Below are 72,089 nucleotides of genomic sequence, written 5' to 3'. Positions count from 1 at the left end.
AACAGGCAGCACCATAGCCCCGCAGGGCCCATGGTCCTTCATACCTCGCTGTAAGGCCAAACAACAATACAATCAGCCCCGGCTCACTTGGACTTGGATTGATAAACAATGGCTCCTGCGGCCCATTCTCCTACTTGGTCACTTGGAAACGAGCCCTTGGCTCTCTTAAACACTAAGGTGGGCCCTGGCCCATTTATCTACTTGATGCCTGGGTTGGGAGCAGGACCCAGGCACTACTGCTCGGGATCATCAGAGGATACTGGACTGGCGGCTGAGGTCATGGGATCGTCGAGATGGTTGACTTCTTGCTAAGACAACACTATCTCGACCAGGCTTGGAGAAGAGGCAACAATCACCTTACGTTCATGTCATCCGATGCATATACGAAACGTTACTTTCTGCCTGCCATGAAACGTTGCTCTCCGCCTGCCGGCAAGCCACAGACGGCAGAAGGGCTTATATCACTTCTGGCAGAGTTGAGGAGAATGAGCCACCTGTCTAACAGTTTCCTTGGGCTCCAATACTCCTACGGCCTATATAACGTATCGTATATGCAGCGAGAAACAACAACAATACAACCAAGTCTCATGCTTAAACACCCTCTCATATTTTACATTAGTGTTCAAAGGTCTATCACTGCCAACCTCTCCCTCTCCAAGCTTGCCTTGACCTCCTCCTCTCCACCTCCAGTGATCTCAGGCCATTAAAGTGCCCGCCATCTTTCCGGACTACCTCTAACCACACCTCTCACCCACATTATACTCTGCTGGGGAAGAGTGGTGCTCGCTTCACATGGCGCCCAAAAAGAACACTGGAACTAGAATAGAGACATCCCAAGGTGGCGGTAGGGAGACCCTGGCGGAGACCTCGGAACACAACTCCGGCGGCTCTCCAGAAGAACAATCCTCCGAACCGGTCATAGCGGACCAACTACATGCGTTGACTGAGAGCGTCACTTTTCTTCAACAGAACCAACAACTCTTAATGGACGCCCTACTAGCCTTACAAAGGGCACCTACAGTTCCATCGTCGTCCAACCCTCTTGTAGCATCATAAAATGGTGCTCCGCCATTAGCCCAGAATGGCTCGGAGGCCAACCTCGCTACGCAAAACAACTTGCAAACCCAAACAGGACGACAAACGGTCACCCCGCTCCCTCCGTCAGCTCCCAGCCAAATACCCCCACCGCAAGTTGGATCCGTTAGCGGAGCTCCCGTCTCAGTGACTTCCACTGGCTCTCTTGCTCTCCCAGTGGATCAGAACCCTTCCCAGCTATTAACATTGGAAGTAGTAAAAGAACACATACACAGTCTACTTCAGACAAACAAAGGCCACATCCCTGCCTCCCCAGAATTGGACCTCCGTCCCCCTTACCCTATTCACATCGCGAGTCTTCCATATCCGGCGGGATATACAGTACCCAAGTTTGTTCGCTTCAACGGACGAAAAGGGAACGCCAGGGAGCATGTTTCACGCTTTCTTGACGCCCTTGGAGCTCACCGAGAGAACCGAAACCTCCGCATGAGGGAATTCTCCAAATCCCTCACAGATCGAGCATTCTCGTGGTATGCTAACCTCGCTGCTGGCTCTATTTCTTCATGGGAAGACTTGGTAAAAAAGTTTTATATCAAGTTCTTCTACGTTGAAGAAAGGTTAACCACCCTTCATCTTATGAGGGAAACACAGCGACTTGGGGAGGACATCCTCGGTTACGTCCGCCGTTTCAGGGAAAAAGCAATAGACATTCAAGACCCGATGGAAGAGCACCAATTGGTGTCATTGTGCATTGAAGGAATGCTCACGACTTATAAACTCCAGCTGGTTAACCACCACATCTCTGACTTTTTCGCTTTATGTGCTGCGGCCCAAAACATAAGTGAAACAGTAAGATCAGGGGCACGAATGACAGCACCACAACCCCACTCATGGCGACCAACAGCACCTCAACCTTCCCCATGGAGGCTTAACCGACGCAACCACGCTGTGTATGTAGCCAAGGGCTCCTCTTAGGGAAGAGAAGACCCGCAGGCAAAAAAGAGAAAGTTCGATCAAATTCCCCCGCCATTACCTATCTCAGTGAATGAGGCACAAGCACTCCTCAATGCCTGGGTAGAAGATGGAAAAGTTCACCTCCCCGAGCCAAGGCAACCTGTTAACAAAAAGGATCAAGCGCGGGCAGACTATTGCATATACCATTGTTCCGTTAAACATCCTACTACGAAATGTTGGGCACTCAGATCGCTAGTTCGAAAAATGATGTCTGAAGACGCTTTGGAGCTACCTCGCCAAACAGAAGATGTCTTGAAAGATCCTCTCCTGCGCCATAAGGATAAAGGCAAGACGGTCATGATGCTTTCACATTATGACGAGACGGAAGAGCCAATGGTGTGCGAGCTCTCTGAACTCCCAGCTCCCACTTGTCCGGACTTTGAAACTAGACGCGTGATAGCACTTAAGAAATCGACAAAGTTCAAGTGGTTCTTCGACCAATTCGGCCTGTCTAAAGCAACACGCTTTGAAGCCACCAAGGCCTTTTTAAGACTTGCAGAGCAGAATGGTGAAACGTGCATGAGTGTAAGCGGATCAGTAAGGAAAGTATTTCGGGAAAGTATTTCGGGATAACTCCTTGGCAATAACCTTTACCGAGGCCGACAAACAAGTACCATTTCCACATAACCGCCCCCTCTACGTCCCAGTATTCATCAATGGGATGGAGTTTCAAAGAGGATTCATGGATGGAGGAGCTTCACTCAATGTGATGCCTTATTCTACTTTCCAGGCAGCTGGGATCCCACAAAAGCACTTAGTTAGACAACCCATCTCCATCACCGGTTTTGGAAGCCAAAAAATTAAAACCATAGGTCATGTCCAGTTAGACTTAGCAGTGGGACCGATTCACTCTACTACTAAGTTTCATGTTATAGAAGCAAAGACGACCTATCAAGCTCTCCTAGGGAGAACTTGGCTTCACAGATATGCTGCGATTCCGTCCACCTACCATCAATGTGTCAAAGCAATCTACAACAATGAGGTAGTAGCCATAGCTGGCTCTCAAAAGCCTTTTCGAGTAGATGAAGCTCACATGGCAGATGCAGTATTTTACAATCATGTCGATGAAGATGAACCTCCCCTGCCACTTCGAGGAACTCCTATACCTGACTGGGATGACCTCTCTGAAGAAGGTTCATCACACCTCGTAGAAAGACATTCACCAAATCTGAGCCCTCAAGAAAGCTCCCTAAAGTCACCAGGTTTCAAACAAAAGATGGTAGAGTGATATACCGTTTATGACGGTGCGAGGGGTTAGCAAATGTTACCAATGCCGACCCCCAGCTAGACGACGTAGCAATTGTCCATCGTGAACTAAGTGGAGAAGATCACTGTTGCTACACCTTGTCTGCGCAGGCCCAACGCCCGCCAATGGAAAAGAATAAAAAAAATAGAGACAAGAAGAGCAGAAAGAGAAAAAAAACTGTGGCTTTTCCAGCAACGGATAAACACTCTGACAAATCCCATTGTCCTGCGGTAACTCATTTGGATGGAGCCGAAGGCTCAAAAGTTAAACCCCTCAAGGCAGCCATTTCATCTCCTAACCAAGTCCCCGCCAAGCAAGATGGATTGCAAGAAGTCCAACCTGCTCTGGAGTGTTTACAGGATGGTCCTAGGCCCTAAAAACAAGAACCGGAAGAAATCAACATAGCCTCTGAAGGAGAACCCAGGCGTCCTATCTTCATTTGCAAAGATCTCCCAGTAGAACAAAGGAGGCCCCTCATCGAGTTGATCAGAAATATTCGGACATTTTCGCATGGACATATGAAGAAATGCCAGGATTAGACAAAGATGTTACCATGCACCGTCTGAACGTCATCCCCCTGGCTCGCCCAGTCAAGCAAGGAGTAAGATTTTATAAGCCCGAGGTGGAGCTCAACATCAAGGACGAAGTGGTGAAGCTGCTTGAAGCAGGGTTTATTAAACCCATCCAACATCCCACCTGGCTTTCTAGTATCGTCCCAGTTATCAAAAAGAATGGTCAAATTCGAGTGTGTCTCGATTTCAGAGATCTAAACAAATCTTGCCCCAAAGATGAGTTCCCACTCCCAAACATAGATACCTTGATTGATTCAGCGGCGGGGCACCATATGTTCTCATTCATGGATGGCTTCAACGGCTATAACCAGATCAAGATGGCCCCAGAGGATGCCCCAAAGACGGCGTTTCGCACTCCTATAGGTAACTTTTTCTATATTGTAATGCCTTTTTGATTAAAAAACGCGGGAGCAACATACCAGAGAGCTATGACAGCCATCTTTCATGACATGCTGCACAAATCCTTGGAATGTTACATTGATGATTTGGTAGTGAAATCCAAGGAGGAGACCAGTCACCTTAGAGACCTTCAAAGAGTCTTTGAACGCTGTAAGAAATACAGACTCAGAATGAACCCGCTTAAATGCGCATTTGGAGTCACTGCCGGCAAGTTCCTTGGCTGTATCGTTCATCGCCATGGGATAGACCCCGACCCAGCAAAGGTCGCCGCCATCACAAATATGCCACGACCAACCAATCTAGACGAGTTGAGAACCTTCCTTGGTCGGGCATCTTACTTGAGACGGTTCATCCCAGCTATGGCCGAAATAACACAACCCTTCAATTCATTACTAAAGAAGGACGTCAAGTTCATTTGGAATGAGGAGCACCAACAAGCATTCGAAGGAGTGAAGTCAGCTTTAATTTCCCCCCTCTCCATGACTCCTCCTCAGCCGGCAAGGCCCTTACTCCTCTACATCACTTCCACGCCGAAATCAGTAGGAGCTCTGCTCGCCCAGGAAATTGACGGACTCGAACGACCCGTGTACTTCATAAGTAGAGTCGTCCAAGGAGCTGAGATTCGGTATTCCCCCATTGAGAGGCACTGCCTCGCCCTAGTCTTTACCGCTAAAAAGCTCCGCCATTACCTTCTTTCTTACCCCATCTATCTCATGACCAGAAGCGATCCCATCCGCTTTCTCCTCACTAGACCAGCGCTTTCCGGCAGGCCAGCTCGCTGGCTCCTATCACTAGCAAAATATGACATCACTTGCAAAGCTCCCAAGGCCATCAAGAGTCAAGCGCTTGCCGACCTCTTGGCTCATTTCCCTAGTGGAGAACATGAACCGCCTTCGGATGAATTGCCAGGAGATGAGTTCCAAGCAGCCGAAGTAAACACCGAAGGAGAATGGAGCTTGAGTTTCGATGGATCGTCCACCTCTAAAGGAGGAGGAACTGGAATAGTCCTTATTTCCCCAAATCAAACCGAAGTCAATTTGTCATATAAACTGGATTTTAAATGCTCTAACAACGAGGCAGAATACGAAGCCTTGATATTAGGGCTTATGGCAGCACTCGACCTAGGAGTAAGTCTCCTATGTATCAAAGGCGACTCTAATTTGGTGGTTAAGCAGATCAATGGAGACTATGCTATCAAAGAGCCGCCTTTAGCCTCGTACAGAACCATTGTCCAAAGGTTGACAGACAAATTCGACATGGTAAGGATAGAATACGCTCCTCGCTCCAACAATCGACACCCAAACGCCCTCGCTACCTTGGTTTCTAAAGTAGAATTTGCGAAAGAATCAACTAAGACAGAAGTACTGCAGCGCTCCATGCCGTGCTCAGTAACAACTATTTTTCCTGAAAAAGAACCCGCCGACTAGAGAGCCCCAATCATCGATGAGCTCCGCGCCCCCTCAGGTAAACTACCTTTGTGCGAAATCAAACACTTCACGATTTACCAAGGAGTCCTCTACTACAGAGGGCCTGGGGGTCTGCTAGCACGATGCATAGACTTTCCCGAAGCCAAGTCTAAGCTAGAAGGGGTTCACAATCGTTCTTGCGGAACAGAAGATGTGAGCCTCTACAGGAGGCTATAACGACAGGGATATTATTGGCCTACTATGGCCAAAGAAGCAAACGACCTTCAGGGAAAATGCACCAAATGCCAGGAATTCCCTCCAAAAGCTGAATGCAATTTCGCAGAAATCACCTCCGACTGGCATCAGGTGTATATAGATTACCTCAAAGAAGCATCATTGCCGCTAGATCGCTCTGCAGCTGCAATAATCAAGAAGCGAGCTTCGAAATTTTTTTTGCAAGAAGGGCAACTTTTCAGGCATGGCTTTGACAGGAAGCCTTTACGTTGCTTATCGGGAGCAGAAATCCATAAAGTTTTAGAACTTGCTCATGGGTCGGAGCACCAAGGCGGAGCCAAGCTATTCTAACATCTTTTGCATATAGGTTATTATTGGCCCACCATGGAAGCGGGCGCCAAAATATATGCCAAACCCTGCAAACCTTGTTAACTCCATGGTAACCTTATTCATGCACCAGCCACCGATCTGCATAGTTCGAGCTCACCATGGCCTTTCCACACATTAGCTATGGATCTTATTGCCCCATCTCTCCACCGTCAAAGGGACACATATGGATCGTAGCGGCTACGAAGACTTACACTAAGTGGGTAGAAGCCATCCCCCTGAAGAAGGCAACAGGAGCCGCTGTCTCCAATTTCATTCGAGAATTCATTATATGTCATTTTGGTATTCCTAGAGTAATCCTGTTGGATAATGGGACCCCTTTTGTCAACCGCCAAGTGGGGAAACTCTTAGTCTCCTACGACATCACACACCATAAATCCCCTTACTACCCCCAGGGCAATGGACAAGCTGAAGCAACCAACAAAATACTCCTTAGAATCCTTTCAAGGACTCTCAAGGATTATCAAAGGGACTGGGCACATGTGCTTCCAATGGCACTCTGGGCATACAGAACTTCCAAAAGAAGACCAACTCAAATGACCCCATTTTCGTTGGTATATGGCACGGAAGCCGTCCTTCCAGTGGAAATCGCCATACCCTCAGCTCGCATGGCCCTCCGAAGTGGAACCAGCCCATACTCCAAACCATCAGATTTAGAAGTCCTTGATGAAAGAAGGGACAAGGCCCAGACTAATCTTAGAGTTCACCAGAGCCGTATAGCTAGAGCTTATGATACTTTGGTACATCCAAGACAGTTCCAAGAAGGTGATTTAGTATTACGGGCTGCACCTCATGTCATGAGGGGAACATCGACCCACAAGTTCACACCCAAGTGGCAGGGTCCTTATGTAGTAAGGGAAGTCAATGAAAATGGCTATTACAGAATTTCCGAGCCTGACTCGCATACCCTCCTGAGCCCTATCAATGCGAAATGGTTGAAGGCTTACCATCCTTAGAAATTACCCGTTACTATATAATGTACTACACCAAGATGTATTGTGCCCATTTGGGCTTCTTCAATGAATATCGTCCTTTTTCACACTTATTTTAGCTATAATCACAAATAATAAAAGATGACGCTTTAACTCTAAAGTCAGCTCCATTTAGTGGTTGAAAATTTTCAATTACAAAAAAAGAAAGGAAGACCCAAATCTCCAACATACAAAAAAAGTTTTAGGCTATAAAGCTATCATATACTATAAAGCTATCATATGCTACAAAGCTATGATCCAACTAAGTCAAGACTCTGGAACCCTGATCTTCTTCTTCTTCTTCACCCGCCAATCTTGCTTCAAGAATCGCTTTCTTTTCTCTCAAGTTAGAAGTTGCCAATTCTGCTTCATTCAAAGCTTTATGTGCTCGCTCAAAAGATAGCTTGCGTTCCTCCTCCACTCGTACAGCAACAACCAAAGCCTTATCTACCTCGCCTAGCTCAGCCTCAATCATCCTCCTCCTGACCTTGGATTCGAGAAGAGATAACCAATCATCCAACCAACCCACCTCCAATCTGTTAATCCATCCATCCCGAAATTCGCCCAAAACAGCACGTTGGGCCAACACCTCATCAAAAGAAGCTGTCTCTGGGGATAACTTGTAAAGCTCCTTAAGGAATCTCCAAAACCATCCAAAAAATAAGTCCGAAGGTAAGAGCTACCCAAGTGCATGAAAGTGGTCGGTTTATAATGAAGAACAAAGAGCAGTTGAGGAATTAACTCTGCTTTTACCCCGACAAACAACACAGCTGGATCCAGTAGCTTTTCCTTTCCATCGATCCCTTTAAGAACCACACTGCCACGGGGAAGATGAATAGGAGAAAAATCTCCATCAGTAGCATGAATGAGGGAATAATCTCCATCAATAGCTGGTAGTGACTGTTTTTGAAGGCTACTCCCAATATCACTTGCATCCTTTTGAATAAAGCCAAACAACTCGCGTACGAGCACACCACCCAAGTCTGAACCAGCTGAAACAATAGGCGCGTTGACCCCAACTTCGGAGCTCGAAGGAATGGTGAGCACATTACTCTCCAGGCTCGCAGAGTTCGTAAAAGCATGCAAAGAAATGGGCGCAGAAGAACCAATGCCGCATGATAAGCTCACGGATGTACTGGCACCTCTAACTCATGAGCTAAGCACATCGCTATGTAAAAAATTACAACCACCTTCAAACAAGCGAGCAATAGGGACACCACCTCCAATCTTGGCCGGCAAAGGAACCAATGCATCCCTAGAATTTGGTGTATCCAACAAAGAAGGCCTAGCACTAACCATGTCACATCCAATATCGTCTTCAACATCGTCTTCAACATCATCCCTTGCCCCCATAACCTCAAGACTCTGATCCGAACCCTCTTCATCATCCTCTGAATTTTCTACATCGTCCTCAACACCTATGGGCAAGACTTTATGCCGCGCCAATTTTATCTGACACGCGCCAGCCGACCCCTGTAAACAATACAGGTATTTTAATACAAACGTATTGGAAACGCCAAAGACTCACAAATAATTCCAAAATACAAAATATGAGTTTACCTGTGACGAATCAATGGTGTCAGTCGAGCAACCCCTCGCTTGGCGGGCAACCCTGGTTTTAGTAGGCGGATATATACCTCTAATCTTTGGAGGTACTCTGCCAGGAACTGGAACAAGAATGGAGGAAGGGGGTGGCCTTTTACGCTTGGCACTAGAAGGTCGGTCAGGAGAAACTATTTGGGTTTGTTCCAAAGCAATAGTCACCTTAGATAAGCGAGCCAGTGGGCTGAGTTCCCCCCTATCTGCAGCTGACAAGCCCCGCTCTCCGCGAGCCATACATAACTCAGGGTCATCAGACGGAATGAGCTCAACATGGACGGGATCAAGATCACTACTCAAGAAAGCCCGAAATAATGCAAGATTGAATCTCTAATACTTCTTCCAACTAGGGGTGGTTCTGCCAATTCTACCCTTACTTGCTAGCACAACTCGCCCCCGACGCCTTAATTCTTCTGAAAGAAAATAGTATACATATAATTGAATACAGTCGGCGGCCGAAGGTGCAGGAGAAGGAAGATGTTGAGGAACCCCTTGGTCCAAACCAAACTGTCGAGCAACCCTCAAAGGATTATAGGCCACCACACCGTATGTGCCATCCAGAAAATAAGGTAAATACCCAGAAACGGTGCTAAGAACCATCACTGAATCCGCATCTCCCAAATAAGACACACCCAGCTCGAGAACAAGCTCGCAATCATCTAGGCGGTAGGCAACGGTAGAAGATACTCCACAAACTGGTATGACATAAGGACGAGCAACAAACTTGTCCTCAAAATCAAAAATGCTGGCCAAACTCCCCTGTACACATCCCTCAGCCCACCTAGCAGAACGCGGCTCCCTTTCTTCAATGGAAAACACCTTTGGCATAGGGGCTAAGCTAGGAAATCTCTCATACAAAAACAACTGCAGAAAGGTAGTAGGGAGGAAGCTGGTAACATCGTATCGTCCTTTGGAACGATCAATACCCTCCTGATACATATCTAACCTCCTATACAGCCCCCCCAGAAATAAAGGAGCCAATGGAATCGGACGGCCGGAAGCAAGAATGGCAGCAAGAGAAAAGAGCTCATGGCAGATACCGTCTTGGGGTCTACCAATCAAGACGTACCGCAACAGCCAATATGTAATGAAAACAGCTAAATGCTCAATACTCCCCTACTTGTCCCCTTCCATCCCTGGACCTATGAAGCCATCCTCCGCATTTCCTTGCACCTGATGGCTAAGATCTCGAAACCAGTACCAAAGCCATCCCCCGAAAGTGTTTTTTGGTCGTTTTCGTGATCGAGATGTTACTAACACTTTATTTTGATAACGACTCAATAACTTCCCTGCCGGTGCCACGGCCTCCTCCAATCTCCCAACAATAGCCATCTGGCTAAGGGACAAACTATCTACGCTAGGGTTCGCCGATCCAAGATGCTCTAACCCCGTCAAAACAACTACATCCTCTAGAGTAGGGGTCGTCTCGCCCCACTGTGCAATAAAAGTATGAGAACTTGAACTCCAACGTGACAATGCGAACTCCAGCCAAGATGGCTCCCGCCTAATCCGCATACACTGAGAAATGGCAGTGGCAATCTTAGCTCCAGCAAGCACCTCACAATATGAGGGATGTCGAAAGATAGCTACGCTCCAGACATCAAAGTCATCTTTGGGCCCCGTATAATCCTCAAAAGCTGGAAAAGAATACGGATAAGTGCCCCTCTCCACATGAAAACGTTACTCTGGAGGAACAAAAGCTTCAACCCCTTTTTCTGGCTCAACCCCACCAAGAAGGAAATCAGTCGAATCAGTCGGGACCCCGCTATTGTCATCAAATAAATCCACCCTCGCCCAAAACAAATCCATGGCACCAAAGAAAGGTGCCCTACACCAATATTCCACTGGAGGGACGTTTGGAGGATCCGTGTCCTTCTTGGCCTTAAAAAGATTTTTCTTGGATTTACCCTCTTTTGACTTGGAAATGCCAGAAGAACCTACTAGTGATTGTTGCGCGCTGCGACGGGACACAACACTTTCCCCTTTTACTTTAGCCATATTACAAAAGCTCGCCTTTCCTGCATCAACACAAGATTCACAAATCAGAAATGTCATTCACTTTTGAGGTGCATTTTTTTCAAAAAAAAAAAAAAAAAAATTGCAAGTCATCTTCCCCTCGCTGAGGCACTATTTTGAATTAGGCCTTTCCCTCACAATTCACCTCTCCCTCGCCTTCCACATATGTTTCTATCCCTCGCTTAAAAAAAAAAAAAAACCATATTTTGGATAGCCCCTTTTCCTTCATTATTTTATTTTCAAAAAAAAAAAAAAAAAAAAAAACTCTTTCCCTCGCTAAGGCTAAGGCACTATTTCGGTATAGCCCCTTTCCCTCGCACAACCAAACCCATATTTTGGATAGCCCCTTTTCCTTCATTATTTTATTTTCGAAAAAATAAAATAAAATAAAATAAAATTTTGAGTTAAACACAAAACTCATATTTTGAAAATAATCCCCTCCCCTCGCATCACAAAACTCATATTTTGAAACACTTCTTTCCCTCGCATAACAAAACTCCTATTTTGAGATACCTCTCTCCCTCGCTAAGGCTAATCCCATATTTTGGATAGCCCCCTTCCCTCGCATAACAAAACCCATATTTTGGGATAGCCCCTTTTCCTTCATTATTTTATTTTCGAAAAAAAAAAAAAATTTTGAGTTAAACCTCTTCCCCTCGCTAGGCCTCTATCCCTCGCATGCCTCTATCCCTCGCATGAAGTATACCTTCATTCCAATTCCCCTTTCTCTCGCTTTCCACATATGTTTCTATCCCTCGCAAATTTTCTAACTATTTCCACCGAAAAAAAAAAAACCCTATTTTAAGATAGCCCCTTTCCCTCGCATAACAAAACCCATATGTTGGATAGCCCCTTCCCCTCGCACCCTTCCCCAAAAAAAAACCATATTTTGGATAGCCCCTTTTCCTTCATTGTTTTATTTTCAAAAAAAACAAAAAAAAACAAAAAAAAAACTCTTTCCCTCGCTAAGGCTAAGGCACTATTTCGGTATAGCCCCTTTCCCTCGCACAACCAAACCCATATTTTGGATAGCCCCTTTTCCTTCATTATTTTATTTTCGAAAAAAAAAAAAATTTTGAGTTAAACACAAAACTCACATTTTGAAAATAATCACCTCCCTTTGCATCACAAAACTCATATTTTGAAACACTCCTTCCCTTCGCATAACAAAACTCCCATTTTGAGATACCTCTCTCCCTCGCTAAGGCTAAACCCATATTTTGGATAGCCCCCTTCCCTCGCATAACAAAACCCATATTTTGGGATAGCCCCTTTTCCTTCATTATTTTATTTTCGAAAAAAAAAAAAAAAATTGAGTTAAACCTCTTCCCCTCGCTAGGCCTCTATCCCTCGCATGCCTCTATCCCTCGCATGAAGTATACCTTCGTTCCAATTCCCCTTTCTCTCGCTTTGCACATATGTTTCTATCCCTCGCAAATTTTCTAACTATTTCCATCCAAAAAAAAAAAAAAACATATTTTGAGAAAGCCTCTCTCCCTCGCATAACAAAACCCATATATTGGATAGCCCCTTCCCCTCGCATAACCCTTCCCATAAAAATAAAAAAATAAAAAACCATATTTTGAGATAGCCTCTCTGCCTCGCATAACAAAACCCATATGTTGGATAGCCCCTTCCCCTCGCATAACCCGTCCCAAAAAAAAAAAAAAAAAACCATATTTTGAGATAGCCTCTCTCCCTCGCATAACAAAACCCATATGTTGGATAGCCCCTTCCCCTCGCATAACCCTTCCTATCAAAAAAAAAAAAAAAAAGACCATATTTTAAGATAGCCCATTTCCCTAGCATATCAAAACTCATATTTTGAGATACCCCTTTCCCTCGCATAACAAAACAAAACCCATATTTTGGGATAGCCCCTTTCCCTCGCATAACCAAATCCCCCCTCACTTCATCTTTCTTTCACGAAATTCTTTTTTGTAAAACAAAAATAAATAAATTAATTAATTAATTTTTTTTTGCTCCTTCCTCGACTCATTTTCTTATACTTCCCGAATTTGTTTCATGGGCTTCATCTTTATAGCTCTCTTTTATTTACAGTCCTCTATTACCTCATCAATTTAAAAATAAAATAAAATTCGCCCCTTCATTATTTCATTTATTTACCTTATTTTTATATTTCTCCGAATTCCTTTAGAGCTTCCCTCGGTTCAACTTTTCTGTTTACAACCTATAAATCATAAAACAATAAAACTTCATAACTCTCAATACAATCCTAAAATTTTGCCATATAGCTCTCCCACATTTATTCTAACAGTTTATTTTTATTTTTCTAAGCATACATCTCTCAGTATTCGTTATTAATAACTTTCCAACCTTTTCACCCTTTACCTAATTAACATTTTATTATAGACCTCTCCAATTCTCCACAACACAACCCTTTTTTTTTATTGATTTGCCTCATGCTAAAAAAAATATATAATAATAATAATAATAATAATAATAATAATAATAATAATAATAATAATAATAATAATAATAATAATAATAAAATATAAAAATAAAAATAAAAAATAACAAAAAAAAATATTTTTATTCCGTGGCTCACCTCTATTTTTCAAACAGCCTCCTATTTTCCACAAAACAACACTATATATATATATATATATATGAATCTATATATGAAAACATACATCAAATTCAACTGAGCAACACACATACCTTTCAAGCTCGCGGCAGCGCCAATCGCGATGAGCTACGCCAGTGCTCGCGGATCTTCTTCTTCCCCTTCCTGGTTCGTTGCTCAAGATTCACCCATAGCAATTTCCCTTAGAAACCCAACTTTACCGAATCAAACAAGATCGAACCCAGCCTTTCCTGCCGATGGCTCACACACAGGTTCTTCGATCAAGTCCCAAACAGAACCCAGCCCTAGCAGCCAAACCAGAATTAGAACTCAACTTCCGACAGCCCAACCGCTTGCTTCGCAGCCCATCCGCGACACAGCATTTTTCTTCCCTCCTTTATCTCCCTGCCCGACTCGTCCCTTTTCCCCTTTCGCGACTTCGAAGTTCAGTTCCCCAACCTGCAACCAACAACACAAAACTCTAGCCACTCTCCTATACCCAAAATCCGAACCTCCACTATCGCAATCTGCTTCAGTCCCAGACAGCATGCAAATCGCCTCACCACTGCTACACCACTCCACACTCTCGCGACCCACCGATGACAACCTCTTGCTCTCTCTAAAAGCTTGAATACAGCAAACGCAGCCCACCAACTTTAGAGAGAGGAGGAGAGGGAGTATAGAAACCCAGAAATCAACCTGAGAGACTGTGGAACCCCTTTTTTTTTTAAAAAAACGGTACATTAATCAAAACACAAAAACGAAAACCCAGCTACGGGTAACCAAGTTTATAACACACCCTTCTGTACAATGGGTAAAAGGAACAAACAGAGATCCTGATTCAAAAAAAAAAAAGTATATATATCTATATATATCTGTATATATATAGAGTCCTTATTTCTCTAAAACGGCAAGCTCACTTTTGGAATGGTTCGAACAAGTTCAAGTTATACCCAGAATATACACACAAGTTTGTATACAGGTATACTGTACATTCCCAAGGAAAATCCTTAAACCAATCAAAAAATTCTCTTTGCCTGTTACAAATAAAAAAACCAGACTACAACAAGACTCTCCAAAAAGCTATTACACGCTGCCATGGCAGCTCCCATCAGTAGCCTTTAATGGTCTGCTCTAAAGCTACAACTCCAATTGATGAGTTGTCCTCTCCATAGATCGCTCCTTCCTAACAAAAGCTGCAAAAGTCAATAAATTCACCCCCTCTTTCCCGTCTTTATAAGAGAGCACAAATACAAGACAACAACACACAAAGCGCAGGCAAATTCATATCTAATTGCTAACACTCCCCTTTCAACCCATCCTCTCTAAATGGCTTCCCGCGGCCAGGGGCACCGAGATAACTCCGTTTGGCGGCCGGTGAACAAGGCTCCAAACCTAAGAGGTCCAAGCTATAGAGCTTCAAGCTCCAGCTCTAGAGCTTCGAGCTCCACTCCTACTCACCGCCGCCGCCCTGTGTGTGAGTTCTTTCGAAAGATGCTCTCCATGCCTCCATGGCAATTCCAAGATCAACTATTCGATTCCCCTTGGATCCAACACCCAATATCTGCTCATACAATAGTAGAGGTGCCGGAAGAATTCCGGGGTAAAATAAGAGGATGGTACAAGGCACTAACCATTCCAGAACTTTACACAATACCACTGTCCCATACTTGGTTTTTGCTAAACCAAGAAATCAACCTCACTCTCCAGGGATCCACCTGCCAGGCAAATCAGGTGTTAGTCCCACATTTCGAGAGGATTCGTATCAACATCCTCTGGCAAAGACCGACAGAGAGAGATCTAGACCACCACATCTCCATCATGTCAGCGCCATTGGAAAACCCAAATGAAGATTTGGGACTTGGATGGGACATAGATAGCCTTACAGATCTCAACATAGGAGAAGAGAGCGTTTCCCACAGTGCTCAGCCAAACATCCCGCTCAACATTCCACTTAACATCCTCTTCTTCAACACTGAGGGTGTCGCTCGCCCCAACTTCCTCCAACACTACATGCACCTACATTCTAGCAAACGCTTCCACCTCGTCATCATCACAAACACAAAAAAAAAGAAGGAAGCGAGGCCCAGTTCATGAGCCAAATCATGGGCTTTCCTAACACCAAGACCATTGCCCCCCCTCCTAGTGGCATGGAAAGGGTGAGAGGCGGAATCTGGTGCCTATGGAACAAAGCCGAAATCTCCTGTGAAGTAGTGGAAATTCCCCGGAATCAAGCCATCGCCCAACAAGCCCACATCTTTATCCGGCCAGCTCGCACCGGATGAAATTTAAAATGTAAACTCTCCATGAGCAATCCAAATGCCCCCATTATATCAAAAGCCTAATTTTAGACGACTCTATCTGAATACTTGTCTGCATGAGTTAATATTTTTCAAAACTTTTTAACATAGTCATGTACAAATACTCTCATTAGTTATAAGAGCATCTGTACAGGGGGCATTATTGTGGGTACTTGCATCAAGCTCAATAGGTGGCAAGCTCCACGGTGCCACATCACCAAAACCCCACCTACGTGGCAGACCAATAAGGCACCACGTTTGACATGTCGTATGTCTGATACATGGCGAGCCCTATGGGCTCCATGTGCCAAGGCAACCAAAACTATATGCTTAGCCTAAGAGGGAGCATATATACAAGCCCAAATATATCTAGCTATGAAGAGCCCTGCAACAGGCAGCACCATGGCCCCGCAGGGCCCATGGTCCTTCATTCCTCGCTCCAAGGCCAAACAACAATACAATCAGCCCCCGGCTCACTTGGACTTGGATTGATAAACAATGGCTCCTGCGGCCCATTCTCCTACTTGGTCACTTGGAAACGAGCCATTGGCTCTCTTAAACACTAAGGTGGGCCCTGGCCCATTTATCTACCTGATGCTTGGGTTGGGAGCAGGACCCAGGCACTACTGCTCGGGATCATCAGAGGATACTGGACTGGCGGCTGAGGTCATGGGATCGTCGAGATGGTTGTCTTCTTGCTAAGACAACTCTATCTCGACCAGGCTTGGAGAAGAGGCAACAATCACCTTACGTTCATGTCATCCGATGCATATACGAAACGTTACTTTCTGCCTGCCATGAAACGTTGCTCTCCGCCTGCCGGCAAGCCACAGACGGCAGAAGGGCTTATATCCCTTCTGGCAGAGTTGAGGAGAACGAGCCACGGTCTAACAGTTTCCTTGGGCTCCAATACTCCTGCGGCCTATATAACGTATCGTATATGCAACGAGAAACAACAACAATACAACCAAGTCTCATGCTTAAACACCCTCTCATATTTTACATTAGTGTTCAAAGGTCTATCACTGCCAACCTCTCCCTCTCCAAGCTTGCCTTGACCTCCTCCTCTCCACCTCCGGTGATCTCAAGCCATTGAAGTGCCCGCCATCTTCCCAGACTACCTCTAACCACACCTCTCACCCACACCTAGAAAATAAAATACATCAATAAATTCAAACCTAAAAGCTCACAAGTAGAAGAACATAAAATGATGTGACTAAGTCAACAATCCGTAATAAAAACTAAACAAATAAACATGGTGGCTAATCCAAAGATCTCTACGTGCAATGTTTGTAGCATATAGGTAAATCAACTCACTTAAGAGCAGTGAAAATGATGAATTTAGTGTTTCCTTAGCTCTGCAATCGCTCTTTGCTTTTCCTCAACTGACAATTCAAGGGGAGAAACTTCCATATTCTCTAACTCAACTTTCAGCTAGTAGCGATAAGTTGCATCACAGGAGTAGTACTCGCTCTAATTTAATGAAACATTGTACAAACTTGCAGTCTTAGAAGTGATAATATGTCGAGGCCAAAAGAAAAGCACAAACAACATTGAGTGCAATGAACAAGTACAGATCTAAATAAACCATACCCAGTCCTGGAACTCTCTTAGGTTCTCAGAAACATCATGATCCTCAGTAGAAAGAAGAGTTTCAGTTGGCTGTTTCAAAGGTTCAGCAAGAAAACTTTGCAATGTGTGTGCACCTATGGGCATTGCGGGCACCCTCCACATGGAAATAAGAGCAAACTCCCTGAACAGTATGTTGCTACAAACAATGAAAGATCAGTATTTAGCAAGCCAACAAGATGAGAACAAGAAAATAGGTAGGTAAGAAAAATAGTAAAGTAATTAGTCAAGCATGTACAAGAATAATGCAAGAAGAGACCACAGTAGCAGACAATGGGAGAAACTAGACAAATTCAAACCACAAATAGATGGTAGAGCTTAATCAAAGGAACAAGAAAAACATGTTCAGAACCTAGAAGCACCAGCAATAAAGACAATATCACAAATGTAATTGCTTCCAATTTTAAATCAAGTAAAGAATAAAAATAAAAATCACTAAGTTCTCATTATTCACTGAAAAAGGGCACTTTTTACATGATTTGTGGACATGTATACAAGTATCGAATGTCAATACTGGAACCAAATGTATGATATGGAAAACCCCACAATTCAGGACACGGGGAAATGGACTCATATTTGTATTCATCTAAGTTCCATTACCCTTGTACTAAATACACTCCTGTAACTTAGAAGACAGCAGATGGGTAAAGAAAGTTTATAATTGGGTGAGGCCAAAGCCAGTTAGCTGGTGTTGGTTCGACCTATTGAAAGTATTAGGCTATGAAGCACGGACACAGACACACATGCGGACACGGACATGGGACACGGTAATTTCTAAAAAATGGGGACACGGACACGGCAAGAGACACGACAAATTTTTAATTTTTTTATAAATATTTTTATTTTAATATACATTAATTATTTTATTTATTTATTATATTTTTTAAATAATGTGTTCTAATTAATTTATTTTATTTTATGTTACATACATGTGTTTATTTATTTTTTTATTAATATGTATAAGTATATATTATCTTATAATATGTATTATATATTATCTTATAAGTATATTATATGTTATATAATAACTATTATATAATATATAATAATAATAGTTATCCTTAAAATTGAAATTCATGTTATGATGTCCAACCATTAACTCTTAGACCAATTATAATATAATAGTTATATATATGTGTGTGTGAGTCAAGAAGATAGAGACGAGAGAGAGAGAGAGAGAGAGAGAGGGAGAGAGAGAGAGAGAGAGAGAGAAGCAAGAGAGCGATCGATCGCGATCACAATCGCGAGGGAGAGAGAAGGCGAGAGAGAGAGAGAGCTCTGAGAAGTCGAATTGACGGGCTTTGGATCGTCGAAGTCAAAGGGAGTTGAAGTGGACTGGATGATTGAAGTCGAAGGGCTATCGCTAGTCGAAATGGACTGGATGGAGGTCGATTGGCTCGAGATCGAAGTCATGAGAGAGCAAGAGAGAGAGCGAGGCTTATGGTGCCGACCAGGTTTGCACTCCTTTTCTCTTTCATTTACTCTTCTCACTGACCATGTCCCATGGCGTGTCCAGATTTGGACACGCGTGTCCTCGCCGTGTCTCTGCCGTGTCCCTTGCAAAAAAATAAATTAAATTAAAGGGACACGCCATATGGCGTGTCCCGTACGTGTCCCCGGCGTGTCCCCGTATCCAACACCGCCACGGCTTCCATTTTGGCGTGTCCATGCTTCATAGTTATTAGGAGAAAGTGATTTTGTTAAGTTTGATCCGTGTTCCATTTTTTGAGATCACCATATCCCGTGTCCATGTTCATCCTTCTTAAGTGCAATTAAGCATATAAAAAACAAATATAGGGATCATTCCGAAGTATTTACAATTCATTTAAAGCTTCAATAATTACTTGAGTACATGGGCGTACGGACCACTTGTTTCCAAGTTGAATCCGAGGTTATGCAAAAAAGCCTCTTTTTGAGCATGGTGTTTTATTTTTGAACTCAACTTCCAGTTACAGCCAATAAAGCACCAATAGGAGGGGGAAAAAATAAGAATTTCACTCTAATAGACGCATCCTTTGAAGACTCAAGAACTCTAGTACAAGAAAGGAAAGGAAAACCTTTTCTTTTACTGTCATGTACACGTGTTCAATTGTTACACGTGTTCAATTGTTACAAGAAAATGTAGGTTCCACCATAACTATTTTCTTTAAGAAACTAGTTTTCCTCAAATCCTTTCCTATAAAAAGTACAAGATTCAACATCGAGGAAAAGTTAAAATTATTTTTCTACATAAATTTTCTTTTAAACTGAATAAATAACGGGAAAATGAATTATTTCTATTTTATTTTCCTTTCCTTTCCGTTAAACCATTTTCTCTCAAGAAACATTTTCGTGTAACAATATATGCTTGGCATCAAGTTGTTGAAGGGGGCTAGTCTTTTTTGACTTTTTCTTTACTGTTTGTATTAAAATAAGACTTCAAAAGACAAATTTTCTGCATTTCAAGTGGATTCAGAGCCTCATAGACAGATCTACCTTTACAAACTTCACTTTCTAGAGTTATTGCCAGGTGTTTCACATATAACATATTTTTCCAACCAAAGAATTTTTTTTCACATATTGCAAGCCCTTTAGTGTAAAGCTACTATTAAAATGTCTTTGTGAGAATTTTTTTTTTTTTTTGATAAGTAAGCAAATATTATTAAGAAAGCATCAAGATGATGCAACCAATACAAAAAAACCACCCCATAAAGGAGAACCAATAAAACAAGGGCTGACCAATCACCTCATCTAAAAAATCTAAAAACACAAATAAATCCGGATCTACCCTACCCTCCAACCAACTATACAAAACTAGAAGAAGATGACTTTGTAACCAAGAAACACTATGAGAAACCTCGAAGAAGGTACGTCTATTCCGCTCCAACCAAAGCAACCACATCAAACAGAACGGAGCCAATAACCAAGCTCGTCGCCGCCGCCGGCCAAGATGAACGCCCCGCCAAGCCCAAAGGTACATCTTTGTGAGAATATATTGTATATATTCTATATTAGGCATACTTCTGATTGTATATATTAGGCTTGATTTAGGCATGGTTGTAATTACGTTATATTAGGTATGATTGTGATTATGTAATCTTTGTATTTTCTTTTTAGTTTTAGGAGTTAGGGATTATATATATTGAGGTCTTGATGTAACTATATATACAATTGAATATACAAATTTCTCATAAAACCAATAGTCTTGACATATAAAATCTTAAAATTCCTTTACAAATAATAATGGATCCACTATGGAGAAAACAAGAACCAAAACATTTCAAATACCATCATTTCCAAACATGGTTATTGAGAAGTTGGCAATGAGTAAACCAAATGGAAAAAAAGGCTTCAGCGGGAAAAAAAGGTTAGCATCCATTACATTGGCAAGTTGAAAATGAACTGAGAAATACGTAGGCGTAGAAGTTATTAAGGATGGGATGTTGGGGTTAATAATAGGGTTGTCATTATACCCGCTAACCCGCATAAATCATCTGACCCAGACAGCCTCATGATGTTAGAGACGATTTCGAAGCAGGTGAATGATAGGCTGCAGTTTTCTAATATATTATTTCACGAGTTTGTGGTCGGAAATGGATACAAAAAATACACACCAGACCAAATAAATATAATTATATAGCATTTTATATTGGTGGCCTTGGAAGTACACTCTTGTCAGTCTGAGCTCTCTATGATAGACTGCTACGCTTTCTCATAACCATTCAATTTCTCTCATAAACCCAAAGACTTCCACAAAAAACAAAGATACTTTCTCTATCTCTCACTCACTCTCGGTCTCTCTCACTTTCTCCCATTTTTCTTCATAACCATTCAATGTTTTTCTCTAATAAACCCTAAGAGTCTTTTCTAGAAAACTAAAAAGACTCTCTATCTCTCAGTCTCTCTTCACTCTATAGGTCACTCACACTGTTTTTTCTTCTCTCCATTGGAGTCTAAGAAATATTCTCTCTCTCTCTCTCTCTCTCTCTCTCTCTCTCTCTCTTCCCTCTTTTTTCCCCCATTTCCTTCATCCACTCTCTCCTACACGGATCTGTAAATATATATATATATATATATAAATATAAGTTTTAAGGTGTATTGTTTTGAAATTTGAATTTCATTTTTTATAATTTTTTTTTCTACTCTTTCTCTATCTTTGTTGGATCTTCAAAATCGACTAAACTAATAATCAAACCGAGGTCTATGATTCGGTTGATTTCAAACAGTATATCAACTGATAGAGAGTGACTAATTTCCTCACCCGATGGTGTCGGTTCAGCTGATGAGCTAAGGGTAACCCGACCCGACTCGACACGACTCAACTCGTGAACACTCGTAGTTAATATAGCATGCGTACAGGGGACAAAAGAAGACTCACAATTCCACCAGCCATGGGTTATGGGACTTGAAATTTTGGTCAAGTAGTACCATAACGAATTTTGACGTTGAGAACTTATACCACCCTGACATGTGGCGAGCCCTATGAGCACCGCGACATTATCACCATACCTCTGCATGGCAAAGCTCCGAGACCCAACGATGTCCTCACAAGACAAATTGAGGTTGTATGCCGAGCATAAGTAGGGACATATACCCACCAACTAGGATGCTTAGCTCACAAGAGTAGGTGCCGCCCTAACAGGAAAGCGCTCCAAAGTGAATGAGTCAAAGTATGAAGAGCACAATGCATGGTTGGGAGCCTGTGGCAGAGCCAAGTTCACCGCTTAGCCATAACCTGCTTGATAACATCATGGCTCTAGAGCACCTAGTTTGCCTAGAGCCTACGTTGACCATTGTCCTTTGTACCTCATTCTTACTAGGAACACTCGAGAATTACTATCTCGACTCAGTCAACATAACCTAGTCCTCAGCTTGCCTATGTCTCCCTTATGCACTCCCTATGTCTCCCTAGGCATTCACTGCTTGAGATCATTTAAGGATTATAGATTGGAGGCTAGGATCAAGGGTTCGTCAAGGTTGCCTGGCTACCCTAAGAAAACAACTCCACCTTGACTAGGCTTAACGAGAAGGGACGTTGACCTTTCACTCTCGACTGCTACATGCCTTGATACACCTCCCAAGATATCATACCTACCCATCCAACTCCTATGATGGCCTAAACAGTGAGTAATTTAGGCTTTAACAGTTAAATTAAAAGCTAATAGGTAAAGGAAGGGATTAAAGTTGATTTGGGGTTGATTGGATAGGGCTTTGAGGTAGAAAAGTGCACTTTTCAAAGGCTGTAAATAGTAACCTGATAATAATAACCAGGGTTTGGGTGTAAAGAAGAAGAAAGAGAAGAAGAAGAAGAAGAAGAAGATAGGTTTAAGAATCCCTTCGTTATTATTGGGTTACTAAGAAAGCTTTCTTAGTTATTATCAAACCCTAACTGATTTTGGAGCTTTCATGGTCCACAAGAAAGCTTCAAAGCACTGAAATATTTTTAACATATCAACTCCATTAAATATAAGCATTAGATGACTTTATATAGAACTAGGAGAGTTCCTAAACCAACAAGAACCAAAAAACTACTTTTGACCTCCAAAACCAATTTAAGACCAAATAAGAAGTATAAATATAAACCAATTAAATAACTGGACCCACAAGAGAACTCATGGACAACCCCTACAGCCCATGTTAGCAAATTTGAAATTGCTAAAATACCTCTTGACTTAAAAATACTAGAAAACAAAAAAATAATCATAAAATAAGACTCTAATAATACTATAAACATAATTATATAAGATTCCTGTACGTTTCTCTTTGAAATCACGCCAATATCTAAATATCATCACTTCTTTGAATTTAGCCTTCCTTGAGCCTCTTATATTTTGCGTCACCACCTCTGATACCTGATACCTAATACCTACAACCGTTGAGTTGGTAGATGTATATTGATTTAACCCTAACATTTGAGATAATCCTCCCTCTTTTTTGTGCATGTAGAAAAGTATCCATGTAAATAGAAGAGACATGTTGCAATTTTTATGGGACCAAATACAAACAGAAGTACTTGCATATCAAACATATATATACCTGTGTAACAGTGCTTAGAGGAGAAGTTTGGCACTAGAAGCCTGAGCATCATTAATAGTGGAGGGAGGTGTAAAGCAGAGCCATTGTATGACCATAGCCTTTTGAAGACTCTGCAACCGATGTTGCTCAGCAACATCAGACGATTTATCATATTTTCCAGGTTTGATTTCCCGAGATCTTGACAGAACCCTATTAGAGTAGATTGCAAATGAACTCCCCAGTTATGAAAACAATACTATTCAATTCACCCTGTCTCAAACAATAAACTTAAGGTCAAGGAAATAGATAAAAACCTCTCAACAATTTCTTCGAAACTGCCTTTTGAATCATCTCCAGGAGAAAATGGTAAGTACTCAATAGCAGAAAGGAAGATTTTATATTTGACATGCACACTGGCCAAAGAAAAAGCAACAAGTTACCACATTAAAATCAAACTCACAACTTCATATTTAAGAATCTTCTTATAATCTTTCTGTGTATCCAGGATAGTTGGTAGCACAGCATTCTCCCTCCCAGTTCTACATACAATTTGTTGTTTCTCTTGAAAAGGGAAATCAGAAGCACGTTTATCATGAACACAAGTGATCATGAGAGAACTTCTGTCACACGGCTAGTGGGACATTTTACAGCAAATGAACAAAGAGAACAGTTATCAAACTGTTCACGGTACAGTACCCATAGGCCAATGAAATAAAGAAGCCAAGGCTCCTCATTTCAAAAGAAACAACCATACCGCTCTTTAGTGACAACATGGATAATCTTATTGACATAGTTTAGTTGAGAAAACCTAGTCACAGTAACATTATCACTGCATTTCCCTTTGTATTGCAATTATATTTGTTCACAGAATATATCTATCAATATATAACAATACAAATGCAAATAAACAAGTTGAACAGATGAACTTCAGCAATATCTTAACATACGTAGTTTTATCTTCTTTTTTCCTTTTCTTTTGCGGCACGACCGCACATAGCTTACAATACATACAGAAGACTAAATGTACACTATTTTGCAAACATAATGAGCATGTTTAGAAACAAAAAAATGTATACAAGCCTAATTTTATATCCCATTTTGTTAATATCTAGGACTGAGTATTTTTTTCAGATGTGTTACTGAAAGAAGAGATTTTCTAGAAAATATTATAGTTTGGAAGAAAACAGTATTGGTCTTTGTAATGGTCCTCTGTCCTCCATTTGTGGCTATGTGAAATATTATATCCAACTTCTATATTTTTAGATTTTTTCTCTGAATTTCGTACAATGACACATAATGAATTTGATAGTTGTAACTAGGATAATCAATATTGAATCATCATAGTAATACTCATAAACATGAACCTTTAATGTATGCTCCATCATCTTCATTATTAATGTAGGTTTAGGGCCACCGATAGTTACAATTTTTTTGTCATGATTATGGGAAAGTTATTTTGAATCAGACTTGTTTGTTTAACCTAGTTGTAGCTTTGTAATCATTACATTGCATGAAAAGAAAAAAATCGAAACAAAATTTAGAAAAAAAATATTAAAATTAATAAATTTTATATTAATTGTAACATAACATAAAATATATCCCATTTTGTTAATATCTAGGGAGGAAAAAGGACCATTACAAAGACAAATACTGTTTTATTCCAAACTATAATATTTTCTATTTCAGTAACACATACGAAAAAAATACTCAGTCCTGGGTTGAAATTACCACCTCCAACACCGTCTTTAGTTTTATTTAGGGTTAATTAGAATGCAGGGTGTAGGACCAAAAAAAAAATAACAAAACACAGGGGAGTTGCACCCCTCCATTTGTGTAAATTTTTTTTACTATCCCACTGTTTGATGATTCCCCCAATAACAAACAGTTTTTTTTTTTTTTTTTTTGATAAATAATTCCCCCAATAATAAATAGTGAAGCACAATTGAGGCACCTGTAAATTGTGCACAAGCCTAAAGAAGCATCAACTCCCTCCCAGCCAAAAAGGTTAAAAAAAAGACTAAATAAATCAAACATAAAGGAAAAGGAAAGAATAAGTTGGAGAACTATACACAAAACAAATCTTACAAACTTTTCTAACTCACCTTTTATATCATTGAAGTGAGTCCAGTTTCCACAGTTTCATTATTGTACAGTTAGCAAGAAAAATTTGTAAGATTTGTTAGTTTGGATAGCATTTTTCCAAAAGTAATAAAGAGACGAAACCAATTTCAGTTCTGCCATGAAAAAACACCTGCTGTTCAGCCTTAACTCCATCATGTGCACAAAGAGGTCAATGCAACGATGATGTGCAAGTTGAGAAGCATAAATGCCAACCAACTCTTCGCAGTGCGTTGAAAATAGAAATATCGCATACCTGGAAAATTAGAAATTGTATTTCCCAGTTAATGGTTGCACATAATGTCTCCCAATGCATGGCAATACCAAGCTAATGTAAACAATTGTATCCGACTTTGTTTAACATATACCAAATCATATAACGGAAAAAAAAACATAACCTTGGTCATTCTTCACAAGGCAAGTAAGCCATCCTATCTACGGATGTCACACATTTCAGGGGTATGAAGCCATGTCTCATCCAAGAGATCCTCAAATGAATCAACTTGACCACATGGATGCCATCATGTCCTTTCTAATGGACTAGCAGAAAATTACTGGTACAAATTATAGATTTTAAAGACCAGGGTCTTGCAAACAAAAAGAGCAAATACAGACCAATAAATTTCAAACTGAAATCCATTACAACAATTGATATTTGGTTTTCTATACAATAGGTCACTTGTGGGTTGTAACTTGTGTTTAATAATGCTAATTAGCTTTAATACAGTTACTCTCTAAAGAAACCAACTTGATTCTATGCTTTAAAACTGTGACTCTTTCATTTTTAATAAATCATTAAGTATCATCAGTTGTTACTTGTTAGCTTGAGTGCTTTCTCCTACCACTGGTGCAAGTATCTTACTTATCAAAAACGAATATGAAGACGAAATGTTCTACTGTATCATCTTTATATGTGCTTTCAAATGATAATTGCAAATGAACATGACATAGCTGGACTCTCTACCTTGATAACTCTGAGGACAAACAACAAAACAAAAGGCACAAATCAAAATAATAGACACATGTAAAATACTATTGTCCAACTCTAACCATGTTAAAAAGACAACTCCACTGTGACAATCAATTATTTTAGGTATTACAATCTATTGATCTGTAACAATGATTAATAAGCATGGGTCAGAAACGCTTACATATGAAGAATGAGGTCACCAACAGTCATGATCTACTCTCTGAAAGCATCCTTCATTTGTTCCACAAGTATCTAAGAACAAGAACCAAGTGTGCACCAAAACGAATCATCTGAGGATCACCATGAGGCCTGAGAGAAAGCAAAAAGCACATCCAGCTCAATGACATGAGTATCCCATGCTCAGGCGGATGAATGTTTATAATAACAAATAGTGTTTAAGCAAACACGGATGCATGCATGCATGTGCACGGTATGTTCTTCACTTTTATTTCATTAAAAAAAATGGAATTTATAACATAATAGTGAAGAACAAGTTCCAAACATGGTCCATAGTGAAACAGAATGCTACTTGGAATGCCAGTAAGAAACATCAACAGAGTTATTTTTAAGATGTTTTCCTTTTAAGCATTTGGCAGTATTTCAGCCACCTAAACGTGGTCTAGCTTTCAAATGGATCAACACAAAGCTGTGAATGACGACTTCGATTTATATATCTATTTCGTTAATCACAACAAGAATATAACAAACACAACAGGTGGCCACAACTTGGAAGGACCATAACAAGTTATACGCACACGAACATCAAAAAGAAAACAAAGGTTTGTATCTAGAAACAAGACTCTAACTTTAAATGCAGATAGAAAGTACAAATTCGCCTGAAGACGTTTTCCTCATCTTCAGATGGTGATATCATGACCATATAACGTCTAGCAGATGCGGTATATCCCCCATCATAAGATTCATCTGGACATCAATGATCAGTAAGAGAAGACTGGCCAATGACATGTTATTCAAACTGAGGAAACTAAAACAATTGCCACATTTGCTGATGTATACAGAAAAGCAAAAAAATCTTTCTATAGTAGAAAGCAAAAAAGACCAAGCACAGATACTTTGTTTTTATTAAAATTAAACAGAGCAAGCAAACATGCAGCGCAAGGACTTTGAAAAAAGAGAAGTGAGGAAGAGAAAAAGAATAAAACAAATAGTGGTGCTCTAAACTTGTTTCTTGGTACTCCCTCCGTCCCAAAATATTAATCTCTTATTCCATTTTTCATTGTCCCAAAATATTAGGCCCTTTTCAAAAATCAAGGACAAAAATAATATGAATTTCCTATTTTGCCATTCTTTTAAATTCATTATAGAAAGAACAATCATGACAATTGATATTCCCTAAAAAATGTACTATCAAAGGGTAATTTTGGAAAATCAATTTTTTTTTAAAGTGCAATAATTGTACTACCAAAAAAAGTTGAATTTCCCAAAAGGGACTATTATTTTGGGATGGAGGGAGTACAATATACACAAGAACCAAACCAAACTAAGCCTTGTGTCCCAACACAATACACACAAGAAGCAGAAAAATATATGTAATTCATCAACAGGTTACACGGATGTCATGATTCATGATATGGTGTATAGGAACCTACATTAGGTTTTTTTTTTTTTTAAATAAAAAATAAAAAAACTGCCAAAAGTGAAATTCCTCCATTCTATAGGGGAATACATACAGAGGCGAGAAAGGAGATACAGAAGTAATCCAATGAATGCACAATAGACCAACTGCGCTAAACGGATAATCAGCAAAATATTGTAAAGGCAGTATGATACCAATGAGTTGCTAGCAACAAGTTCGTCACCAATAAGGGAATTTTGGTCATGACAGAAAACCCTTTGCTTTTTCTCATCCAAATTGAGAACTAAATTCTATTAAGCTATAGAGTACAAAACACCCCATAAATGACAGGACCAAATAACACATTAGAATTGTGCTCTTTCTGCACCCAATTACTCAACTCACTTCAACAAAAATTTTCCCTACTACATGTGGTTGGATATATGGTCATTTCCCCTAGCTGGCAATATTTTAAGTCATGTCCTCAGATAATTCTAATTCAATTATGTCTTTTGCCCATCTCCTCCTGGGCCTTTTACTTATTTTACCACTCAATGTGGATCAAATAAGTCCTCCTTACATGTGCGTATGTGGTCCAGGTTACACATGCTTATATAATGCACATTAGTTTCATACCCATGCAATGTGGGACTCCTGCTTCATACCATCTCAAACGGCCTTTTTCCATTTTATCATAAGTTGGTGCCACTTTTAACTTAGGAGTGTTCAAAACGCCAAATCACCCAGCCTACCCAATGCGATCACATTACGGATGGTTTCGCCAATCCTATTATCAGCAACAGTTGAGATTCTCAAAATTTATTTGAATTTGAGTCGGACATTGAGGCAAATTTATTTTTTCTCAAAATGCCTTATAAGGTATAGCAATCCAACCAACTCTAATTCCTTCTATGAGCCACATTTTCCTCAATCTTTATGAATAATTGACTCAAAACATCAGAAATTGACCACTCTTGGGTACCACTTACCCCACCTCAAGTGTTACTTGATCTTTACCTTTATTTCTAAGTTCGCTAAAATTGCATTCCAAATAATTTGTTTTGGTCCTATTTAACCTAAAACCTTTAGATTCAATAGTGTCCCCCACAATTTTAACCTAAGAGTTTACCCCACTTATTTGTCAACTAAATCATATTATTTGCATACTATCCCGTGCATGTTGAACATCAAATGTGTCCTGACAAGTTTGGTCACCAAGTCAGCAACGACCGTGAAGTTTCTTTATATCCAATTAACTTCGGAATATGCATAATTTGTGTAGAATAGAACTCATAATCTACTACTCAACATGTCTAAATATTTTTCCTACATAGAGATATTGATTGGTCTAAATATTGCTAATTTGGTTCTTACTATGTAATTGTGCAACGTATTAGTTTTCATGCATGTTTAGGAGGTGAGAGCCAGTCAAGCAGGTGGACAGTTACTAGAATTATCAGCAAGTTAAATTCCTTGAGCCTGTGTTTGGATCATAGATATGGGTAGGAGTTTGGAAAGAGAAAGGGAAAAATGTGAGTGAAATGTGACTATATTTCATTCACATTTCACTAACATGTACCCTTTCACTTTTCCTTTCCAAATCCCTACCCAAATCCATGATCCAATCACAGTCTAAAATAAACTTTGATGATTGAAACTAGCAAATAGGTGGGTTGATCCGTACATTACTGTAACACAATCCCTTTTTAGGCAATCCATCAAACAAGTTAACTGTCAACAAGACATCGTTTCCAACAAGTCATAACCACCCTTATTTATAATGGAACAGGTGGCCTGTGAGACATCATTTTAGAGCTCAAAACCAATTCGTATAAAGAAGCTGCATTTGAATATTCAAGTATGCTAAAGTCTTCCGCTAAGAAGATGCTCTTACTTCAATTTGCCGGTGCTGCTCCTTGCATTCTTGAGTAATAGCTTCATGTACTGAGTCACTAAATCATGCAGAAAATAGAATTATCAAATACTAATATATCCCACCAAAAAATCGTAATAAATTGACGACGTATACCTTGAATGGAGTTTCTGAAGAAGCGCAGACAGATGCCGAGGTTGCTGATTCAGAACTTGTAGTGGCCAATTTTCTGGCCCAACTGTAGATGGAGAAACACTGTCTCCTTGTCCATGGCTTCTGTCAATTGCATCTTCATAAGTTTTAAATTGATCCATTCCACCTGGTGGCAAGCGGGCTAGTTCAAGATCCACCTGAACATCAAGCCATGACTTGGCCATCGCCCAACATGCTGACTGCAAAAGCATTGGAATTTAATTTCCAAGATAACTATAAACTACAGAAGTAACGGGGCAAGAAAATGAGAAGAAATGAAGATCAACGCAACTAAAACTCCCAAGAAATATTGCAAAGGGAGCAGCTAAACCTCAAGATTTGAGCCATTTAAACAAATTATGTATTTAAACTATGAATCAGAATTCACTACCTCAAACTCTAAACTTAACACACTGCTTATTCACAGAACTTGATTACGTTGTCTACTAGTATAGTATGAGAAAGTATTCATGACAATGGAGAGCAACAAGCATAAACAACAATACAGCGTGGTTGTTGTGAAGGCAAATGTGTGGCTTGATCGTTATTTTTCTCCCTTCAAAAGGTGGGTGTTTATTGGAATGGTACTCTATAGACGTCATAATGGATAAAATAACACTACTCTATTATCCAGTCACGGCCAAGTGTAGCTTGTCAAGAGAGGGCCTTGGAAGTTTCTTACCCCTTCGCAGAAGGTGCTTCTTGTAAAGTATAAGCTTCTAGTTCTAAAGTATCTCCCTACAACCAGAGCAGAAGTTAAATAAAATTGTGTTTTGTTGAAAATTATTGAAAACCTCAACATGGTTTGAAGATTGGGATTAGATAAGATGTTGGTCAAGTGGGTATCAAATAGGATTGCGAAGAACTACGATATAAAGAGGTACCTTAGAAGTTGCATAGCTGAGCTTTTATCTTTTCTGTATAATCTCAATATACATAAGTTGAGCCTTGAGGCTGTGAACCAAGCTATTATTGCAAAAATTGTTGAATACAACCACCAAGAAAACTTGGAAGTTTCAAATAGCATTTTGTGTGCTTGGTAGTTGTGGTTAAGTGAGGTTAGAGGTGGTCGGTTGTGAACCTTTGGGAAAATGACGGGCACTTTAGTGGCTTGAGAGCACTGGAGGTGGAGGAAGAGAAGACCTAAGTAGGCCTAGAGATGATGGGGGCGCATAGTGAGACCTTGAACACTTAGAGCGTGTTTGGTACGAAGGAATGGAATGAGTGTGGGAATGGAATGCAAGGTTGAATAGAATGGAATGTTCATTCCCATTCCATTATTTGGTTGCCAACATGAAATGACATAGAAATATAATGATAATGACATAGAATAGAATATTTTTATTTTTTCGATTTTATTTATTATTATTATTATTATTATTATTATTATTATTATAACAAGCTAGTAACAAACAAGTTAAAAATTCATATAGATTATGATAGTTGTGGAAGGGATGGGGTCAGTGGTGGTATTGGTGGCGGCATCGGTGGTCATGATAGTATTGGTATTATGATGATGGTGGTGGTAGGTCACTATGACGGTAGTGGGGTAAGCTAGTGTTGTGGTGTTTGTGGAGGTGGTGGTGTTGGTTGTGGCGGCGACAATGGTGGTGGCAGGTAGTGGTAGTAGAGTGGTGGTTCTCACGATAAAGGTAATGTGATTTTTGTAAAAATGGTGATAGTGGTGGTAAGGTAATGGTTGTGGCGGTGACGATGGTGGTGGTGGTCGGTAGCAGTAGCAGAGTGGTGGTTTTGCAATAATGGTGGTGGTTGTATGCTTTTTGTTAAAGTGGCGGTAAGGTAATGGTTTTAGCAGCAGAGGCAGTGGTGATGATAGAAGCGGAGGTAGTAGGGTAGTGATTCTAGCGATGGTGGTAGTGATTGTGGAGGTGGTAGTTGTAGCGGTGGTAGTTGTGGTGGCATCGGCGGCGGCGGCGATGGCGGTAGTAGGGTGGCAGTGGTGGTGGTTGTGGAGGTAGTGGTAGTGGTTATGGTGGTGTGTTTGTGGTGATGCGGTGGTTGTGGTGGTGATGTGGTGCTTGTAATTGTGGCATCGATGGTGGTGGTGATAATGTAGTAATGGTAGTAGTGATTGTGATGGTGGCAACAATAGGGTGGTGGTCGTGGCGATGGCAGTAGTAGTAATGGTGGTGGCATTGATGGAAAGGAGTGGTAGTAGAAAGGAATGGTGGTAGTAGCTAATTGATAATGTTTTGTAGTGATTCTATGATCGAATGGAATGACTATTCCTTAAGTTAGAGAAAGGAATAGGCATTCTCACATGCAAGGTTTTAAAAAGCAGCCGCAACCGTTACGTAACGGTTGTAATGGTTACTGCCACCCATTACGGCCGCTTTTGCAGTGTGATTAAGATTCACAGGTGTGTCAGCCGTAGCGGCTGCCGTAGCGATCGTAACGGTGCCGTAACGACCTGTTACACACCGTTACGTAATGGTTCTGAACTGCTTCTTTCGAAGAAAAAGAACACACAAAAAAACTGAAAATAGGGGAAGAAGAGGGAAGATAAAGAGAGAAAATGGAGGAGTAAGAGATAGAGATAGAGATAGAGAGAGAGAAGAGGGAAGATGAAGAACAAGTTATTGATTTCTTGAAGCTGTAAGACCTATGTTATTCTATTCAGCTGCTATCACTCAACCATTTTGTTTGTGTGTGTCTATCTATATATTGTTTGAAAATAATAATAATAAGTGTGGTCATTATCTATTTAGCTTGGTTAAAATATGTATGTATATATATATATATTTAGACTCTTATTTATTCTCTTACTTTTGTCATTATTTATCTTATATATAATAGTTAGTGATTGATCTTTTGTATAATATAAAGTCATTAATTATCAAAATAAAATATAAAAAACTCAGTTTATAGTGATTTAAAAATATGAAATATATTGGATCATACTTTAAAATTTATAAAAATTGATCAATATTTATTTTAAACCCAATAAATATGATCATGGAAAAAAAATAAACGTATCAGTAAGTTTTTTTCAAATTGTACGAAAAATAAAAAAATTCATTGTTTCGGTTACCACAACCGTTACGCTACGGCCTTTACACCCCACAACTGCAACCGCACCACCGCTACCGTTACGGCGACCGCAACCGCTTTTCAGAATCTTGGTGACACAAAAAAATAGACAAAGTCATCTCACCATCGTGCTACTTCATTGCCCTTCTACAACTACATTTAAACAGTTATTCAACTAGATAACAATATGACAGGTCAACAACTAATTCTCCTTTCATTACAGCAGTTCAAGAAAACTAAATTACAAAGATTAACTATTTGCAATATCAACCACCTCTTATATCAGTTTACTACATAATTTTTAGGATTAATTTCAGTTTTATCCCGTAAACTATTGCCGTTTTTTTCTATTTCACCCCTAAACTATCAATTTATCTAGTTAATCCCTAAAAATTTGATTTCAGTTCATATGGTCCAATTAGAGACAGCCCATCCAAATCAATAATAAGGGAAACCTAATCCACTAGGCAAAAAGATAATTTTACAGTTTAGACAACCTAATAGTGGGTTTGGCAATAGTTTTTTTATTGGCCTTTTTTCGCCTTTAGTGAACCTTTATAAAAAGAAAATTTCAAAAAAAAATTCACTTTTAAGTCTTACTAGACTAAACAGACCTTAAAAGCAACTAAAAAAAACTTTAAAATTGTCTTTTTTGAGTTTTTTTTTCTCTAGTGAGCTTTTTTTGGAAATTTTCAATTTCTTCCTACTTTGAAGATCCATTTAGACTTTTTGGGTGGATAAGATCCATTTCGACTTGACAAACCTAAAAAGTAAAAAGTTCTGGCACAAATTTTTTAAAAAAATCACTTAAAAAACAATGGGCAAAAAAATGTAGATTTGTTAGCTATGCCAAACATAGCCTAAATCATACAACAACTATATTAGACAACTTACACTCTACAACCATCTATGAAGCACGGGTGCGGGTACGAGTACTGTACTGATACGATACGGGTACGTCGATACTGTAAAATTCAAAAAAAATAGGGTACGAATACGGCTTGATACGCTTGTAAAAAAATATTTATTTCTAATTTAGAGAAATGCAAAAATTAATTAAATGGTTTAATTTGTTAAGGTTCAACCAATATTTAACATTTAATGCCAAAAGTAAAAGTATAAATCAAAATTAAATCTCAATATATTAAATAACTTACAAACTATAGTTTAATTTTAAAATCATGCTAAGCATAAAACAAAAAATAAAAAAGAAGTCTAATGAAATGAGTTTTATCTCTGTAGTAGAAGGAAAATATTGTTTCAACTGAGGTACGGTACGACTTGAATATATACTGGGTACGTCAAAAATTAAGAAGAAAAAACTTGGGTACGTATTTCGTGTACCCAGTACGTATGCAGAAGTACCATATGAGGTACGGTACGTCGGTAAGTACTCGGTACAGGTACAGCAAGTTTTCCAAAGTACCCATGCTTCATAGACAACCATACACCCATCCTCTTCTGTAACCCTCAATTCAAATTAGCGAATGAAAAAAATGATTGTTGGTTCATGTGGTTTAAATTGTTCAATTATTAAAACGACTTTTTGCCCATCAAATTAGGTTTTAACATTCAATTGGACTACTTTAGTTGAAATTAAAATCTTTATGACTAAATAAAAATAAAGGGTAACTTACAAATACACCCCCTGAAATTTGCTTAAAATACAAATTACTCCCTATAGTTCTGTAAATTACATCTCGCCACTTCAAGTTTCTAATTGCATAACCAATGACTTCTTTAATTAATAAATCATCAAGTCAATTAACAATTTTTAATGATATCATAAATATATTTCAATTAAAAATTCAAGTAATTTTATTATTGTATAGGAGAGTGGTTAAGAATTTCATTTTTTCTATTAATTTTAGTAAATAAAATTTTTTGACAAGGAGGTACTTGTAATTTTCAAAACTATAGGGGGCAATTCGTATTTTAACTTAAATCTCAAGGGGTGCAGTTGTAATTTAGCATAAATAAAATTAATAGTTTAAGGACGAAACACAAAGAGTGGAAATAGTTTCAAGAAACATTTTTTTGAGCATCAACAAAGAATTTTATTAAAAAAGAAGAATGAGAGAAGACAAGAAGTCCTTAAACAAATAGAGAAAGAGAAGGCAAAACAGTCAAAACAAATAACGTTGAACTCCTAGCACTAGAGATGGCAAGCAGCAGACCTATCCTTAGAAATCAAGAAAAATAAAACTCCTTCAAGAGGAGGAGAAGCAAATGCCCAAAATGAAGCCAAATATCCCGTCCTATTTCACAAAGCCTCCTCATCTAATTCCTTGCCGTCAAAGATTTGTGCATTTCTCTCCAACCAGATAGTCCAAGAAATAGCAAACACAATACAAGACCACATTGTTTTGGCTCTCTTGTTGCCGCCCAATCCATTGAACCTAACAAGAAGCATATGAATGCAATCCCGCGGAGCAAGCCGCTGAACATCACATAGGCCAAACAAACGCTACCATAAAGCAAAAGCCACCGGGTAGTGCACAAATAAATGATCCGCCGATTCCGAGTTCCTCTTACACATCACACACCATTTGAAGACAAAGAAAGTGATTGGTTGTGACACCCTTTTGAGCTAAGGGCCACATGAAAAACTTCACTTTATGAGGAACAACCGCTTTCCAAATTTTCTTATGAAGAGTAAACAAAGGGATCATCAATGAGTTTATCGAACAAAGATTTACAAGAGAAGACCCCTGAAGAACTAATATTCCAAACCCTACTATCACAAGAGGAAGAAAGAAAAACCCCATCAATCAATAAAAACAAAGAAGCCAACTCACCAGCCTTCCTATCATTTAAATTCTTACGAAAACCAAGATTCCATGAAATGGGTGCCACATTAGAACATGCCACCGACGCTATTGAAACATCCCGAGTACGAACCAATCTGTAAAGGAGTCGAAAAGGTCTATCGAACAAGGAATCTCCTAACCAAACATCCTCCCAAAATAGGATACTCATCCCATTCCCCACTTTCAATGACAGGAAATTGGACACTTGTGGATACAAACGCGTGATCGGCTTCCAAGGAGAACTACAATTGCCTCTAGTAACCACATTAGAATATCTACCATTGGCTAGAAAACATGAAAGGCAATAGATTGCCACGTAGGAAAGAGAGGGTTTTAAAATTATGAGAATTTAGGAATAAATATTTTGAGACTTTTGACAAAACAACTACATTTGGTTATATATATAGTATAGATTGGCTTGAACTTCATACTTGCTTTTAATGATAGAATATCATAACGACCCACTTTCAACAGGAAATCTCCATAACCACTTACTCAAGAGGGCAATGTTCCTAGTAACAATATTTCCTATAGCAAGGGCCCCTCTATCCCTAGGAAGAGAAACAACCTCCTACTTAACTAGATGATCCCTTTTACCCTCATCACACCCTTCCCAAAGAAAATCTCTCATCAATTTCTCAATTTTCCTCGCAATGTTGACCAGAATTTTGAACAAGGATAAGAAGTAAATAAGAACATAACCCAACACGGACTATACCAAAATATAACCCCCCCCCCCCCCAGATAACAAAGCTCACTTCCAACTCTCCAATCTTTCCCCAATTTTGACAAATACAAGCTCCCAAAAATATGCCGATCTAGGATCTCCTCCCAATGGAAGCCCCAAATATTGAGAGGAAACTACTCAATGGGACATCCCAGCATATCCGCAATCCTTTGCCCATAGGTAAACTCCAAATTAATACCCACAACACTACTATTACTAAGATTGACCTTGAGCCCCGACACAATTTCAAAGATTCTCAATAGCATTAGCAAATTTCCAACCTTTCACTCTTTTGATCAAAAAAAAGATAGTGTCATCCACAAACTGTAAATGGGTGACACCAATCCTATCCTTACCCACCACAAATCGTTCGATAACATCTTTTTCTTTAGCCAAATCGATGATTCTGCCCAACACATCAACTACTAAAATAAACAAAAATGGTGACATTGCATGACAACATTCACAATGACCTAAAAGAATTCCCAACCTTACCATTCACAATAACCAACATATTGCATGACGACACACACTCCCAAATCCACCTCCTCCACCTAGACCCAAAGCCCTTCCTTTCCAACACAAAATCCAAAAGCCCCAATCCATATAATCATATGCTTTCTCTAAATCCACCATAAAAACAGTGCTCTTTTTATGCAATCCCCTATACTCCTCAACTAAGAAACACGGACGCAAATACGGATGCGGACACGGACACAGACACAGGACATGGCGATTTCCAAAAAATGGGAACACGAACACTGCAGAGACACAACAATAAAATATGTTTTCATATATTTTTATTTGCTATCTAGATTAATATTACATCCGCAAACAATCAATATTAACAAAACTAACTTTAATTCTAATTTTATACTTTTTTATACAAAAAAAAAAAAAAACACTTTTAAATTAACACATTTTTTTTTTATAAATGATCTATTAAGTATTCAAATCTAAGAAAAAAAATAATAAATATTTAACATTCATCAAAAGTACTAAATAAAATGGAAAAAAAAGATAACTTGGCATGTCCCTAGTGTGTCCCCTGAAAATAAATTAATTAAATAAGAGAACACGCCATGCGGTGTGTCCCATACATGTCTCTGTCATGTCCGTGTGTCCCCAAAATGTCACAATCTCATTGGCCACTAGGACCACATACAACATTTGTCGTCCATGCACAAAGGCTCCTTGTGAGGGAGACATGATTTCCCCAAGGACAGCCCTAATTCTTTTGGAGAGCACCTTTCCCAAAATTTTGTTAGGTGACGTAACCAAACTAATGGGCCTGAAATCTCCAATCTTGACCGACTTCTCTTTTGGAGAGCACCTTTCCCCACTCTCAAAAAACTCACCAAACACTTTCATGAGATCCCCTTCCACAATCTCGCAACGGTCACGATACACTTGCCATTGAGAAACCATCCGGGCCTAGAGCCTTATCTCTCTCGCATTCAAACACGGCCTATTGCACTGAACATTCTTCAAAGGGTCTCTTGAGCCAACTGGATTTCAAGGTATCCGCAGGAGCCCAAAAAATACCTTTGATCCCTAGACGGTCCACTCCTCCATCAGAATAGAGAATCGAGTAAAAATTGAAAATCTCATTAATGATTTGCTCCTCATTATTCACCACCAATCCTTGCCCAATTTCCAAATTTTTAATGAAATTCTTCTTCCTTTTCCCCGACACAACCCTATGAAAAAATCTTGAATTGATGTCGCCCTCTTTTGCCCATTTCAAGTTAGCTTTGTCCCCAAAAAATCTGCTCCCTAAAATCAAGCTCTTCCAACTTTAATTTGAGCAATGATCTCTAATCTCTTGAAGTCCTAGATAAACACTCCCCAGACTCGTTTGCATCCAAATCTTCAATACCCCAAACTAACTCTACTTTCAACTCATTTAGATCACCAAAAACTTCACGTTTCCAATCCTTTAAACTCTCCTTGACCCTCTCAACTTTCGCATAAAACCCATGGACTCTTCCATTCTCCCACCACTCCTTGAAATAAGCTTGAAAAGAGCAATTTTCCAGCCATACGCTCTCGAATCTAAAGGGGGTTTGGACCCCATTTGAAGGGACAACTCTCAAAAATCACCAGGCAATGGTCCAAAACAACTCTTGGCGCTACCTCTTGCCGTAAATTAGGAAACAACTCCTCCCAACCCAAAGTATGATGAAATCTATCCAACCTACAACAAACACGATTTTCTTGAAGATTAGACCAAGTAAACCAAGCATTACTCAAGGGTAGATCAATCAACTCACACTCTTATAAAGGAATCGAAATCCCACATACTTCTATTCGTGGAAACCCCATTGAGCTTTTCTGAAATCAGCCTAACCAAACAGCCTCCTCAATATATATTATACATACATATATATATATATATATATATGTTGCAATCCATGTTGTAGAAGCTAAATAGACATGCTTAGAATCAAAACCACAACTGGGAGAGCTTCTGTATATGCTCATATGCATTTTATGCCAAGTAATAGGTAGGAGGAATAAATAGTTGATTGTTCTTACAAAAAGCTCAAAAGATGTATCAAAGGAAATTATGGGTGAACAAAAACTGAGAAAAAAAAATTATTCACCCAAAAAAAAAAAAAACTGATAAAATATTAGAAGGTAACATCATTAAGGAGCAAAATATTACCTCCCAGTCTGTACAAATAGGAAGAATACGCTTCAAGTTACTACACTTGGCTGCATATACTGCTGTTTCATATTTCCCACCATCTTGCTCTGCAATTCTCTTCAATATAAGAAGGCATAGAAGAAAGAAAATCACTCAATTGATCAACCATTTTTTAATGGAGATATGGCAGCATCTTATTAAGCTACGAATATTGAGAATCTCCAAACAACAAGAGCAGAAAACAATTTACAATAACATCAATTGTCTCCCAATCTTACAAGAGAAAGTGAACAAGATTTGATTTATCAATCAATGGGAGTTGCTGAAGAGAAAACTTAGAGCCACAAAATATTGAGAAAAAGGGAGCACAAGGAATTTGTGTGCGACATTTATAGAAATCATTGTAACTGCATAAGAAAGTTCGTTCACAGAAAGTACTTTGATTAAATATTTTTCCCCATACCTCTGATACACAATAGGTAACCCATTTCCAAAGGCGCCATTGGTGACCAATGCCACTTTCAAGTTCAATAGCTTGCAGAGTTCTATTATTTCCATTTTTTACCAGGGCTTCAACTGATGGACATAGGTCCAACCCTCCAAATGGGCATAGAGTTGCAGCTCTCCATGGCTGTCCAAAGGGAATTTAATATCACAATGGCACTGGAAGTTTACAACCTCAAAAAAAATTTGCATACCTGTCCAGCAGACCGGCAAAGATCACATGCCTCCTCTAGTCTGCCAGCCCTTAACAAAGTCCAGACATCTTCCAGAAGAGATTCATCTTGTTTCTGTTGATATTAAAAAAAAATAAAAAAAATAAAAACATAATTCTAACAAATAATAAACAAATAATACATTTCAAAAATTGTTAAAATCTTCAAGATCTACTAGTTTCAGGAAAATTGAAGCCAAAAAGATGAACGGCATAGGATACAGATACAGTGCATGGTTGCAAAGCTGAACAGATGTGAAAAGGACTTAATATATTGAAATGTAATCAAAATTATATTCAAAATGTACTACAACAGACCACAAGCAGTTCATCGGTGAAATAAAATTATATATATTGAGACAATTGTTCAGCGAAAAGTACTTTATCATCGGGTAGTTGTTCAGCGTGTTCACGCGTTGGAGCATCAAAATCCAAGTGATGAACAGTTTTTGGTTTTGAGACACCTTTCTTTAGGGCACGTTGGGTATGATGCCAGACCCCAGAGCTGGGGAGATAAGTACCAACATGAGAACCTCTTACCTGCAAAGACAACCAACAGTTATGCCAACCATACCACGGAACTCCTAATACAATTTCAGTCAAATTATTGTGAAGTTTAAACTATCAGGGAAGAACCAAGGAAATCAAACAATTATTTTTAAATACAATCTTCTTCAAAGAAGATAAATGACTAAATGGCTACCAAATGGTTCTTTGGTATTCTGTCTAGATATTGGTAATAGGACCCAACATAGCTTAATCATGGTTTGATCCTTCTGCTTCAGGCCAACCACATGTTCAAATATGAAAACTGAAAGTCAACCAGGCTAAAAAAACAATGTGAATGAGAGCTGCAAAATTGTCATCCCATAGTCTATGTTTTCATTAAGACGTCTCCATTTTCATTTTGCATGACCAGAAAGCTTAGTCAACATTTGCTTACCCATCCCACAACTGGTGGTATTAATGAAATCTCCAGCATCCATCCATACCAATCATTCATCCATTTCAGCCTCCTCTGTTTTAATTAATATAGCGATCCCGGGTTTACCCTTGTTGTACAGTGACCCGGACATGTGTCTGTGGTTGTGGGTAGTTGTTTATTATCTTGTTTGCATCCTTTTTACTTCGTATTTGAGTTATAGGATGTGTTGGGCAGGTTTATTACAGGTTGGTTGAGTTTAGAAACCAAAACTAGTTGCCCAGATTTTTTTTGGCTTGTCCGCTCGAGCGGAGGTTTGGACGCTCGAGCGGGGAATACACCCATCCAGTATTTCTTGTGCAATGTTGTACGCTCGAGCGTGGGTTTAGCCGCTCGAGCGGGGTTGTGTGAGTTCCGCTCGAGCGTAGAGTTGGGAGCTCGAGCGGAGACCTGGCTCTGTAAAAAGTGCTGGGAGAGTGCATTCTGCGCTCGAGCTGGAGTTTGGCCGCTCGAGCGGAAGTCTGTGAGTTACGCTCGAGCGGAGTGTTTTACGCTCGAGCGGACCGGCTGGGTTTTAACTTCGTGTTTTGACTTTTCAAATCACTTTTTCACTTCCTCCTCTCTCTCCTACTTTTCCAAAAACACCATTGTTGAGCCTCTCACTCTAGATACTACCTTCTCTCTAGGTTTTGATCTAGTAGGAGTGATTTGCTCACCTTTGGCCTTTACAAAAAGGTTGTTGATCGTCGAGGGCTACATTTTAATCTGAAAATTTCGAGTTTTGGAGCACGTTGGGTTTTGTCATCTTGTCCTTTGGGGCTCCGAATTTGAGGTAGGGATATCCTACTCCTCTCTATGGATTTTGTCTTTAAATTTTAGTATTTTGAGATGTTGGGGTTGGTTTGGTAATTTGGTAAAAGTTTGGGGCTTTTGTGTTATTTTACAAAAGTTGGGGTTCTATTCATAGTAAACCTAGATGCATGTTTGGCATAGAGAAATGGAATAAATGTTAAGTCATTGATGAAAATGGGACGTAAGAGTCGAAATGTTAATTATGGGAATTGACCTAATTACATTGTTTAATTAATTGGGATAATTAATTGCGAGGAGTGAGGAAAATGAAATGTTCATTGAATATCCATTGTGCATTTATTTTCTATTTAGAAATAATTGCTTTGGGCTATCGGTGGAGGATAGTCGTGATTGTTGTAGACAATGCATGATAATTAGGCAAACGAAAACTAATCAATGGAATGTGTCATGGAATATGACGGTTGATAGAATACATTAACTGTATGTATTGAGTGATTGTATATAGAACCAATGTGTTTGTATACGTTTTGTGTAGAGGAGGAGATGGGGGATGTACTCCGCGGTTTAGGAGAAGATAGGGGATGTACCTCTAAACCGGATAGTGATGGGAGAAGATAGGGGATGAACTCCGTAGATACAGCTCATATGCTTGTCTAGAGAAGTGAAGATAGAGCTCATATGCTTATCTTTGTGAAGTGTGGATACAGCTTATATGCTTATCTGTGAATGTGGATATTGTTGTTATACATATCGGTTGTAGAATGTGGATATAGCTTATATGCTTATCTGTGAATGTGGATATTGTTGATATACATATCTGTTGAGAATGTGGGTAGAGCTTATATATGCCTATCTGTTGAAAAAGGGAAAATGAAAAGTAACTTGGACTCATAAGTCGTATGACATAAATATGTGATTTATGTGAATGTATCAGAGTTGGCCATCTATCAATTGCTAATCTTTTAGTCATTGTTCATGGTTGGTTTAGTGTATTTCTACTGGGCTGTGGCTCACCCTATATGGGAATATCATTTTCAGGTACAGGTAGCATGCCACCTCCAAGGACATAGCTTGGGAGGCTAGAGGCGGACATATTTTTGTCGTTATCTTTTGATGTATTACATGTAACTTCAAGCCAAGGGCTTTATGTGTAAACGAGGTAGAACTCTTTTGTTGTAACCAAGTGTTAACTTGGAAAGCTGTAAGCCTGTAAGGCATTTTGTTTTTGTTGTTAACATGTAATACTTTTGTATGAAACTCTGATGAATAGAAGAATGTAGTTATTTCATATGTCAATGAATGTCTTATTGATGGGTTTAATGTTATTATTTTGAGGGCGTTACAATTAAAGTTCGCCCTTATGAGTGTGTTATTCCGTCACTTCCTGGATCTTGTCCATCAATAAAGCACACCCTTTGCCTTAATTGACTTTCTTCCAATTCGATACATATGCTTGATCCCACACAACAATGTTTCTACTTTCATCATGAAACTAACTCATGGATATTTCCTTACATCTGCGCTTTTTTTATCTAACAATTGATAGATAAAATCAGCAGTCTTCGTAATTTGTTGGACAGTGGCTATCCATTATCATTACACCTCACCACCTGCACCCAGTTCTTCAAAATCCTTTTACCAACTCTAGTCTTGCTTCTCATATATACCCATTGAAATCTAAAGCATCTCAACTTAAATCAAGGCAATCAAGCTCTAAACTATCACAGTCTCTACTAGTCAAACTAGTGATCACAAATGGCATACAACATGGGATCTCTTCCCTGAAGTGCCTGCCCAATCCAACCATAATCAATCCAAAAGAAGACCTTCCCTATGCAACCTTAACCTAGAGTAATTAAGAATCACTTTGGTGGACTTCTTGCCCCCCATGTAATGACTCCATCAAAAGCCACAAAACAATATGAAGATGCTCATATTTCCTTCAGTTGCATAACATAACAATAACTTCCATGGATAACCAACATAATACTAAACCACATAATTTACTACTATTCTTGTCTCATTTCTTGACCTTTGCTCAGTCACCCTCTTAGTTTCACAGCACACCTAATAAATTTCACATAGCACTTGATGCAGCATTTATATCCCTCTTTATTCCTTCTCTTTTCTCTCATCATATAAAATACCTCCTCTATTCCACATGCAGATATCATCAATCCTTTTTTACTTATAAAATAAATTAAATAAATACTCCCTAGTTAAATATAATTTATTCCACTGTAATAGTGCAAACCTCAGTTTTGTTACGCTTCATCTTACAATGAGACTATTCTTACCTTCAAAGCCCTCAATGAAAACCCCAATGCCTTTCCCATATCTGTAAATTGCTCCCAAAAAAAAATAAAAAACAGATACAGTTCCTAAAAACAAGGAAGTCAATAATTTCAGCTGTAATGTGTTCCCCTATGTGGTTTATTGGGTAAATAATGAATGTAAAGTTGTCACTGTTCCACATCCTTTAATTTCTTCATGACACAAGCATTTGATCCTCACCCATGATGCATATAATGTAATCCATCTCTAGTTTCTAGATGACTTATTGTAGTAAGTACATGCATGTCTTGATCACCACACACCATAGTTGTAAACTTACAATATGGATCGTCATGTGAATTTTTATATATCTTAGACTTACTAGTCTCCATTTAAATATAATTATGTACTTAAGTTCTCCCTTTTCCAAGACTATATCATGCTTTGTAACCTTCCCACCAAACAGCCTTCTGAACTACAATGTATTAAAACAAAATTTTGCTTTCAGTATACAATTTACAATTGCTCCTGTTTAACCCTCCAAGGGCCCATCACTGCTCTCTTATAAACAGGTAATTAATGTTGCAAGTCACTGATTCTTCTACCAAATCACATTCTCCTTTTAATAATACAGAATAAAAGCTTTAGATCTTTTGCTTTCAAATTTCAGCACATAAAACCTATTGCATATTTTATCTTCTTTGCCACCCAATATCTTGATAATATATTTGATTTATTAACGTGCACTGAAATCTCTCCAGGAAAAAAGTCTTTTTGATCACTAAATTGTCTGCTAATTTGGAAAGAAGGCACTCCAAGCCTTACACCTCATTGATGTGCATGTTAAAGAAAAAAGATGTTAATTTTCACTATCTAAATCATTTGTTTACTAAAATAGACCTTAAATAAACTAAAAAATAATAACGGCTGAAAATAGCCGCCTTCAACTATGATAATTTCTCTAATTGAAAAATGAAAAAATAATTCAAGTATATGGTGGATTATGGTATCAATTCACAATAATTGACAGCTTCAGACTATCTTTTGAAATGCAACAAGAAAGACATTCAAAATCAAAATTAAATTTTAGAAAGTAAAGAAACAACAAACCATGTATAAGCATTAGACTGTCAAACCAGGAGAAAGTAGCATAGTCATCACCTCATTATCCAAATCAAGCACTTTGGAGGCTAATCCTTCAAGCCACTGAACAATCCGGAGGCCTAATTGTGCTGTATGATCTGCAACAACAAGCTGGCAAGCCTCCAAATGCGAAGTTGTAGGGGACTGTCATAAGGCATTAGATGAACTCAAAAAATAAGAGCAAGAAAACATAATGGAAAACTTGAGAGTTAACAATAGAAGATGCATCACCAGCATCAGATCTTCTGGAAGTTCTTCATTTCCTGCAAGAAGATGAAAAAAATAATTTCACAAACAAGCCAACATAAACATGCAGGAGCCAACAAGAATACCTTGTCTAAACATTCAAGTACACTAAGTAACTTCAATATGCATCATTATTCCTAACCAGGAAACTATGTGAGCAAATATGTAACTAAAGTTTGAACATTCTAAGATGAATGTTGGGATAGCCAATCATCTAATTTAAGAATTCAATTTGTGGGAAGTTATGTGATGATAAATGTATATAAAAGAATGACCAATTTCACCATCAAATAGAAATTTGTTTATTAAGGAAAATGATAACACTTTGTAAAGCTTTCTAAGTATTCAATTAGACATGGTATCAATATGACATGCACCAACAATCAGGAATAAAAATCTTCCAAGATTTCTAATACTAGCTGATTCATGATCCGATATTGTAACATATACCAATGTTGTCTCATGAAGATCGTTACACCATGAACCAGCAAGATTCTCAGAAGTCTACATAACTAGCCCAATTGAAACAGTGGATTAAAATGTGAGGTGCAGAGTGGAGTGGTCAAATATTACATTGACCAAGAGAGACGAATTAATTGTAAATGTTGAAGAGAATGGTCAGATCACTTATATGCTCATATATTCAGCAGGGATGTAGCTAACAAATATAAACTTCAAGTGTGCTTTAATCTAGTAACATGGAACTACTTTTAAATCATTTTTGAATGTCACAATGCTTAAGCACAACTAAATAATTTGATACCAACAGAGAATGGATAAATTACACAAATACTTCACTCCTCAGTACATAAATCATGAAGTATGAACTTCCCAAACTTCAATGAGCATGCATTCAAGAAGTTTCAATATTGTTGTGGTGACACTGTAGAGCCCACTTTATCTATATAAAACATCAATTCTATGATAGGAACATTAATGGTAGAGATTTATTTCATTTCCCATATAGGTACCACAAAAGAGACCAAGAAGCAGCCTCATCAAGTAAGAGTCGAGCCTTCTGCCTCATCAACTTGTCCTCCACAATTCTATGTCTTTCATTGGATCCATCATTGGATCCATACATACAGAAGTAGAGCATAGGATACAGTAAAACAACCAACCAAGATGCTAAGCATTACCAAATTTAATATGAAAAAATCAAAACAAAATATTCATGATAACTACATCCTAAGAACCTCATTCAGCACAATTCAGAGCCAGTATATACACACACAAAAAATGTGCACTATACAAAATATTTTAGGTAGAGACCTTTCTCCTAAGAAGCATGGACACAAACACGTGACACGACACGGATACGACACGGACAGACCGATATACTAATTTTCAAAAATGCAGGACACGACATGTGAGGGACACGCATGAAATATGTAATTTTATATATTTATTATATGTTATATATATAAATATATTATTCAAAGAATCAAAGATAATAAAAAATGTAATGTGACACTGATTCCTATAAATTTATATGGTTTTTGTTTTATTATTGTGTCTTAAATTGTTTTATTCAGACTTATAGTTAGTTTTACATGTGTATAATCAATAGCCACGTGTGTTTAGGCAATAGAAACATGTTCTCCAAGTGTTCAAAGAGTGTCTTGGTCTTTAAAAAAATTTAAAATAGGACACATTTTGAAGAGTGTCAGACACGTGTCCTAAGAGTGTCCAAAGAGTGTCGGTGTCCGACACGGACATGACACGGATACATTAACTTCTTAGAAGTATCCGTGCTTCTTAGCCTTTCTCATTGTTTCTTTCTTTATAAACTAGAAATGAGACTTCCTCCTCCCTTGTCTACCCACCTCCTATTTTCATCCTAATAAAGATATGTTTCTCGTGCATGCACAATAAAATACTACAATAATATTCAGAATACTCAACATGCTACAGTGGTACATGTGCACACATTCCGAAAGAAAACTCTTCAACAGAAATACAAATATACGAGAAGAGTGAGACCCACCTTATTGACTCTAATACATTGCGGCAAGATCTCTCAAATTGCAATATCAGATTAGGGATAGGCATCAACCCTGTGATACACAGAATGTCAACTGTAAGATACACAAGGGAATCATAAATGTCATTCATAATAAGTTTTGTGGCAGAAGAAACTTGAGCACAGAAAGGAAATTCTGAACATTAGTGTAATAATTTAAAATGTGAAACAAGATAAAGCATTCATGCAGCTTTCAAAGAAGCAAATCAATAATCTTTGTAAGCTTCTCAAGTCTACCATCTTAGGTCCAAAATCCTCCAAAACATTCTCCAGGAGTTATGGAATGGAAATAATTATTAGGTTAGCACCAAACAGTTACTAGATCAGCATCCAACATGGCTTAGAATAACATAAATAAAAAATTTAAAGATTTTGTAATACGTAAAATAACAATTTAACTAGAGGATAGAAAAGTTGACTCAAAATGAACTTCAATTGAGGTCAAAATCAAATTTCATTTCTAAAGAAGATCATAAGCATCAAGCAATTTGAAAAGTTACCATACCAATTTTAGCAAGTAATTAAATGTCTATCCCAAAAACAACAAAAAAACAAAGTAGCATTGCACCATTTCATCATCATGCAATCCTAAATGGATATATACCATAATGTATAGCACAAACAGAAAAACTCCACATAGGGGTGAACTTGGATTTACACATAATTAAACACAAAAACAGTGGCATCACATATGCAAAAGCATAATCAAATAGTTCCTGAAACTCCAAAAGATTAATGCACTTGATGAATTTCCCTCTTTGATGTCACTGAATCCACAATAATTAAAGTTCAATTTTTTTTTTTTAAATGATCCACTCAGCTCCAAAATTGATAAACATTAATTAGATTCAAGAAAACATCTTGTGATCTCACACCTACATAAACTAGCATAGGTTAGATGAATAAATGCAACTTAAACACATCCTTCAGACCTGGTCAAAATCTATAACCATTGACGCAAGAGACCAATCCATATGCAAAAACAGAGAAAATTGTGATTTTAATTGAGGAATTTTACTTCAAGCACCTTGGAGAGCAGAATCAAGTAGAGAAGCAAATAAAGTAAAAGTTGTATCTCCACCATCTGACAATGCATCATCCTCATGCTTGCAAGATTTTAATGAATAACTTCCAGGTCGACGTATCGAATCAGCAGCAGCATCTCCAGCCAATGATTTTCTCCACAAAGCAGATTGTGTCTTTGCAGGTGTTCCTTCTAATTGATCAAAATCAAAGCTCTCAACCTCTTGTTTGATATCTTCAAGAAAAAGTGCAGCGTTTGGCCGCCTTTCAATGCTCTGCCCATCATACAAAATCCTGGTTCCACTGAACTTAGAAACTGAATTGTCGTGACTGGAAGTTGAGTGCCTTTTCCTACACATTGCATAATCATTTAGTGCAGGTATGCACAAGCGAAATACAATAAATCCTGTAATTTGTTAAAGCAGTGTTGGTAAAAACGCACTTAAAGTGCAATAACAGAAGAGCTTTTAGTAGGTAAAATGAAGCGTATTTACAACACTGCACTAAAAACATTCTATCTAATAAGCTTAAATCGAGCTTTTTTTTTTATATATTTTAACATATATAATTTATTAGCTCTACTTTTAGATTACAATGATGATGGTGGTATGCTTAATGAGAATGATCATTATACACTTATAGGATTGTATTGCATTGCTTGTGTTAGGCATGGACCACTAGTGTTTTTCAATTTTGACTTTTAGATATATTTTTATTCAAGCATATACTTCATTTTGATCATGACTATCAAGTATCATGATTGAGAATATTTTGTAATTGTGAATATTTGGTAAAGCACGTGAGAAATTATATAAAAAGATTTGTTTAAATGGTATATGATTAGTTGGTCACTTGTTATATTATCCATCAATAATTGTTTTCAAATTTAAAGATATTGGCAAGTGATGCAAAGTATAAGAAGCTCAAGGAAGCGTAAATTCAAAGAACTGACAATATTAGAAAGTTGGCACAATTTCAAAGAAAAACCAATAGGAACCATATATAATCATATTTCTAATATTATTAGAGTGTTGTTTTATTATTATTTTTAAGTTTTCTAGGATTTTTAGGGCAGGGGTATTTTGGTAATTTTTATATTTGCTGACATGGGCTGTAGGGGTTGCCCATGGGTTGTCTTGTGGATCAAATTATTTAATTAGTTTTAATTTATTGTTCTTATTTGGCCTTAAATTAGTTTTGAAAGTCACAGTATTTTTAGTAGTTTTCTTTTTTAGTTCTAGTTGGAATAGGAAATCTCTAAAGCTTATATAAAGTCGTGTAATGCTTCTAAGTTAATAGAGTTGATATTAGAGAATTTTAGAAGCTTTGAAACTTTCTTACGGATTGTGTGACGCAATCAAATCCTAGGTACTAAGAAGCACAGACATGGACACGCGACACAACACATATGCGATATGAACATGCAGACATGCCAACTTTCAAAAAATGTAAGACACGCAGGGGACACGCATGAAATATATAATTTAATATATTTATCATATGTCACATATATGAATATGTCATTCAAAAATAATAAAAAATGCAATATAACACTTATTTTATAAATTTACTTTGTTTTTTATTTTATTATTGTATCCTAAGTTATTTAGTTCAAACTTAACTCGTTTCATGTGTGTCTAATCGGTGGACTTTTGTGTTTAAGCAATGGACACATGTGTCCTCCAAATGTTCAGATCTAAAAATCTTTTAAAAAAATAGGACACATTTTGACGAGAGTCAGACACATGTCGGAAAGTGTCCAACGAGTGTCAATGTCTGTGCTTCTTAGCCTAGGTGTGATGCCCAAGGGATTTTAGGAGTGATTCCTAGAACTATCTTCTTCTTCTCCTTCTCCTATTATGTTTTCTGCACTTTGACATTAAAATCAACCCCAGAGCTAACGGTTGCTGCTATCTCTATTTGTCCTACATCAACAAGCCTATGCAAATTTGAACTACAACCTTTGTACAACCGAATAAGACTCTAACCATTTCAGTTAAAAGGCTAAATATATTGCTATTTGACTTTTTAACTTTTTATTATATATGTTATGAATCATTATCATTATATATTATTTTCTTTGAGCTTTGCACCTACGCTCCAAGATGCCTTTGCGTTCAAGTGTGCATAACGCTTTCATCAATTCATTATTCACCAACACTGCCTGAGAGCATAATGCACTAATACTACGGGAAAATAAATGTGGTTAGACCAAATTGATGGAAATAAATATGAACAACCCAAATGATACTGGTTGAAATTGGGCATTTTAAAGATACAAAGGGGTTGTTATGATAGTGATATGATAGTGAAACAGAAATAGAGGGAAAAAAGTGATTAGTACTGAAATGGAAAGCGTATGGTATGGTAAATAGAATAGAATACCCATAACCACGATAGCGCTCTCTGGTGCTGAGTTCTTCGGGGTCGAAGTAGCTGGGAGAAGTCTCCATATCAACCTCCATCGCTGCAAATATTGGTTGTGGAAATCCTTAAAACCCTATAAATCACTTCAATTGTGTGTCCAGTCTGGCTTGGATCCAAGATAGAGAGATACAAAGGGTTTAGGGTTCAGAGAGAGACAAAACCAGAGGGAAGAGAGGGAGGAGTAGGGAGAAAAAATTGGCTAATCCATGTCACGTAACGCACCGATCAAATTCAATAATAGGCTAGCTAGCATCTTTATCTCCAAACCGCATTTGGCCTTTTTGGGGAAGTGCGTTAAAAATCAATTTTTAATTCATTTCTCTTTTACATAAAAAAAATTTAAAAAAATCAAAAACTCAACTTTAATTTTATCTTTCTAAAACGCTCTTTTGTTTGGTGTTTCCATTTGCGTTCGTCAATTTTTTAAATCAATCCTTACTTTTTTCTCACATTTTTTTAGTTTAGGCTTTCATGTCAAAAATTCGAATTTGAATTTTTTTTATTTAAAAGTCTTCGCATGAAAATAGAAAATTTCAATTTTCACATACTTAATTATCTCAATTCATATCATTTCTTAATACACACACTTTGTAATTTAATTATTAATTAATTTTCTCAATTCATATACTAAATGTATCAATTATATCCTTCACTTATATCATTATACACACACCCTTTCAACTCTCCTTTCACACACTTGTCCCTCCTTCCATACGCTACCTACTGTTACGGTTTGAAAATTTGTAGATCCACAGTTCTACAACAGTCAAAGTGAAGACCCACATTGAAGAACCAAAGTCCTCTATTGAAGACCTCCATTCCATTAAAGACCTCTATCGACAACACCATGGAAAAGACTCCATTGCATTGTTAAAGGTGAATCATCATTCCATTTTGTTATTGCATTTAACATTTTATTATTACATTTATCATTTCTAGACATTTATGCACTCCATTGCCATAAAACCCTCGTTTTTTCTTTCAACTTTTGCGATTTTAAGTTTTCGGTCCCGGTCTTCCAAATTTATGTGTTTATTTCAGAAATTTACTTCTGAATAATATTTACTAATTCGACAGGTTAGTTTCAAATAAAAACAAAAATATCGATGGTTGAATTCCGAATTTAACAAATTATTTTAGTTCCGTAGTTCTGAATTTTGTCAATTTTTTCAACAGTAGATTTTCTGAATGATGTATTTTGTTTCGGTACTGCAGTTCCGAATGATTTATTTATTGTTTATTTATTTATTTATTTATTTAGACAACATTACATGTGGACCTTGGGTTCATTTATGTTTAAAAGATGACAGGATTGGAGTGCTGTTGAGAGTTTGATTTTGTGAATAAGAGTATAAGCAAATCTGTTGTGGTGCACTGACATGGAAGCTAGTATTATTCACTGAAATTCATGCTATCATTTTATTCTTTTAGGTCTATTTTTCCCCTTTCGGTTCCTCTTTTCCAACTATTTTATTTTATTTTATTTTACTAGTGAGATTTGAACTCAAATTTCATGTAAGTAGAGAACACACCCTAGTCTAACCTCTAATGTTATTGCTATATTGGTTAATGACTACAATTTGACTATTTCATTGTATTTTTATTAGAGTGTTTTCAACCTAAATGCTCTATTGGGTTAATGAGAACAATTTTGCTTATGCAGATGGATGTCGATTGTCATGGATGATGATACTATACACAATGCACCAGTTATGGACAATATTGCTATAGATGATGACCCTACTGGTGATGATGTTGACATTGTTTATGAAGATATCCTTACTCAGCCATTTCCAAGAGGGCCAGCTGATCTGTCAATCTTAAAAGTTTTAAAAGTCAAGTTGCCGCAACTATTTGGAATGGTGCTGATGAAATAGGGCCCTTGAAGTGTCATAATCACTTGTCCAAGATTCGTTCGTGGTCATGGTAGGAACAAGGCAACACTGCTACATTTGTAAACATTGTGGAGTTGTCAGGACTTGCACACTTAGCTCGTTGCACATACCACTTTCAACAAAATCGTTGTGTCCAATTTTGTTGAGAGATAGCAACCGAAGATAAACACATTCCATTTGACGATTGGAGAGATGACTATCACATTGGACGATGTCACTACTATCCTATGGCTTCCCCTTGTAGGCAAATCTATTAGCATGCGCAAGTTGTCAAAAAGGTGGGCTATTGCATTAGTAGTTAATACGTTGAAAATTGATGAGCAAAAGATCAGACATGAGATGTCTAGTGCTTGAGGCAATTCAGTGAGGCTTGAGTGATTGAGGGTACACTGTCACAATGTTACAGACGATTATTCAATGGAAAGAATTGCATATGCAGGTAGAGCATACTTGCTATTTTTGTTGGGTTGTACACTTTTCAGTGACAAGACTGATACTAGGTTCCTCATTGTTTATTTGAGTTTGTTATCCGATTTGATGACTATACCTTCATATGCTTAGGTGCTGCTGCATTAGCATACTTATACAAATAGTTGGGGTACACTAGTAGGTCCAATGTGAAATAAATAGCCAGTTACATAACACTTCTTGAATGATGGATTTATAAGCACTTTCGTAGATTCCGACCACACCTCAATACGAATTATGCTCAACACATGCCACATGTTTACCGTTGGACTTCTCAGAAAGAGTCTAGTGAAGAGATACAGTTGCAGGCTTTTCAAGAGGAGCTTAATAGGTTGGGTGTACACAATGTAAGGCCTTGTTTGGCATATACTAAAAAAGTCAAAAAGTCAAAAAATCACTATCCTATTTAAGTCACATCATCTTATTTAAGTCACATCACCTCTCTACCACATCACTTCAAACCCAACCCATATTTCACAAAAAGTCAAAAAGTGCACTTATTTAGAAACATCCCAAACAACCCCTAAGTTAAAAAGTCCTTCGAAATTGAAACTTTATTTCATACAAATTTTATAGTTGTTATATCTTATAGTTGTTATTGTTTGTAGGTTATTTGGGATCCGTATCAGAGTTTCAGAGATGTCTATCTGTGTCATCTAGTTATGTTCTACCACGGTTGCCTGAAGTGTTTGGAAGTAGTTGAACAATATCACCTTGATAAAGTTTTAAGATAGTTTGGCAGAGTGCAAACAATCCCTAATCCATCACTTGGCCCTATGCGTACTTCTTAAGGAGCCATAGCTCCATGCTACAATGTTATGTATGCATACTTGGACATCATTTAGGAGACATGGGACAACCATGTGTTATCTGAGTAAAGGAGGACTACACCGATATGGCAACCTTAGGGTTGTGTTTATAGTTACATGGATTGGTACCAAACTATTACCTATATGTATTGTCACGACCCGAACCTGCCCCCATGGGTTAAGGACATAACCGGCCAGTTATCCTGAGATTACCTACGGCCTTAAACCAAACTAGACATAACTCATCAGAGTAAAAAGGGCCAAACGAAAGCAAAATTTAAAACTTTGTCCGTAGAGCTGTGCTTACATGGCACGCCATAACAAACCATACATATATCTGTTAATAACTCATATCAAAATACGTACCAACACAAAACTCTGTACACACAGGATCATTCAAGTCTAAGTCAGCCAATCAAAGCTATATACAAATGTGTCTAAAGTCTTCGCCAACATGACAAAATAAAACAAGATAGCAAAAGGGCGGAGATGAGTCTCGTGCGTGAGACGTAAGGGCTGACTCTTCAAAACCTTGGTTGTTCCACACAAACTTCACTGGGGCTGGGTTTGGACCTCTCTTAGCTCACCTACAAACACATGAATGAGCGTGAGCAAAAGCCCAGTGAATAATATTGAATAAAGAAGATACATTAGAACAACATACATCAGACGGCCTTGGGCCCAATTCATGTCAAACGGCCTTTGGCCCATTTGTCTTCCATTCATGTCAGACTGGCCTTTGGCCCAACCATTCTTTCAATCATGTCAAACTGGCCTTTGGCCCATTCATTCTATCATTCATGTTAGACTGGCCTCTGGCCCATTCATTTATCATTCAGATCATACTGGCCTCTGGCCCATGCATTTATCGTTCGGGTCATACTGGCCTCTGGCCCCATTCATTTATCATTCAGATCATACTGGCCTCTGGCCCATTCATTTGTCATTCAAATTAACGAACTTATAAGACTTACATAGAAGTAAGTAATAGGACAAATAACATGCTTCAGATATCTTTATTAAGATATTACTCACAGTGATCGGCTGGTTGATTTGCCCTGAAGCTTGACCCTACACATCATATAACACATATGGGTCACAAATGATTCAATCCGTTCTTAATTCACATATTCCTCTTTAGGCTTCATTCTTATCCTTTTAACACATTAATAATGCTCAATGCATGCCTAAGAGTGCTTGGAAGTGAAAGAGAACAGAAAATGAAGCACAGAATGCATTTTCAAAATTTTAGAAACAGGGGTCCCCACTCAAGCGTGGACTTCCCCGTTCGAGCGAACCCAATAAGTCTGCAAAAGTTCTGGCTACCTTGATTTTACGCTCGAGCGTGGACTCGGGCGCTCGAGCGAAAAGTCATCCTACATAGCTCCCCGGTCGAGCATGAACTTCCTTGGTCGCGCGGACGCCATGTCTGCAAAAAAAAATACAGGGAGCCCGAATTTTACGCTCGAGCGGCGGTTTTCCCGCTCGAGCAGACATCATGAATTTCGGGTTTTCCAGCAATGTTCTTGAGCTCAAACTTGCTATTCAAAAGCTCTAAACACATGATTTCGGTCCAAAACATGCAATTACATTATATAGCACATGGATGTAAACAACATGAAGCCAATCACCCAAAATCATGGTCCAATTATTCAAAATCAATCATGGCTCATGCTTTCAACCTCATATAAGCTCCACATTTTTAATAATCAAACATGCATGCAAATTTTGACTTCATTTCTATTTTAAATGATGCAAATGGTGTCCATTCTCATGAAACTTAACAAAAACATGCTTGAATGTATTATCCAACCCTCAATCTTTTATAATTGACATGCTACATGTTAGATTATACAAATTTATGGCAATTCATAGCAATTCTATGCATGCATGTACATATCTCATCAAAATCAACACAACTCATGATCTAACTCACCATTTAGTCTTCAATTCACAAAAACACAACTCAAACTCATGAGCTAAGGGTTGATTACTCACCTAGGAGCCTTAATCTTCCAAACTTATGCTTAACTCTTGAGTTGGTCTCCAAATCACTCAAGTTCAAGATCAAAACTTCAATTGTTTCCCTCTCCCTCTCTCTAGCCGACCCTCACTCTCCTTCCTTAGAGCAATTTTCGGCTCAAATGAACAAAAAGGGAAATTGAGTGTGTAGTGCCCCTCTTTATAGGTCCCATTAGTCACAATTGATTAAAATTAAATAATTGAGCACTATAATACCAATTTAATCTATTTAATTTGATCTAAATCAATTTTCAATTAAATTTCACCGTAGGCTCTAAAAATTACGCCAATCACAACGGTGCAGTCAATTTCGGATTTGGTGGCCGATAAGGCCTTCAATTTAAAATTCCAAAGCAGGTAATCAAACAGATATTCCTACGGTGAACAGATAGAAATTTAAAACCACATATATTCATATAAATGGCACACAAAATCATATCAAATACATAATCAAATTCACAACAAGGACCAATTAGCATATTAAGGGACAAGGTTATCACATGTATGTTCAAAACCTAGTGAATATTCATCATTATCAGTATCCTAGCCAAGATGCACAGGTATCATCTTTTTCATTTACATTACAACTTATGTATGTAAACTGTTCAGACAATGTATATAATGTTGTACTTGTTCTCTTAATGTAGCGTATGTCACAGATATATTAGATTACTTATCCTTTCATTGAGTCTGGCTATGAGGACAGTGTTGAACATCCTGATAGGCTTTACTATGCAATAGATGCAATTGAACACCTTTTGCATGATCAGCACATTGGTGAAGTTGCACCTAGCACATCCACTCAGGATCGGTCTGCACTTTGCTCTTCTACTGCATATCGTTTTGGAGCACATTACACTCGCCGATCACGTAGTTGATAGTAGTTCATAATGTTATATTAGGTATTTTGTGATGGTGTTGGTGGATGTACAAGGAGACAAATATTATTATTATCTTTGGATTATGTACTTTTTGGATGCTTTGGTAGATTTAGTAATTTAGTAGTAGGTATTTATCAGTGGTACTCTTTAATATTATTATTACTCTTTGTATTATGCATAAAAAAACATGTATTTTGTGATGATGTGGATGGATTGAACTACTAGTTGATATTATTTTGTCTTTTTGGATACTTGTTGGTTAATATTATTACTCTTTAACGGTAGTTGCACTTGGTTAATATTATTTTTATTACGTTTTGTGTTCAAACAATGTAAACAATATGATATCCATTTCATACATAAGACAACTATAACTTATGTGATATTCCATCAAAAAATGGCCATTACAAAATCCAAGGGCAAAATGATATCCATTTCAGAACTCCGTGCTATTATAAATCATAAAAACTAATCTCTTAAATCTTTTAAATATTCTAGAACTTCTCTCTAATACATCAGTCAGTGTCAACCATATCAAATGTCTCTCGAGTACTTACATTAGGTCCTATGTTGTCTTTGAATTTCTAAATGTGGCTAACATATGTATTCTCCTATTTTGATGCACAAGGGTGATGGTGAACTCGCCAAAGCACAACAATGGGAGGAACCGGATGATCGGCCTCCAAAAATACGTGCATGAACATGCAATGAAATTGTCATAACCGAAACCCGCCCCTATAGCTTTAGCGTTATAACCGGCCAGTAATCATTGAATTACCAAAGGCCTCTGAACAAAATAACATATAATTAGTGGTTGCGGAAGCAAATAGATAAAACACATTGTCCATGGAGCTGTGCTGACGTATATGGAACAAAAATTTAAACTTTATATACAAATATGTGACGTCAAAAATAAAGTCGTCTTACATCACATTCATTACAAATGGAGCAAAAAGGGAACTGAGCCCCATATACAAATGAACAAAAGTTTGCTCGTATATCAACAGAAAACAAAGTCTTAAACGTTTACAAAACATGCCCATAAGGCTTAACTTAATCCGAAACCCCCTCGGGAGGTACAAAAAGGTAGCTGACACAACAAAACTCCAGGCAGCAGCTTAGGCCTGGTCACGCGCCTGGTCACCTACATACATAATATAAATAGTGAGCGGAAGCCTAGTGAATAATAACAGAGTAAAGAATTTAATAAATGATGTCCTATAGAAGATTTTGAATCAGAAACAAATTCAGTTCCGCATACTTAACCAGAGATTATAGCAGTTATATATGGTATATCCATTTAGCCGTCATATCATATCAAATTTACATAGTCGGTACCGACGACCACAGAGGTCCACATCTTGTGCACAAGTAGCCATAGTATTGTTACCCCCAGGCGAGGGCCACGTGAACATAGGCCTTGGTATTGTTACCCCCGGGCAAGGGCCACATGAGTATAAGCCACAGTATTGTTATCCCTAGGCGAGGGCCACGTGCATATCAGCCACGGTATTGTTACCCCCGAGCGAGGACCACGTGAACTATAGATGCCACAATCACATTTCAGAAAAATGGACACTCATTCATGATTTACAGATAGCATTCCAAATAGCATTTCAGAAAAACAGATCTTATTACATCATATAGAAAATAAATAAAGTTGAACATAGCTTTACTAAGTTAATACGCATAGTTGGCTTCAAAGGTAGACATACAGAGTAGAAAAAGCTTACGGCGCGTGACCTACACAAACATAAAAGATACATTCTTGAAACATACACTCGGATATAACTTAACCCAATACATTCATTCTTAGTATGTTTCTAAGTCTTATCCTTATTATTATGTCTTAACCATGGCCTAGGAATGCCTAGGACGCAATGAGGCTGCTGAAATGTACTTGAAAACACTTAGGCAATATACTGAAAATAGGGGCCTCGCTCGAGCGCAACTTTTTTCGCTCGAGCGGAGGTTAAAAAATGTGAGTAGTCGCTCAAGTGTAACTTCCTTCGCTCAAGCGGTCTGTAAATTTAGCAAAAGTACTGGTTGTGTGAATTCTCCGCTCGATGGCCACTCGATGATCACTCGAGCGTGAGACTGAGGTCCTCGCTCGAGCACAACTCTTGTCGCCCGAGCGATCTACAAAAATGGTAAACTTCTTGGAGCATGTATTTTACACTCGAGCCAACTTTTGGTCGCTCGAGCAGAGGTGCAAGACACAGAGTGGTCGCTCGAGGGAATGAGTAAAATCTGGAATTTCCAGATTGCTCTTCCTTGTTCAAAACTCGAATTCAACACATCAGAACTCATCCTTTTGGGCAAAAAACTTAAGAAAACTTGTGTGTGAACTTGGAAAACATCGAGAATTCAAGATCATTTCGTAAAATCAAGGCCCAAAAGCTTGCCAATTGTGCAAAACAAAACTTAATTCGTTGAAAACATAACATGCATGAGATGGTTTGGCTTCAAGGCTTCCAAGACATGATCATTTGGTATAAAAATGATGCAAAACAAGATGAATTCTCAAAACAAAGGTAGACTTAGAATATGCATGTGAGAATTACTTGAAATTTAACTTAAAATGTAAGCAAATGTGCATGCATGCATAATATGGCTCAAGTTCATCCATTCTGGCTCAATCCTTGCATTATTCAACTAAATTCTCTTGAATTTATGGTCTAGACATCATAGTATACAATTCAAGGGTGGAATTCCTACCTCAATCTCTCAATGAAGCTCTAGTTGGTGAATTCTCTAAGGTTAAATACCAATTTCCTTGAATTGTCTAGCAATTTCTTTCAAGCTCAAGTGTTAATCTCAACCCTCTTGGTCTCTTCTTCCTCTCTCTCACGTTTGTCTCTTGTAGGCTCCAAGATTATGATGAAAAGGTGACTCAAGTGGTGTGTATAGGCCTTATATAGGCTTGCTTAGGAAATTTAATTAATCTTAACTTAAGCTAAGCAAATTGACTTTAATTATTTTTTAATGCGTTCCAAATCGAATTTTAATTAAACTTACCATAAAATTATAAAAATTCTAATTATCACAGAAATCAAGTCAATTTCCTAATCGAATGCCGATAAGGCCTTCAATTCGCAAAACAGAACAAAATCGGAGACAGATATTCCTACGCAAAACAGATAGAAACTCATATAGCACATAACACATGCAATTAATAATTTTCACCTTAATTACTCATTAGGCATTCTTACTCATGGTTTAACGGTTAATCATAGGTCGGGGTTGTTATAGTCTTCTCCCCTTAAAAGAGTTTGGTCCTCCAAACTCGAATTACCTTCGTTTTGGAAGAATACCGGATCTAGAGGGAACAAATCTAGGTGCCTCTTCATCATATCTTCCTCGATCTCCCAAGTCACATAAGTCCCTCCATGGTTTTGCCAATCAATCTTCACCAATGGGATTTCCTTGTTTCTTAATCTTTTGATTCGGCAATTAATAATCTGTATTGGCCTATCTTCGTACGTATTGTCATCTTTCAGAAGCACATGAGTCGGCTCAATTACATGGAATAGATCTCGTACATATTCCCGAAGCATCGAAACATGAAAAACATCATGTATATGTTCTATAACCGTCGGTAGGGCTACCCGATACGTCACTGGGTTGATCTTCTCAAGGACTTCGTATGGCTCAACATATCTTGGTGCCAGCTTCCCTTTCACACCAAACCGAGTTTGCCCTTTCATTGGCGTTACTTTGATAAAATATGTGATCCCTAACTTCATATTCTCTATCTCTTCTTCGGACATCGACATAACTCTTTTGGCGGTTTTTTGCAGTTTTCAATCTTTGTTGAATCAATTTCATATTTTCCGTCGTTTCTTGCACAAGTTCCGGCCCCAACAAAGATCTGTCACCTATCTCAGCCCAACAGATCGGTGAACGGCATTTTATACCATACAGAGCTTCATAAGGAGCCATCCCAATACTTGAGTGATAGTTGTTATTATACACAAATTTGGCCAATGGTAAATAGGCCTCCTAATTGCCTTGGAAGTCCAATACACACATTCGTAACATATCTTTCAAAGTTTGATTGGTTCGTTCAGTTTGGCCGTCTGTTTGTGAATGGTAGGCGCTGTTCAGTCGCAGTTCAGTTCCCAAGGCCTGTTGTAAACTCTGCCAGAATCTTGACATGATCTTAGAGTCTCTGTCTGATACGATAGATACAAGCATACCATGTAATCTCACAATCTCATTCACATAAATGTTAGCTAACTTAATTGCATTGTAAAAAGTTGTAACAGGCAGAAAATGAGCAGATTTAGTCAAACGGTCAACTATGACCCAGATAGAATCCATACCTCGAGAGGAGCGAAGCAATTCCACAATGAAATCCATGGTAATGTGCTCTCATTTCCATTCCGGTATTGGAAGCAACTGAAGTAGTCCAACGGGTCATTGATGTTTGGCTTTAACTTGTTCGCAATACAAACATTTAGCCACATAGTCAGCGATACTTCTTTTCATTCCAGGCCACCATAAATTCTGTTTCAAGTCTTGATACATCTTTGTATTCCCCGGATGCATAACAAATTTGGAGTTGTGGGCCTTAGTCATAACACGTTTTCTCAATTCAGAATGGTCTGATACACAAAGTCTACCCTGAAATTTCAATACATTTTTCTCTAACACAAATCCTGACTTTGGCTTTGAGTCAATCTCATCAACAATTTTCTTCAGAGACTCATCTTCAAGTTGCTTCTCTCTAATTTCTCCAATGATGGTAGGTTAAGCAGAAATGGCAGCTAGGATTCCACCTTGTTCACGCAACACAATTTCAATCTCATTTCTGTCTAGGTTACATAACAATTCCCTCTAGCCCTCTAGCCGATGAGCAAACATGACAAATTTCCAATAAATTTTTGCCTCAAGGCATCCGCCACTGTATTAGCTTTTCCTAAATGGTACAAAATCTGCAAGTCATAATCCTTGATTAATTCAAGTCATCGCCTCTATCTCATGTTCAGTTCTTTTTGGGTGAATAAGTATTTCAAGCTTTTATGCTCAGTATACACCTCGCAAGTCACACCATACAAATAATGTCGCCAAATTTCCAAGGCAAACACCACAGCTGCTAGTTTAAGGTCATGTGTTGGATAGTTCTTTTCATGTGGTCAGAGTTGCCGAGAAGCATAAGCAATCACCTTACCATTTTGCAATAGTACACATCTTAAACCTTTGTAGGAAGCATCACTATAAATCTGAAACCCATCGGTTCCATTAGGCAAGATCAGAATTGGTGCAGTTACCAGTCTAGTTTTTAGGTCTTGAAAGGCTGACTCTTGTTAATCATTCCAATCAAATGGTACATTTTTCTAAGTCAGTTGAGTGAGTGGCAAGGCAAGCTTTGAGAAATCTTTCACAAAACTGCGATAATAGCCTGCAAGCCCCAAAAAACTTCTAACTTCAGACACATTGGTTGGCCTTGGCCAGTCTACAATGGTTTCAATTTTCTGTGGGTCCACTGATATATCATCCTTGTCAATCACATGTCCCAAAAATGCTATGTTGTCAAGCCAGAATTCACATTTGGATAGTTTTGCATACAACTTCTTTTCTCTTAACATCTGTAAAGCAGTTCTCAGGTGATATTCATATTCTTCCCTGCTTTTGGAGTAAATGAAGATATCATCAATAAACACAACAATAAATTCATCAAGAAATTGTTTAAACACCCTATTCATTAGGTCCATAAAAGCTACAGGTGCATTCGTTACCCCAAATGGCATGACTAAAAATTTATAGTGCTCATATCTCGTCCGGAATGCGATTTTCTCTATATCTTCTACTTTAACTTTCAATTGGTGGTATTTGGATCTAAGGTCAATTTTTGAAAAGACTTGGGCTCCCTGTAGTTGGTCAAATAAGTCATCTATTCGAGATAGTGGGTATTTATTCTTGATAGTCACTTTGTTCAACTCCCGATAGTCTATACACAACCTCAAAGATTCGTTTCTCTTTTTAACAAATAAAACTAGAGCACCCCGAGGTGAAGTGCTCGGTTGGATGAACTTCTTGTCTAACAAGTCTTGAAGTTGGCTTTTTAATTCTTTCAACTTAGAAGTTGACATTCTATACGAGATTTTGGAAATTGGTTGTGTTTCGGGTACAACATCTATAGTAAAGTCAATTTCTCTATTAATTAACTCCCTGGGCAATTCAGTTGAAAATGCATCAGGAAATTCATTTACTACCGAGATGTTCTCTATGGTAAGACTATTAGAAATCACAGTCAAAACACAACACACATACCCTCTACATCCCTTCCTAAGTAGTTTAACAGCTTTCATGGCAGAAATCAAATATTGGGGAGGGGGAACTACCCCATTCCCAGTAAACGCAAATTTAGGTAAGCCAGGTGGACGAAACACAACGGCTTTATTCACATAGTCAATAGTTGCACAGTAATTCATCAACCAGTCCATACCTAGTATGCAATCAAAATAATCAATACCCAATGGCAATAAATCAGCATACAATGTCACATCACCAATTACTAGTTCACATGTCGGATAAACATAAGTATATACCATAGAATCCCCAAATGGTGTAGAAACAAACAGTAAATAATTCATAGGTTCTAAAGGTCTAGTCAGTTCCCAAAAAAAGACATGCGACATAAATGAGTTTGTAGAACCAGAATCTATCAGGACATATGCATTTTGGTTACAGATGGAAATTATACCTAACACCACAGACTCGGTGTTCTGTACATCCCTGGGTGCTAGGGCGAACACTCTTCCTTGTCTCAGCGTCTTATTTCCCGTGTTACCCTTAGCATTAGCTGATGCATTTGTTCTTGCTATAGAAGTAGACCCGGCTGAACTTACTATAGGACGATTAGCATCATCAGATCTCAGCAGATAATCTCTAACCATGTGGCCAGTCTTGCCACATCGAAAACAAGCACCTGATGTACGATAACATGTGCCTTTATGCTTTTTTCCGCAATCGGGACAATTTAAAATAGATCCATTACTCTGACTAGAGCTACTGGAGGATCCCGTATTCTGCCTTTTGTGAAAATGACCGACCTTTCTTGAAATGAAATCTGGATCATTTACCCTTCCATTCAGTTGTTGGAGCTGGAGCTTGTTTCTTTGCTGCCAAAATGGCCTCTGACATCAATGCTCTATCAATTATTTCCACACATGTATGCAACTTTAAAACGCCTACTCAATCGAAACGTCCAGATCTAATTGTCACGCCCTCAAAATTAATCTATTATATATCATTGACATGCATTATTTAAAGAAGACATTTTATTAATTCATTCATCAGAGTATTACTAAATAATCAAATAAAATGCCCTACAGGCTTACATCTTTCCAAGCCAATACTTGGTTACAAACATTAGAGTTCTAACTCAATACAAGAAAAGCCCTAGGCTTGAGTTTTTACATGTGCTAACAAATAAAAGCAAATAACAGAACAAAAGTCTTCTTCAATCCAGAAGCCAAACCCTCCCAAGCTAATTCCTTGGAGGTAGTTTATCACCTGAACCTGAAAATGATGTTCCCATAAAGGGTGAGCCACAGCCCAGTAGAAATATACTAAACCACATATAAGCAATGAATAAAGCAATAGCATTCAATAGATGGTTAACCAAGATAATCAATTACTTTATTTTACAGTCTCATGACACTATTGTCTAAGATACATTTTACTTTCCAATTTTATCAACATGGCTCAGAATCTGGCCAAACTTACAACAGTGAATCACATATATCATATTCACATTCTTCCAATATCAACTAACAAATGAGACTCAAGCTCAAATCAAACACTTCATACTTCCAGATTGATACACATTTTAGTGCTGTATCAATAAAACACTTCTATATAAATAAGCACACATAAAAGTGATGCTAATGGAGTCCATCCCCTATCTCCTCCCAAACAAAATCCGGTTTAGAGGTCCATCCCCTATCTTCCCCTAAACCGTGGAGTACATCCCCTATCTCCTCCCACACACAAACAATGTATGCAAATGCAATGCTCAATCAATACACGTATTCTCTGTATCAATGCCACAGTCAAAATTAATGACTTAACCCATGTGATTAGTTCCAGTTATTCCTAATCCACATGCAATGTCTACAACAATCATGACTATCCTCCACCGATAGTCCAAAACAGTTATTTCTAAACTGAAAATAACTATGTCCACAATTCAATAGACAAATTATTCAAATTATCCAATTATGCCATTTAATCAATGAATTCCCCAATTCCAAGAATTACTTATACAAATCAATTCAATAATTCAACTAAGGTTTCTCCCAAAATTTACCAAAGTATTCCCAACATATTAAAATACCAAAACTTAGAACATAACCTATAAAATGGAGTAGGAAATCCCTACCTCAAAGAAAACAACCCAAAAAGGTGAAGAAAGAGATGAGTGCCCAAAATACCAAAGTGCTCCAAATCGTCAAATGCTCAGATTAAATGGTAGCCCTTGCCTCACTCTATCTTTTTAATGAAGGATCTAGGGTAGAAACACACCCTAAGTGGATCAAATCTAAGAAAGAAGGTGAGTAGGGAGAGAGAGAAGTCGAACCTGGGGTTTTGAATCAAAAGAATATGAAAAAGACTGATCAAATCCCGCTGCTGTGTATATAAACTGGACAGGCTCGCTCGAGCGAAGACTTGGTCGCTCGAGCGACCAGACACAGAGAAACTACGCTCGAGCCAAGGAAGCCTTGCTCGAGCCAACAACTCAAATGCTCGCTCGAGCGAAAGAAAGCTCGGTCGAGCGAAGAACTCAAACCCTCAGGTCTGAATCCAGACACACGCTCGAGCGAAGGAACTATAGCTCGAGCGAAGGATGAACTCACTCGCTCGAGCGAAGAAAAGCTCGCTCGAGCCAAGAATGCACAGCTACAGGTCCAAATCAAACACTACCTCTCGCTCGAGCGAACAACTCCTCGCTCGAGCGAAGAACCAAAAACCTGGACAGCAACTCTTGGTTTCTAAACCCAACCAACCTGAAACAAACCTGCCCAACACATCCTATAATTCCAAAAGAGAAAATAAGGAATAACAACAACAACCATTATACAATGACAGAATCTACGGAACAGTCCGGATACAATAATTAAATGGGAAAAGACCGGGGACGCTACAACCTCCCCCCCTTCAAAGAATTTCGTCCCCGAAATTAGGCACAAATTTGAAAACAGGGTTTTTTTTTTTTTTAATACCCAAAGATAGTATATAACAATAATAAACAATTTAACCCAATACTGGTCACTTCATCTTTTTATCAAGAGGTATCCCACACAATATATATAAAACAACATATATTTCAACCTGCACCACTATTATGCATCATTCCTTTCAATGTTAACAATTTCCATATCATATTCAATTGCATGATATATATAACACATCCAACAATGTAACCAACATATACAATGTTACACTAATCTTCTATAATGAAACAAGTTTCAAGATACAGCCAATTACCAAAACATACTCAATGTTTTACAACTTAAGACATATGTAAAGCTCTTAAGTTCAACAATATAACAGAATCTAGTTATAAGATTACAAATCAACAAACATGTCCGGATATTTCTCGCGGACTTCCAATTCACGTTCCCAAGTGGCTTCCTCCACTCCGTGGTGTTTCCACAAAACTTTGACCAAAGGGATGGTCTTGCCTCGCAAGACTTGATCCCGCCTATCCAATACTCGAACCGGTCTCTCCTCATACGAAATATCCACATCAACCACTAAATCGGTCCAATCCAACACATGTGATGGATCCGGCTCATACTTCCGAAGCATACTCACATGAAACACGTCATGTACTCCAGACAACTGCGGCGGCAAAGCTAAACGATAAGCAGCCTCGCCAATCCTCTCAAGGATCTCAAACGGACCAATGAATCGAGGGGACAACTTCCCACTCTTCCCAAACCTCATCAAACCCCGTCTAGGTGATATCTTCAGAAAGACATGATCACCCACCTCAAACACCAAAGGTCTCCTCCTACGGTCGGCATACGATTTCTGACGACTCCGTGCTGTAACAAGCCTCTTACGGATAAGCTCAACTTTCTCCGTAGTTTCCCTCACCAACTCTGGACCCAACAGAGGTGCATCACCCACCTCGGCCCAACACACAGGAGATCTACACGGTCGGCCATACAAGGCCTCAAATGGTGCCATACCGATACTAGACTGGAAACTGTTGTTGTAGGCAAACTCCACCAACGGCAAGTGCCTCTCCCACGACCCACTAAAGTCTAGAACACAACCCCGAAGCATATCTTCAAGTATCTGAATAGTACGCTCGGACTGTCCGTCAGTCTGAGGATGATAAGCCGTGCTAAAGGTCAACTTAGTGCCTAAGGCACTCTGCAAACTCTGCCACAACCTAGCAGTAAAACGAGGATCTCTATCTGAGACGATCGTCACTGGGACCCCGTGCAATCTCACTATGTCCCGAATATACAAGTCGGCAAGATGATCTACCGAATCTCTCATGCGCATAGAAATAAAGTGCGCCGACTTAGTCAACCGGTCTACAACCACCCAAATAGCATCACTACCCCGCTGAGTCCTCGGAAGACCTACAACGAAGTCCATAGTGACATGCTCCCACTTCCACTCGGCAATAGGCAAGGGTTGCAACAAACCCGCTGGCCTCTGATGTTCGGCCTTCACTTGCTGACAAGTAAGACACTTAGATACGAAAGCTGCCACGTCTCTCTTCATACCCCGCCACCAGAACTGACGACCCAAATCCCGATACATCTTAGTGCCTCCCGGATGCACCGCAAGGCGTGAATGATGAAACTCTCGGAGTACCTCCTCTCGGCAAGACTCCGGCACAAACGGACGGTCTCGGTATCTCACACTCAGGTCGGAATACACCGTCAAACCTTTCTCATCCTTTCCACTGGAAATCTTCTCACGGAGAGATTCTACCTCAAGGTCACCTCTCTGAGCCTCTAACACTCGAGTCACAAGTGTAGGCTGTGCAATAACAGAAAACAAGGCTGCAGCCTCAACGGATTCGCCTATAAGTAAATCAAACTCTCCAAGTGCACCCAACATCTCCCACTCTCGGATGGCTATACTAGCTATGTCACCAACAGGTTTCCTGCTAAGGGCATCGGCCACCACATTGGCCTTTCCCGGATGATAATGCAACTCAAAGTCATAATCCTCTATGAACTCCATCCACCTCCTCTGCCTCAAGTTTAAGTCTTTCTGTGTAAATAAATACTTCAAACTCTTATGATCCGAGAACACCTCGAATTTCTCACCATAAAGATAATGCCTCCAAATCTTCAAGGCAAATATCACAGCTGCTAACTCTAGATCATGTGTAGGGTAATTCTGCTCGTGAATTTTCAACTGACGAGAGCCATAGGAAACTACATTCCCTTCTTGCATTAACACACAACCCAGACCCTCTCGTGAGGCGTCACAATAGACTGCATAACCCAACCCTCTCTCTGGAATAATCAATACTGGAGCGGTAGTCAGTCTAACTTTCAACTCCTGAAATGACTTTTCACAAGTCTCACTCCATACAAATTTGACTCCCTTCCGAGTCAGTTTAGTCAATGGTGATGCTAACCTGGAGAAATCTTTCACAAACCGACGGTAATACCCAGCTAACCCCAGAAAACTGCGGATCTCAAATACACTCTTAGGCTGTGCCCAATCCTGCACTGCCTCTACCTTGGATGTATCAACAGACACTCCTTCACCGGATACCACATGGCCTAAGAATTTGACTTCTTTCAGCCAGAACTCACACTTCCCAAACTTGGCATACAGCCTATGGGCTCTAAGTAACTCAAGCACCACCCTCAAATGTGCCTCGTGCTCCTCCTCAGAAGGCGAATAGATAAGGATGTCGTCCACAAAAACGACTACAAACCGATCCAAGAATTCCCGGAAGATCCGGTTCATCAAATCCATAAAAACTGCCGGTGCATTGGTGAGCCCGAATGGCATCACCAAAAACTCATAATGGCCATACCGCGTACGGAATGCCGTCTTCGGAATATCCTCTTCCCTGACCCTCAACTGGTGGTAACCCGATCTAAAGTCTATCTTAGAGAAACAACGGGAACCCTTCAACTGGTCAAACAAATCATCGATACGAGGCATAGGGTACTTATTCTTAACCGTAGTCCGATTCAATTTCCGATAATCTATACAAAGTCTCAAAGCACCACCTTTCTTTTTAACAAAGAGGGCCGGTGCTCCCCACGGTGAAACACTAGGACGTATAAAGCCCTTATCTAGCAACTCCTGGAGTTGGATCTTCAACTCAACTAACTCGGCTGGGGCAAAACGATAAGGTGCCATGGAAATCGGCGCCGTGCCGGGCACTAGGTCAATAGAGAACTCAATCTCCCGATGCGGTGGCAATCCAACAAGATCCTCGGGAAAGACATCCGAGTACTCACAAACCACCCTTGGCAACACAATCTGAGTCTCATTATCCTCACTAATCAAAAGGTTAGCTAGTAGCCCACTAAGCTCACTCCTTCCTCGTCGAACATACCCCGGTGGCAACACATCACCAACCCGGTCCCCCAGAAAATGAAAATACTCTCCGCTCACGGTACAACAAGTGACCCTCTGGCGGTAGCAATCAATAACTGCCCGGTATGATGATAACCAGTCCATACCCAAAATAACATCGAAACCCCTCATAGGCATAACTACAAAGGAAAATGGGATTCTATGATAATCAACCTCTATATCACAACCCCTAACGCCTTGTTTCAAAATCAATTCACCCCCAAGAGGTGATATTACACATATAGGAGATGCTAACTGTGCTAATTCCAACTCCAAAACAGATGCAAATACAGCAGACACAAAGGAATGAGATGCACCCGTATCAATCAAAACATTAGCAACCGAGTTGCAAAACAAGAAGGTACCTCTCACAACTGATGGTGCTAGCACAAGATCCTGCGCGGTAACAGCATACACACGCCCAGACGACCTCTGTTCAACCTGCTCAACCCTAGGAGCATAAGATTGCTGCACCGACTGAGACGATGAAGCCCCCTGATTGGCCTTTGAGGCCTGACCCGACTGAGCTGGCTGCTGACCCTGAATCGGCCTCAAACCAGATGCACCAGATGTGCCACCCAACTGCGGGCAATACCTCTTCATATGCCCTGGCTGACTACACTGATAACACGAGAGTGGCTGACCTCTACCCTGACTCTGGCTCTGAGATCGAGCCGAAGAAGATGCTGCTCTCTGAACTCCTCCCCTCTGAGGACAAACTGGAGACTTGTGGCCCAGCTGGCCACACTTGAAACAGGTAATGTCTCCCTGACTGCCTTTCCCTGAACTAACACTCGGTACAGGAAAAGTCGATCGAGAAAAGCTACCCTGAGACTGCTGGGGATTAAAACCCTTCTGTCTCCTACCATCATTCTGACCATCCTGACTCCTCTTGGAGCCCTTCTGCCCTTCCTCCTCCTCCTGCATCATGATCTCCATATGGGCTGCAGCATCAACCATACGCCCATAATCTCGAATCATAGTTCCCCCAACTCTCAGCTTGAGGCCACGCCTCAACTTCTTCTCAAACTCCATACAACGGCGTTCCTCAGACGCCACCAACTCAGGTGCAAACCTGGACAAACTAGTAAATACAGCCTCAAATTCGGCCACTGAAGAACTCGCCTGCTTAAGCTGACAAAACTGGTCTCGCAGCTTCTCCCTGACTGCCGGAGATAAAAACTTCTCCTGGAATGCATTCACAAAAGCCTCCCATGTACCTCCTATACGCCCCTTAGTAAATTTCCACCACTGACCCGCATCCCCCTTCAACTGGAAAGATGCCAAGGTCACTTTCAACCCCTCGTCTTCGATGCCAAGCATCTCAAACGTCTTCGTTGTCTGTTCGAGCCATTCATCTGCCTTAAGTGGCTCTTTAGGATCACCCACAAATTCATCCGGATTGGACCGGAAGAACTCCCTCTTCAGAAAGGAAGGTCCCGCATCCGCAATACCAGCCTGAGCTTGATTCTCAGCTCTAAGAATGCCTACTGACTCCCTGAATGCCCCTGCTATCTCTCGGGCGAGAGCGCCCATAGCCTGCTGGCCTACTGGCTCGGCCACATTGGCTTGGCCAATTCCCTCCTGAACTGCCGGAATCTCTTCTGGCACAGGCAACTCCTGCCTACCCGGCCTACCACGCCTACCGCGTCCTCGTCCTCGTCCTGACATCCTAATAAAGGAAACAAAGACATTAGCACATTAATAAATGTGCCGAAGCTAAACACTCGCGTCCTCATTCAATGGACAATAATAATTCATTCCACGTAAGCACATAATCACATAAGCACCTACGAATTTCATTCCCGGATAATGATAGTCCCAATGCGTTACTATAGTTCCGGGTGGAAGCAGCAGTGATCAAGTGCCTTTCCAACAAGACTACAAGAAACTCAAGGGTCCAATCAACATCCTAGAAACTACATTCCATACCCACATAATCACATAAACATGTTATCACATAAGCATATAACATTACACTAAGTCTCTATCAAACGAGATGAACCCAATGTGATACTAATCACTTCCCACGTACCCAAAGTATTCAAACCCGGTACGCTCTGATACCAAGTTGTCACGCCCTCAAAATTAATCTATTATATATCATTGACATGCATTATTTAAAGAAGACATTTTATTAATTCATTCATCAGAGTATTACTAAATAATCAAATAAAATGCCCTACAGGCTTACATCTTTCCAAGCCAACACTTGGTTACAAACATTAGAGTTCTAACTCAATACAAGAAAAGCCCTAGGCTTGAGTTTTTACATGTGCTAACAAATAAAAGCAAATAACAGAACAAAAGTCTTCTTCAATCCAGAAGCCAAACCCTCCCAAGCTAATTCCTTGGAGGTAGTTTATCACCTGAACCTGAAAATGATGTTCCCATAAAGGGTGAGCCACAGCCCAGTAGAAATATACTAAACCACATATAAGCAATGAATAAAGCAATAGCATTCAATAGATGGTTAACCAAGATAATCAA

The 72,089-nt window shown here is 39.0% G+C and overlaps 3 protein-coding genes and 1 pseudogene across 4 annotated transcripts; all 4 read right to left on the bottom strand.

Annotated features, from left to right (window-relative positions):
* Positions 1 to 17,104: 17,104 nt before the first annotated feature.
* LOC145788779 (nuclear pore complex protein NUP107-like) lies at positions 17,105 to 26,778 on the bottom strand. 2 transcript variants are annotated; one of them, XM_082915405.1, is made up of 6 exons: positions 26,659 to 26,778; positions 25,641 to 25,763; positions 23,704 to 23,802; positions 23,411 to 23,599; positions 17,360 to 17,534; positions 17,105 to 17,239 (listed from the first exon to the last, which is right to left on the bottom strand). In XM_082915405.1, exons 1-4 carry the CDS (start codon positions 26,685 to 26,687, stop codon positions 23,425 to 23,427), a joined length of 426 nt encoding a protein of 141 aa, XP_082771531.1. In that variant the 5' UTR covers positions 26,688 to 26,778; the 3' UTR covers positions 17,105 to 17,239; positions 17,360 to 17,534; positions 23,411 to 23,424. The 2 variants fall into 2 exon arrangements, with proteins under 2 accessions (XP_082771531.1, XP_082771532.1); XM_082915406.1 differs by lacking the exons at positions 23,411 to 23,599; positions 23,704 to 23,802.
* Positions 26,779 to 27,311: 533 nt separating this feature from the next.
* Positions 27,312 to 46,537, bottom strand: LOC114299824 (nuclear pore complex protein NUP107-like). Its single transcript, XM_082915402.1, has 10 exons — positions 46,441 to 46,537; positions 45,455 to 45,486; positions 45,242 to 45,367; positions 40,453 to 40,611; positions 40,055 to 40,147; positions 39,820 to 39,987; positions 39,375 to 39,473; positions 30,083 to 30,318; positions 29,948 to 30,005; positions 27,312 to 27,401 (listed from the first exon to the last, which is right to left on the bottom strand). The coding sequence occupies exons 1-10, from the start codon at positions 46,466 to 46,468 to the stop codon at positions 27,348 to 27,350; spliced, it is 1,053 nt and encodes a 350-aa protein (XP_082771528.1). The 5' UTR covers positions 46,469 to 46,537; the 3' UTR covers positions 27,312 to 27,347.
* Positions 46,538 to 47,377: 840 nt separating this feature from the next.
* LOC145817566 (nuclear pore complex protein NUP107 pseudogene) lies at positions 47,378 to 51,170 on the bottom strand (annotated as a pseudogene).
* A 3,971-nt stretch (positions 51,171 to 55,141) lies between these two features.
* On the bottom strand, positions 55,142 to 60,724 carry LOC145817550 (uncharacterized). The gene is made up of 2 exons (XM_082912741.1): positions 60,313 to 60,724; positions 55,142 to 55,185 (listed from the first exon to the last, which is right to left on the bottom strand). Exons 1-2 carry the CDS (start codon positions 60,722 to 60,724, stop codon positions 55,142 to 55,144), a joined length of 456 nt encoding a protein of 151 aa, XP_082768867.1.
* Positions 60,725 to 72,089: the final 11,365 nt, after the last annotated feature.

This window comes from Camellia sinensis, chromosome 2, assembly GCF_055761805.1.
Source record: "Camellia sinensis isolate YWXY chromosome 2, ASM5576180v1, whole genome shotgun sequence".
Taxonomy (NCBI): domain Eukaryota; kingdom Viridiplantae; phylum Streptophyta; class Magnoliopsida; order Ericales; family Theaceae; genus Camellia; species Camellia sinensis.
Note: the sequence above shows the minus strand (reverse complement) of the source record. Positions and strands in the feature narration are given on the sequence as shown.

Excerpts from the sequence above, each read along its gene's own strand:
- LOC145788779 (XM_082915405.1), bottom strand. The coding sequence starts at position 26,687 with ATGACTGTTGGTGACCTCATTCTTCATAT. Across the intron at positions 23,803-25,640 it reads GAGTTAAGGCTGAACAGCAG|TGTGCATGTCAAATATAAAA; the intron begins GTGTTTTTTCAT and ends TTCTTTGGCCAG. Across the intron at positions 23,600-23,703 it reads TTCGAAGAAATTGTTGAGAG|GGTTCTGTCAAGATCTCGGG; the intron begins GTTTTTATCTAT and ends CTACTCTAATAG.
- LOC114299824 (XM_082915402.1), bottom strand. The coding sequence starts at position 46,468 with ATGAGGCTGCTTCTTGGTCTCTTTTGTG. Across the intron at positions 39,988-40,054 it reads TTTGCCGGTCTGCTGGACAG|CCATGGAGAGCTGCAACTCT; the intron begins GTATGCAAATTT and ends CCCTTTGGACAG. Across the intron at positions 27,402-29,947 it reads AGCAGCACCGGCAAATTGAA|ATGAATCTTATGATGGGGGA; the intron begins GTAAGAGCATCT and ends ATTGATGTCCAG.
- LOC145817550 (XM_082912741.1), bottom strand. The coding sequence starts at position 60,724 with ATGAAAGGGCAAACTCGGTTTGGTGTGAAAGGGAAGCTGGCACCAAGA. Across the intron at positions 55,186-60,312 it reads GGTATTCTTCCAAAACGAAG|GGTCAAGCTTCAGGGCAAAT; the intron begins GTAATTCGAGTT and ends TATGATGTGTAG.